Source organism: Somniosus microcephalus, chromosome 7 (genome assembly GCF_052327205.1).
Source record: "Somniosus microcephalus isolate GS21.2 chromosome 7, FLI_Smic_1.0, whole genome shotgun sequence".
NCBI classification, from domain to species: Eukaryota; Metazoa; Chordata; class Chondrichthyes; order Squaliformes; family Somniosidae; genus Somniosus; species Somniosus microcephalus.
The window spans coordinates 31,541,684-31,613,772 of record NC_140993.1 but is presented as its reverse complement, the minus strand read 5'-3'; the positions used below and the strand labels follow the sequence as shown (position 1 = coordinate 31,613,772).

Here is a 72,089-nt window from a genome sequence, read left to right as displayed (position 1 = left end):
AGGAAAGATGTGATTGCACTAGAGAGGGTACAGAGGAGATTCATGAAGATGTTGCCAGGACTTTAGAATTGTAGCTATGAGGGAAGATTGGATAGGCTGGAACGGAAGAGGTTGAGGGGAGATTTAATTGAGGTATAAAATGATGAGGGATCTAGATAGAGTGGATAGGAAGGACCTATTTCCCTTAGCAGAGAGGTCAATAACCAAGGGGCATAGATTTAAAGTAATTGGTAGAAGGATTAGAGGGGAATGAGGAGAACTTTCTTCACCCAGAGGGCGGTGGAAGTCTAGAACTCACTGCCTGAAAGGGTGGTAGAGGCAGAAACCCTCATCACATTTAAAAAGAACTTGGATATGCACTTGAAGTGCCGTAACCTACAAGGCTACGGACCAAGAGCTGGAAAGTGGGATTAGGCTGGAGAGCTCTTTCTTGGCCAGCACAGACATGATGGGCCGAATGGCCTCCTTCTGTGCCATAGATTTCTATGATTCTATGGGGGAAATATTCGGTACCTTAGCGCCTCCTGTTAGTGCCAGCTGATTGGCAGCAACGAGGCGCTGATGCAGTAGCGCTGGCCACCCCCCCTGTTGCATTGCCGGTATGAGGTACCGCCGGGGACTTCAACGCCAGGCAGATTGTGATGTCAGTGAGCATGCATCGCTCACTGGCTGCCCGATCTGGAAAATTCATTGTCGCCACTTACCTTAGGGCCTCGACCAAACAGCGAGCTGGCGTGCAGCTCCAGGAAGCTGGCTCCAGCGACGTTATTTAAAGGCATTAGCATTAATCACTCCCAGCTGTCAGGGCAGGTTATGGTTTGTTGTCAGTTTCACCCAGTAGAACAGTTCCTATGAGTAATTTCAAGCTTCCTTTGTATCAGCAGTCTTCTGGCAACTACAAAGTAGTTACATTTATTGTTCAAAGATTCAACTGCTACATTTGGCAACATTAATGGGGGCTGTATGTAAAGCCACCTCGCTTTCCAAGATCTATGGTGGAGGGAGCGTAGACAGTGAGAAATATGGGAACATGTGCGCAGAGGGATGAGGAGGGACATCAGGACTCTCACCAGGAGGCCTTACCCTCTGAGGGTATTCTGACAGCACCTCCCCTACCTTCAAATAAGCAACGAGCAGTGTATTACACAGCGCGGACCTGAGTGGGAGTGGCGGCATCGGAGGCAGTGGCATAAAGGGAGCAGCGGAGAAGGCCCAGGACACAGCGCGGACCTGAGCGAGAGCGGCAACAGCAGAGGCGGCGGCTTAAAAGCAAAAGAACAAGGAGTGATGTCACAGGAGACTGGAGGTCGGGAGAGTGGGAGACTGGGGGGTCGGGAGAGTGGGAGACTGAGGAATAGGGGTCGGGAGAGTGGGAGACTGGGAGTCAGGGTGAGTGGGAGACTGGGGGTCGGGGGAGAGTGGGAGATGGGGGCGGGGGAGAGTGGGAGACTGGGGGTCGGGGAGAGTGGGAGACTGGGGGTCGGGGGAGACTGGGGGTCGGGGGATAGTGGGAGACTGGGGGTCGGGGGATAGTGGGAGACTGGGGGTCGGGGGAGAGGGAGACTGGGGGTCGGGGGAGTGGGAGACTGGGGGTCGGGGGAGTGGGAGACTGGGGGTCGGGGGAGTGGGAGACTGGGGGTCGGGGGAGTGGAAGACTGGGGGTTGGGGGAGAGTGGAAGACTGGGGGTCGGGGAGGGTGGGAGACTGGGGGTCAGGAGTGGGAGACTGGGGGTCGGGGGAGATTTGGAGATGGGGTCGGGGGAGAGTGGGAGACTGGGGGTCGGGGGAGAGTGGGAGACTGCGGGTCGGGGAGACTGGGGGGTCGGGGGAGTGGGAGACTGGGGGTCGGGGGAGAGTGGGAGACTGGGGGTCGGGGGAGTGGGAGACTGGGGGTCGAGGGAGTGGGAGACTGGGGGTCGGGGGAGATTTGGAGACGGGTTCGGGGGAGAGTGGGAGACTGGGGGTTGGGGGAGAGTGGGAGACTGGGGGTCGGGGGAGAGTGGGAGACTGGGGGTCGGGGAGAGTGGGAGACTGGGGTCGGGGGAGTGGGAGACGGGGTAGGGGAGAGTGGGAGACTGGGGGTCGAGGGAGACTAGGGGTTGGGGGAGACTGGGGGTCGGCAGAGACTGGGGGTCGGGGTAGACTGGGGGTCGGGGGAGACTGGGGGTCAGTGGAGACTGGGGGTCGGGGAGAGTGGGAGACTGGGGGTCGGGGAGAGTGGGGGTCGAGGGAGAGTGGGAGACTGGGGGTCAGGGGAGAGTGGGAGACGGGGTCAGGGGAGAGTGGGAGATGGGGTCGGGGGAGAGTGGGAGACTGGGGGTCAGGAGAGAGTGGGAGACTGGGGGTCGGGAGAGTGGGAGACTGGGGGTCGGGAGAGTGGGAGATGGGGTCGGGGAGAGTGGGAGACTGGGGGCCAGGGGAGAGTGGGAGACTGGGGGTCGGGGAGAGTGGGAGACTGGGGGTCGGGGAGACTGGGGGTCGGGGGAGTGGGAGACTGGGTTTCGGAGGAGTGGACTAATCTACTGGAATTTTTTGAGGTTGTAACTGATAGATTAGATAAGGGAGAACCAGTGGATGTGGTGTATCTGGACTTTCAGAAGGCCTTCGATAATGACCCGCATAAGAGATTAGCGTGTAAAGTTAAGGCACATGGGATTGGGGGCAAGGTATTGACTTGGATAGAGAACTGGTTGGCAGACAGAAAGCAAAGAGTTGGAATAAACGGGTCTTTTTCTGAGTGGAAGGCAGTGACTAGTGTGGTACCGCAGGGATCGGTGCTAGGACCCCAGTTATTCACAATATATATTAATGATCTAGACGAGGGAACTAGATGTAATATCTCCAAGTTTGCAGACTACACAAAGCTGTGTGGGCGTGTGTGCTGGGAGGAGGATGCCGAGAAACTCCAGTACGATTTGGACAGGTTGGGCGATTGGGCAGATGCATGGCAGATGCAGTATAATGTGGATAAATGCGAGGTTGTCCACTTTGGTGGCAAAAACAGGAAGGCAGATTATTATCTGAACGGCAATAGATTGGGAAAAGGGGAAGTGCAACGAGACCTGGGTGTCCTTGTGCACCAGTCGCTGAAGGTAAGCATGCAGGTGCAGCAGGCGGTTAGGAAGGCAAATGGTATGTTGGCCTTCATAGCGAGAGGATTCGAGTACAGGAACAAGGATATCTTGCTGCAGTTGTACAGGGCCTTGGTGAGACCACACCTTGAGTATTGTGTGCAGTTTTGGTCGCCTTATCTGAGGAAGGATGTTCTTGCCATGGAGGGAGTGCAGCGAAGATTCACCAGGCTGATACCTGGGATGGCAGGAATGACGTATGAAGAGAGATTGGGTCGATTAGGCTTATATTCGCTAGAGTTTAGAAGAATGAGAGGGGATCTCATTGAAACTTATAAAATTCTAACAGGACTAGACAGACTAGATGCAGGAAGGATGTTCCCGATGGGTGGGGAGTCCAGAACCAGGGGTCACAGTCTAAGGATAAGGGGTAAGCCATTTAGGACTGAGATGAGGAGCAATTTCTTCACCCAGAGAGTGGTGAACCTATGGAATTCTCTACCACAGAAGACATTTGAGGCCAATTCATTAAATATATTCAAGAAGGAGTTAGATATATTTCTTAAGGCTAAGGGGATCAAGGGATATGGGGAGAAAGCAGGGACCGGGTACTGAAATTGGATGATCAGCCATGATCGCATTGAATGGCGGAGCAGGTTCGAGGGGCCGAATGGCCTACTCCTGCTCCTATCTTCTATGTTTCTATGAGTGGGAGAGTGGGAGACTGGGGGTCGGGGGAGAGTGAGAGACTGGGGGTTGGGGGAGACTGGGGGTTGGGAGACAGTGGGAGACTGGGGGTCGGGGGAGAGTGGGAGACTGGGGGTCGGGGGAGAGTGAGAGACTGGGGGTCGGGGAGAGTGGGAGACTGGGGGTCGGGGAGAGAGGGAGACTGGGGGTCGGGGAGAGTGAGAGACTTGGGGTCGGGTGAGAGTCGGGGTCGGGGAGAGTGGGAGACTGGGGGTCGGGGGAGACTGGGGTTCGGGGGAGACTGGGGGTCGGGGAGACTGGGGGTCGGGGAGAGTGGGGGTTGGGGAGAGTGGGGGTCGGTGGGAGTGGGGGTCGGGGAGAGCGGGAGACTGGGGGTCGGGGGGGAGTGGGAGACTGGGGGTCGGGGGGGAGTGGGGGTCGGGGGGAGTGGGGGTCAGGGGGGAGTGGGAGACTGGGGGTCGAGGGGGAGTTGGGGTCGGGGGGAGTGGGGGTCGGGGGAGAGTGGGAGACTGGGGGTCGGGGGAGAGTGGGAGACTGGGGGTCGGGGGAGAGTGGGAGACTGGGGGTCGGGGAGAGTGGGAGACTGGGGGTCGGGGAGAGTGGGAGACTGGGGGTCGGGGAGAGTGGGAGACTGGGGGTCGGGGGAGAGTGGGAGACTGTGGGTCAGGAGAGAGTGGGAGACTGGGGGTCAGGAGAGAGTGGGAGACTGGGGGTCAGGAGAGAGTGGGGGTTGGGGAGAGTGGGGGTCGGGGAGAGTGGGGGCCGGGGAGAGGGAGACTGGGGGTCGGGGAGAGGGAGACTGGGGGTTGGGAGAGTGGGAGACTGGGGGTTGGGGAGCGGAAGACTGGGGGTCGGGGGAGAGCGGGAGACTGGGGGTCGGGGGAGAGCGGGAGACTGGGGGTCAGGGAGAGCGGGAGACTGGGGGTCGGGGGAGAGTGGGGGTCAGGGAGATTGGGAGACTGGGGGTTGGGGGAGAGTGGGAGACTGGGGGTCGGGAGAGAGTGGGAGACTGGGGGTCGGGGGAGAGTGGGAGACTGGGGGTCGGGGGAAAGTGGGAGACTGGGGGTCGGGGGAGAGTGGGAGACTGGGGCTCGGGGAATGAGAGACTGGGGAATGGTCTATTGGATGATGGGATGCGTCACCACAAGTGGCTATTGACATAGAGACTAGATCTTCATTTAAAAGTGAATGGGATAAATATTTGGAATAGAAGAATATAAATGGATCTGGGGAAAATGGGGTTACAGGAGCGAGTGCCAGAAACGGGGCTGAATGGTTTCTGCCTGTGCTGTAATTTCTATCATTCTATGAAAACTCTCCTTCATTGAGTCCCAAGCCCAGGAAGTGGTTTAGAAATGTTGGTGCTGAGTTTAGGACGATGTGCCCTGTGAGACGTGCCCCAAACACCGTGCCCGCTGCCCTTTGTGCGAGCTCTCAGTTTGGTTCAGGTCGGTCTATGCCAGGTGGTTTCGATGTGTGGAGTCCAAGCACAGATCATCTCTGACTGAGACTCCCAGTTCAGGGATGGCACCTTCCCACGGAACCTGAGTCCAAACCAGAGTGCAAGGAGATAGAGAGAGAGATCAGTCCTGTTAAAAGTGGCATCGCCTGGGGACCCTGACCGCACCTTGTGCAATGCAGAGGGAACTGGCTGTACTTTCAGGGTGAATACCAGTGGGTTATCAGATTACTACTAGTTACAGGTAGGATATTGGGTCTATTACTACCAGTTACATAATGACTTATCAGAGTTATTGTATTCTGACGAAGGGTCATCAATCTGAAACGTTAATACATAGATACATAGAAGATAGGAGCAGGAGTAGGCCATTCGGCCCTTCGAGCCTGCTCCGCCATTCAATGAGATCATGGCGGATCATCCAAATTCAGTACCCGGTCCCTGCCTTCTCCCCATATCCCTTGATCCCTTTAGCCTTAAGAAATATATCCAACTCTTTCTTGAATATACTTAATGAACTGGCCTCCACCGCCCTCTTTGGCAGAGAATTCCACAGGTTCACCACTCTCTAGGTGAAGAAATTCCTCCTCATTTCAGTCCTAAATGGCTTACCCCTTATCCTTAGACTATGACCCCTGGTTCTGGACTCCCCGGCCATCAGAAACATCCTTCCTGCATCTAGTCTGTCCAGGCCTGACAGAATTTTATAGGTTTCGATGAGATCCCCTCTCAATCTTCTAAACTCCAGTGAGTATAAGCCCAATCGACACAATCTCTCCTCATACGTCATTCCTGCCATCCCAGGTATCAGCCTGGTGAATCTTCGCTGCACTCCTTCCATGGCAAGAATGTCCTTCCTCAGGTAAGGCAACCAAAACTGCACACAATACTCAATGTGTGGTCTCACCAAGGCCCTGTACAACTGTAGCAAGACATCCTTGTTCTTGTACTCGAACCCTCTTGCTACGAAGGCCAACATACCATTTGCCTTCTTAACCGCCTGCTGCACCTGCATGCTTACCTTCAGCGACTGGTGTACAAGAACACCCAGGTCTCTTTGCACTTCCCCTTCTCCCAAACTATTACCATTCAAATAATAATCTGCCTTCCTGTTTTTGCCACCAAAGTGGATAACCTCACATTTATCCACATTATAGTGCATTTGCCATGTTTCTGCCCAATCACCCAACCTGTCCAAATTGTGCTGGAGTTTCACGACATCCTCCTCACAGCATACCCTCCCCCGCAGCTTTGTGTCGTCTGCAAATTTGGAGATATTACATCCAATTCCCTCGTCCAGATCATTAATATATATTGTGAACAGCTGGGGTCCTAGGACCGATCCTTGCGGTACCCCACTAGTCACTGCCTGCCAGTCGGAAAACGACCCGTTTATTCCAACTCTTTGCTTTCTGTCTGCCAACCAGTTCTCTATCCAAGTCAATACCTTGCCCCCAATCCCATGTGCCTTAATTTTGCACGCTAATTTCTTATGCGGGACCTTATCGAAAGCCTTCTGAAAGTCTAAATACACCACATCCACTGGTTCTCCCTTATCTATTTTACCAGTTACATCCTCAAAAAATTCCAGTAGATTAGTCAAGCATGATTTACCTTTTGTAAATCCATGTTGACTTTGTCCGATCCAGTCACTGCTTTCCAAGTGCTCTGCTATTACATCTTTTATAATGGACTCTAGCATTTTCCCCACTACCGATGTCAAGCTTACCGGTCTATAATTCCCCGCCTTTTCTCTACCACCTTTTTTGAATAGTGGGGTAACATTAGCTACCCGCCAATCCATGGGTACCGTTCCAGAGTCTATCGAGTTCTGGAAGATGACCAGCAATGCATCTACTATTTCTAGGGCCACTTCCTTAAGTACCCTGGGATGTAGATTATCAGGCCCTGGGGATTTATCGGCCTTCAGTCCCATCAATTTTCCTAACACCATTTCCCTACAAATACTGATTTCTTTCAGTTCCACCCTTTCATCAGACCCTATGTTCCCCGGCATCTCTGGGAGGTTATTTGTGTCCTCCTTTGTGAAGACAGAACCAAAATATGTATTTAGTTGGTCTGCCATTTCTTTGTTCCCCATTATAAATTCCCCCGATTCTGACTGCAAGGGACCTACGCTTGACTTCACCAATCTTTTTCTCTTCACATATCTATAAATGCTTTTACAGTCAGTTTTTATGTTCTCTGCAAGCTTACTCTCATATTCTATTTTCCCTTTCTTAATTAATCCCTTTGTCCTCCTTTGTTGAATCCTAAACTGCTCCCAATCCTCAGGGTTATTGCTTTTTCTGGCCAATTTATATGCCCTCTCCTTCGACCTTATGCTATCCCTAATTTCCCTTGTTAGCCACGGTTGGGTCACCTTTTTTGTTTTATTTTTATGCCAAACTGGGATGAACAAATTCTGTAGTTCATCCATTCGGTCTTTGAATGTTTGCCATTGCCTATCCACCGTCAACCCTTTGAGTGCCATTCCCCAATCAATCCTACCCAACTCACTCCTCAGACCATCATAGTTTCCTTTATTTAAATTGAGGACCCTAGTCTCCGAGTCAACTACTTCATTCTCCATCTTAATGAAGAATTCGATCATATTATGATCGCTCCGACCCAAGGGGCCTCTTACAACAAGATTGCTAATTAATCCTTTCTCGTTACATAATACCCAGTCTAAGATGGCCTGATCTCTGGTTGGTTCCTCGACATATTGGTCCAGGAAACCATCCCGTAAACACTCCAGGAATTCCTCCTCCACTGTATTGTTACTCATTTGGTTGGCCCAATCTATATGTAGATTAAAGTCACCCATGATGACTGCTGTGCCCTTATTGCACGCTTCTTTAGTTTCTCTTTGAATGCCATCCCCAACCTCCGCCTTACTGTTTGGAGGTCTATAAACCACTCCCACTAACGTTTTTTTCCCCTTAGTATTTCTCAATTCTACCCATACAGATCCCACCTCATCAGAGCTAATATCCTTCATTACAATTGTGTTAATCCCTTCTTTAACCAGCAATGCTACCCCACCTCCCTTTCCTTTTTGCCTATCTTTCCTGAATATCGAATACCCCTGGATGTTGAGTTCCCAGTTGTTAAGCCTGTGTGTTCTAGTTGTATTTAAGATTAATTACTGACACAGACTACAAGAATAACGTTTCAACAGGTCTTTACTAGTTGGAGGTCAGGGCTATACTAACAGCAATATCACTACACAGTACTTATATACCGGTGGTCACCACCGGTATTACGTATACAGCAGCCAGAGAAAGTAGTACATCTCTTAAGGTGGAACAGGCTTAAGTTCTCTTAAGGTGGAACAGGCTACATACACCACAATCCTCCCTTTTTAGCTTAACAGTCATATCCCCATTTAACATAACATAATAACATATATACATATATAACTTCAGGTATAAACAGTTCAAAGGTTCAGTCTCTCAGGAGGCCTTCTGATTCGGGTTGGATAACGCCTTTCAGTGGTCTCTGATTCTTGTTGCTGAGGTGACTCCTCTAGTTGGTTTCCTATGTATTGGACGTCATCATCAGGTACATTCCCTGCCGAGGTAGATGCTTCAGGTTCATTAACGTCTTCCACAGTTGTCTCTGTCGCAACCATGGGTTCGACCCTTGCTCTCGATTCTACCAGTTGATCCGCATGACGCCTTATCACATTGTTACCAATATCTACTGTGTACATCAGAGGTCCTTGTCTGGCCCGAATTGTTCCGGACTGCCATTTTTCGTTTCCATAGTCCCTTGCCAACACTGGTTGTCCTATGTCGAAACTTCGAGTGGTCTTGTTATTAATATGCCGGAACTGTTTGTTTTCCACTTCCCTCCGCACATTTGGTTTTAACAAGTCCAACCTGGACCGCAACCTCCTGTTATAAAACATCATGGCAGGACTTTGGTTAGTTACTGCATGAGCGGCGTTTCGATATGCCATTAGGAAATTGTCCACCTTGTGTTGTAGCGGAATCTGATCATCGTTCATGGCCTTTATTGCCTTTTTGAATGTTTGGACAAATCTCTCGGCTAACCCGTTTGTCGCCGGATGATATGGGGCAGAGGTATAATGTTTCACCCCATTCTTCTTTAAGAATTTTTGGAATTCTTCCGACACGAACTGTGGTCCGTTGTCCGAACATATCTGTTCTGGCAATCCGTCCCTTGCGAATATTGTTCTTAACACCGCAATTGTCTTTTCTGAAGTAGTGGTATTCATCTTGATCACTTCTGGCCATTTGGAATGTGCGTCCACCGCAATTAGGAACATGGAGTCCATGAATGGACCAGCAAAGTCAATATGTACGCGTTGCCATGGGGCTGAAGGCCATTCCCATGGGTGTAGCGGTGCGATTGGAGGTGCATTTTGCACTTTTTTTTTAGTGATTTCCCTTTTTCCAAGATGGCGGCTTCCCGCTCTTGTCTTCGTCCTCCGCCTACAAAATGGCGGTTTCCCGCGCTTGGCGGTCTTTCCCGCGCTCGCCTTCTTCACCCGCTGGCTGCAATGGCGTTTGGCATGCCGCTGCTTCTCCCCTTTCCCAGCGGTTAGTAACTCCCCCGACGCTGTCTCCGCTTCACCGCGGCTCCCTTGGGCATTCGCGCTTCCCCGATGTCGCGCCTCACAGCCCTTCTTGCAGCCCGGTTATTAGCACCGGCTGCGTTCGCCTTCACCGCGGCTCTCGCGCCTTCAGTCGCCCCAGACGCTGCGCCTTTTTGGCCCGAATGCGGCCCGGCCCTTATCACCAGCCGCGATCGATGTCCCCGCACTGCGCCTTTCGGCCCGAATGCGGCCCGGCCCTTATCTCCGGTCGCGATCGATCTCACCGCCCTTATTCCTCCGTCTTCCCTCCCCGTCTGTACAGCCAACGCGGCCGACTTTCTGCTCGCGTCGCTGACCGGCTTACCCACCACCGAGGTAGAAGGAAGATAGCTGACTGCCGCTGATGGAGGCTTCGAGTTCAGGATACCTTCTGCACTCCGGGTTCTCGATGCCTGCCGCGCGACGTGTCTTCCAGCAGGGTGATGAGGGTGGATGCCTCTCTTCGACGCCCGTTCTGTGGACGAAGCCGCTGTGGATGTAAACTGCCGCAGGGTAAGAATCGGACTCGTCGCCACTGTTAAGTCTGTGTGTTCTAGTTGTATTTAAGATTAATTACTGACACAGACTACAAGAATAACATTTCAACAGGTCTTTACTAGTTGGAGGTCAGGGCTATACTAGCAGCAATATCACTACACAGTACTTATATACCGGTGGTCACCACCGGTATTACGTATACAGCAGCCAGAGAAAGTAGTACATCTCTTAAGGTGGAACAGGCTTAAGTTCTCTTAAGGTGGAACAGGTTACATACACCACACCAGTCCTGGCCTTCCTTGAGCCACGTTTCCGTAATCCCAACCAAATCGTATTTGTTTACTTCTATTTGCGCAGCCAATTCATCCACCTTATTACAAATGCTCCTTGCATTAAGACACAAAGCCTTCAGGCTTGTTTTTTTAACGCTCTTAGACCTATTAGAATTATTATTTACTGTGGCCATGTTTGATTTTGACCGTTGATTTCTCTGACTGCCACTTTTGTTTTTCTCCTTCCTATCTTTTGCTTTTATCCTTGTTTCCCTTTCCTCTGTCTCCCTGCTCAGGTTCCCAACCCCCTGCCATTTTAGTTTAAACCCTCCCCCACAGCACTAGCAAACACTCCCCCTAGGACATTGGTTCCAGCCCTGCCCAGGTGCAGACCATCTGGCTTGAACTGGTCCCACCTCCCCCAGAACCGGTTCCAATGTCCCAGGAACTTGAATCCCTCCCCCTGGCACCATTCCTCTAGCCACGTATTCATCTGAAGTATCCTTCTATTTCTACTCTGACTAGCACGTGGCACTGGTAGCAATCCTGAGATTACTACCTTTGAGGTCCTGTTTTTTAATTTATCTCCTAACTCCCTATACTCTGCTTTTAGGACCTCATCCTGCTTTTTACCTATATCGTTGGTGCCTATATGCACCATGACAACTGGCTCTTCACCCTCCCCTTCCAAGATGTTCTGGAGTCGCTCGGAGACGTCCTTGACCCTTGCACCAGGGAGGCAACACACCATCCTGGAGTCTCGTTTGCGGCCGCAGAAACGCCTATCTATTCCCCTTACAATTGAATCCCCTATTACAATAGTTCTACCCCTCTTTTTCCTCCCATTCTGTGCAGCAGAGCCACCCCTGGTGCCAGGAAGTTGGCTGTTGCTGCCTTCCTCTGATAAGCCATCCCCCCCAACAGTACTCAAAGTGGTGTATCTGTTGGAGAGGGGGATGGCCACAGGGGACCCCTGCACTACCTGCCTGCACCTAGTACTCTGCCTGTTGGTCACCCGTTCCCTTTCTTCCTGTCCAACCTCTACCTGCGGTGTGTCCAACTCCGTAAATGTGCTATTCACGTTGTCCTGAGCATCGTGAACGCTCCAGTATGTGTCCAATCGCAGCTCCAGCGTCGCAATGCGGTCTGTCAGTAGCTGCAGCTGGATGCACTTCCTGCACATGTAGTTGTCAGGGACACCAGAAGTGTCCCTGAGTTCCCACATATCGCAGGAGGAGCAGGTCACGGGGCCCGGCTGTCCTGCCATGACTTACCCTTTAATTAATTGAATTTAAATTAAATCAATCAATCCCACTAATTACACTACAGTTAACTGGTTTACCAACAGTCCCTGCTACACCAGAGAGACCTTAGAAACTATAAACCAAAGTTAAAGTTTAAAAAAAAAAGAGATATACTCACCAACCAATCACTTACCTGCTTCCTGGTGACGTCACACTTTGATTACTTTTTACCTCTCTCCCCTGCTGTTGAATTGGTCAGGCTGCTCCTGACTCACTGCCACCGGTTTGAACTGCCGCCGATGCTGTGTTCCCACAAGGCCCGCACTAGTCGGGCTGCTCCTGACTCACTGCCACCGGTTTGAACTGCCGCCGATGCTGTGTTCCCACAAGGCCCGCACTAGTCGGGCTGCTCCTGACTCACTGCCACCGGTGTAACTGCCGCCGATGCTGTGTTCCCACAAGGCCCGCTCTAGTCGGGCTGCTCCTGACTCACTGCCGCCGATGCTGTGTTCCCACAAGGCCCGCTCTAGTCGGGCTGCTCCTGACTCACTGCCGCCGGTTTGAACTGCCGCCGATGCTGTGTTCCCACACAGGCCCGCTCTAGTCGGGCTGCTCCTGACTCACTGCCACCAGTTTGAACTGCCGCCGATGCTGTTTCTCTCTCCACAGATGCTGCCTGACCTGCTGAGTATTTCCAGCATTTTCTGTTTTTATTTCAGATTTCCAGCATCTACAGTATTTTGCTTTTGTATTATTTATTATTGTTGGTTATGAAGGAAATATGAGTGTTATCAGTATTACTTTGTTATCGGTGCAATTTTACTGAGTTACTATTAGTTGCTGGTAGAATCAAAGTTCCTTCCACCTTTGATTTCCCCCTTCTGCGAATCGCCCCCCCACCTTTGGATTCCCCTCTACCCCACCCTCGGCCTCCCTTCTTCGCCTGCTCACGGGTGGCCTCCTGGTTCTCGGAACTTCTCGTACAACAGCAGCTGGTATGAAACTACGAGCAAAGATACTCCATTACAAGAGATCCAACCTTTATAAGGTAAATGCCGTAACATTTGCAGACGTCACGTGATCAGAACGTCAAGTGGTCAGAACGTTATGTGATCAAACCCCCAGGAATGCCGCCAACCAGAGTTGGCAACGCTAGTTGCACCATGTCGAGATGGGACAGATTTGATGGACCAGTTGACCTTTTACTGTCCTTTTTAAAATATATTCATATGATTAGTAGAGATTGTTCTTCCATTTTGCACACGGCAAAATATAATGAGATGAGTAACCACTTAATTTGTTTTTGGTGGTGTTGTTTAAGTGCTGTCCAGGGCTGGGGACAAACTCCCTGCTCCTCTTCAAATAGCACCATGGACTCTTTAGTGTCCACCAGAACAGGCACTAAGGGCTAGAAATTCAGTATAGCCACTTTTGGGGCGGTAAAGTCGGGCGGCCGCTAAAGTTTGCGCTCGGCGCAAAGTCGAGGCCACTTCGCCGATATTCAGTAGCATCGCTCTAAGAGGTTGCTGGAGCGCAAAAACTGGCGATGCACGACTATCTTTAGGCACTAAGCCGGCGGTGCTGAACGATACCGCCGAGGCCGGGCGCAGCGCAGTTGCGGTCATTTCTTGATTGACGGCAGACACGCTGGCGCCGGCCACCTCTTAAAGGGGGAAGGTTTGATTTGTTTTGCTGCCACGTCCTGGACACTGCAGCCCTCCAGCTAGGCCTGAGAACTGCTGCTGCACGCAATTAGCGCCCAAAACAATGCAGAAGACCCGGGAAAGAGCGCAGCGATTCTCAGAACATGATCTGAGGGTGCTGGTTGGCGCTGTGGAACGAAGACGCCACATTCTGTTCCCTGAGAATGGAAAGAAGCCGCCGACCACCGTCTACTGCAAAGCCTGGAGGGATGTCTCCAACAGGGTGACATCCAACAGTCTGGTGCCCAGGAACCCTGTTCAATGCCGCAAGAAGTTCAATGACCTCACCAGGATTGTTAGGATGAGTACCCTTTCCAGTGTCCTCCTCATCCTTGCATGTGCACCTCACATTATGGGCAAAGGGACCTGAAAGCCCTAATGGCCAGCCCTCATCCAGCAGCTATGGGACTGGCATGAACATCAATTGCACATTCTGCACTTTACACACTGGCCAAGCTATTCGACCATGGGAGGCAGTGCACACAAGATCAGGGCGACACACTGGCCAAGCTATTCCACCATGGGAGGCAGTGCACACAAGATCAGGGCGACACACTGGCCAAGCTATTCCACCATGGGAGGCAGTGCACACAAGATCAGGGCTACACACCGTACTTGGAGGCCGTCCTTTCTCTTGCAGGCAAAGGTGGTGACCAACAAGTGCAGCCGGACTGAGACCGGGGGAGGCGGCCCTCAGATCCAGGAGCTCACCGACCTGGACCAGCGCGTGGAGCGCATCATGGGTGGCCGGCTGATTGGCCCCGTCGCCAGTGGAGATGCCGACCCTGTTCTGGGCACCAATGGTAAGGACATCACCTTTTGGACCTCTCTCGTTCCACTTGCGCATCAGATCTACATCCTTTGCCACTGTCCGACCAATGCGCTGAATGCCACCACTCATGCCTCCCTCGCTGATGCCCTATCCTCACTCTAAAGCTACTCTTGTGCCTTCCTGCTTTCAGATGGTGAGGAGGAGGTCCCTGAAGCGGCCAGTGACAGCCCCTCGGAAGAGGAGGAGGAGGAGGAAGAGGAAGGCGGCCCATCAGTGGAACCCTCAGCCGCGGCAGCCCATGCCGATGTAGGGGACATGTCTTCCCTGGAGGGGAGCCTGGTGGAAGGGTCGGAGGGGAGTGTAGCTCCTGGGACCAGCGGCCTGCAGCAACGCGGGAGGGGTCGGGAAGCTCAGCGGCCTTCTCGCCAGAGGGGGGAAGGGTCAGAGGGGAGTGTAGCTCCTGGGCCCAGCGGAATGCAGCAACGCGGGAGGGGTCGGGAAGCTCAGCGGCCTTCTCGCCAGAGGGGGGAAGGGTCGGAGGGGAGTCCAGTTGCTGGGCCCAGCGGAGTGCAGCAACGCGGGAGGGGTCGGGAAGCTCGGCGGCCTTCTCCCCAGAGGGAGAGTGCGGCCTCCAGTCCGGTGACGGTCAGCGCCGAGGAGGTGCGCTTCCTCGAGGAAATGGCCGTGGACTCGGAGCGCCGTCACACGGAGCTCATGGGGGTAGTGGCACGGATGCCTGAGGCCATCGAGTCCCTGGCCAGGAGTGTCACTGAATTCGGGGCATCACCGGCCAGGAGTCTGGGTGAATTCGGGGCATTACAGGCCAGGAGTCTTGCGGAATTCAGGGCAGCTCAGGCAGCTACTGGCCAGATGATCACTGGTGCCGTCCAGTCACTGGTTGGTCTGATGCGGTCGCAGACCAGGGCAGCACGGGCACTAACTGCTGCCACACTCGCTGCGTCAGCCAGGGCACCCGCCGCGCTGCAGCAGCACAGCGGTCTGTCCCTCGGCAGATTGCTGCGCATGCTGCAGTGCTGGCCTGGCCGAGTGCCAGTGTGTCAGGCGACCAGCGAGCGCCTGCCATCAGCCAGCTTGGCCCCATTCCTCCAGCCGCCAATGCCACTCCCCCAGTGGAGCTGCCACGAGCTGCTGGTCAGACTGATGCTGGCCAGCCACAGCTGCAGCAGTCAGCAGCCGACCCCTCGAGGGCCAGACCTCATCTAGGCCGACCCCCAAGGGCATCTGCCGTCACGCCATGTGCCCCTCAGGAGCCTTCCCCCAGCCTTGCAGCAGCCACTGGGCTCACCTTGAGGAGCAGCAGCAGGCCGGGCAGGGGCCGCACAAGTGTGCACAAGGCATCGCCCTCGCGGGACAAGAAGTAGAAGGCGTGGCCAAATGTTTTGTTTTTTTGAAGGCCGAGGATGAAGGCCATTATTGTTTAACTGTTTTGTTAATCCTCTCCAGGTTGTGGGAGCGAGCAATGTGTTTGACTGTTTTTTGGGGGTTTCTTCTGTTTTTGTTTTCCATGTGGGAAGGGCCCTGAGTTTGTTCAATAAACAATTTTCTTTATTCAGATTGTCTATGTTTGATCTTTGAAGTGTTTGTTGCCTTAACCGGCTGAGGGCTTGCGGAGCGGCTGCATTCATGTTCTTTCATTGGCACAAGCCATTCCCTGACAGGGGGCCTAGAACCTACGTTCAATAAGCCGCCGACGGGCGGCCCTTGCACCTTCTGCCTCCCTCCTGGGCTGGTACTCCTCGTCCTCCTCCTCCTGCTCCTCCTGCTCCTCCTCCTGAGGTGGTGCTCCAACCTGAGGTGGCAGTGCCTGAGTCCTGCGGATAGCCAGGTTGTGCAGCATGCAGCAGACGACAACGAAATGGGAGACTCGCTCCGGCGAATACTGCAGGGCTCCACCGGAGCGATCCAGGCAGCGGAACCGCTGCTTCAGGACGCTGATTGTTTGTTCTATGATGTTCCTAGTCACTTGATGGCTCTCGTTGTATGCCTCTTCAGCAGGGGTCCTGGGCGCGCGGAGCCTTTGTCCCCGATAAGCCATCCTCTTGGATGAGGCTGTGCCTGGAACATGTCAGCCACAGTTGTCTGTCACAGGATAAAGGCATCGTGGCTGCTGCCTGGAAAGCGGGCATTGACAGCTAGGATGCGCTGCCTGTGGTCACACACCAGCTGTACGTTGAGGGAATGGTAGCCCTTCCGGTTGCGGTAATCCTCGGCATGCTCCAGAGGTGCCCGCAAAGCCACATGCGTGCAGTCAATGGCGCCCTGCACCATGGGGAAGCCCGCTATTCTTGCAAATCCCACTGCACGCTGCTGCTGCTTCTCCAGGGTCATGGGGAAGGAGATGAATTGACGTCTCCTTCTGAAAAGGGCATTGGTCACCTGGCGGATGCAGCAATGCACGGCGAACTGGGAGATGTTAGCAATGTCCCCAGCAGCGGATTAGAAGGAGCCGGTGACATAGAAATTCAGAGCCACCGTCACCTTCACTGCCACCGACAGAGACGTCCTGCACCTCAGCTGTGGACGCAGATCTCTGTGAAGCAGCTGGCAGATCTCTGTGACCACCTCCCTTCTGAATCGCAGCCTCCTAACACACTGCACGGCAGACAGGTTGAGATAGGAGAACTGCTGCCGGTATACCCTGAGTGGGTAAGGCCTCCCTTGCCGACGCCTGTTGCTCCCTCTGCGTCTAGCCAGGGCTGCCACTCTCTCACGGCGTCTGTGAGCCCTTCCTACGTAAGGCTGAAAGCCAGCGTTGACAGCCCCCATAATATGCTGGCAAACAATGAGATATCAATGAAGGCAAAGAGAATTGCAAAGCTGTGGCCTGAAGCCAGAAATACCTGTGCTAGTGTTGGGCCAAAGCAGTAAGCTCTCTACCTTGCTCTCTCTCCAAAAATCCGTTTCACAAGAGTGAGTGCTGCAAAATGGCTGCCCTTTATAGTGCAGGGTAAGTGCCCTTTAATTTGCGCTCCCCGCGGCCCGCATCGGCTGTGAACCGTTCTACTTCACAGTCCTTAGGGCCGCCACGCCCACATTGGGCGGGTGCGACTGAAGTTCCGGATTGGGGCGCACAAAGGGCGTTGCACGAGGAAATGACATCATGATCTGCGCGCGCAGCTGAGCGCGCGCAAATACTTTGCGCCGGCGCTAAATGTCTACTGAAGTTGGGGGCAGGCGCAGATCGCGCTGCGCCCGGGCGCTAAGCGCCTAGCGCGCGAAATCTACTCCTCTTAAGGCGCTAACGGCTGGCGCACGCAACTGAATTTCTAGGCCTAAGAGCCTTGTTACAAAATCTTTTATTCATTCATTCACGGGATGTGGGCATCGCTGGCAAGGCCAATATTTATTGCCCATCCCAAATTGCCCTCGAGGAGGTGGTGGTGAGCCGCCTTCTTGACAACTGAGTGGCTCGCTAGGCCATTTCCTCAGAGGGCAGTTAAGAGTCAACCACATTACTGTGGGTCTGGAGTCACATATAGGCCAGACCGGATAAGGACGGCAGATTTCCTTCCCTGAAGGGTATTAGTGAACCAGATGGGTTTTTACAACAATCCGTTAGTTACATGGTCACCATTACTGACACTAGCTTTTTATTCCAGATTTTTATTTAACTGAATTTAAAGTCCCCAGCTGCCGTGGTGGGATTTGAACTCAAGTCTCTGATCACTAGTCCAGGCCTCTGGATTAATAGCCCAGCGACATTACCACTATACTACCATTCCCGCCAATCTGATTTAAAGGGTGTCAAAGCAGCAGTCCCTCAGAACTGCACTGGAGTGTCTGCCTAGATTATGTGCTCAAGCCCTGGTAAAGGTTTGAACCCACAACCTTCTGACTCAACTGGGCAAAGCTGCCACTAATAATACTGGTGTAGAGTTTATTACCTGAGGCAAATTGCAGGAGGGTTGTGTTGCGCTTGTGTGGGCTTGCAATCTGTTCTCAGTCCCCAAATATTTTACTGTACCAGATTTATATTGAGATTAGGATCCTTCACCTGAAGCTAAATGCTATACAAGAATTCTCACTGTCAAAGTTAGTTTGGTTATAATTTGCCTCTGTGATGTACATATTAGTATATAACTATGTTACATTTTATCATGTTGACTGTTGCAGATTTGTAATGCAACTATTACTGTGCTTCTACTGAACATATATATAAAAATATTTGTATTCATATAGCGCCTTTCATGACCACCAGACGTCCCAAGGTGCTTTACAGCCAATGAAGTACTTTTTGAAGTGGAGTCACTGTTGTAATGTAGGAAACGCAGCAACCAATTTGCGCAGCGCAAGCTCCCACAAACAGCAATGTGATAATGACCAGATAATCCGTTTTAGTGATGTTGATTGAGGGATAAATATTGGCCAGGACACCGAGGATAACCCCCCTGCTCTTCTTCGAAATAGTGCCATGGGATCTTTTACGTCCATGAGAGCAGACGGGGCCTCGGTTTAATGTCTCATCCAAAAGACGGCACCTCCGACAGTGCAGCGCTCCCTCAGCACTGCACTGGAGTGTTAGTCTAGGTTTTTGTGCTTAAGTCCCTGGAGTGGGACTTGAACCCACGACCTTCTGACACCAAGGTGAGGGCGTGACTAACTGAGCCATGGCTTTATATACATAGCACTTGTTTTAATACAAGTGATTGTTTCTGTCCTTACTATGTGGGGCTGTAGTGACTAATTTTACCACTATAGGTCTTGCTATGAAATTAGTAAAAAAGAAAATCTTCCTTGTCTGATTCTGTCAGGGAAATAAAACTTTTATTGGAAGCAGTAGGTTGGGCTCATGACTATTTAATACATATGAATGTTTGAACTTTCTGTTCTGATTTTGTACCTCAATGCACTTTGTCTCGGGCTTTCCCTAGCTTACCTCCTTGATCTATCCCTGATCTATTGGAAAACTAGTAAGTGTACAACACCAGCCTGGATTGACTTCCTGTTTCATATTTTTTCCATTCCTTACATTGGAAAACTGCTTTGGCTCAATACTTTTCTTTAGTCCCCTCAAACCACAAATGAATAACTTTAAAATGTAGTTAAACTATCCAATTAAACTGCCAGGAGGGTGTAATTATAGTGTGATAAGTTTACATAGGCATCTTCCATTCTAAATGTGCGCATAAGGAATTTACAATGGAAATATAAAAATAAGTACAAAATGTATGACTTTAAAATAGGGACTGAATTACGTCTGGTCCAAATAGCCTCTGGCCTCTTCACCCAACTGCAGCCAAAGACTACACTGGGTCTTGACTCCCAGAGTGCCATGCTACGGCCGATTGATTAGAAAAATAATAACAATCTTGTGTCTATGCATATTTACTGTTAAACTTTTCCATTATAAATTCCTGTGTCCACATTTATAATGGACACCGCTAAAGTGAAACCTCTCAGGCTGTATAGGGTGTCAGTCTTGGCTCAGTGGGTAGCACTCACACCTCTGAGTCAGGAGAACATAAGAAATAGGAGCAGGAGTAGGCCATACGGCCCCTCGAGTCTGCTCCGCCATTCAATAAGATCATGGCTGATCTTGGGTCTCAAATCCACTTTCCCGCCTGATCCTCATATCCCTTGATTCCCTTACAGTCCAAAAATCTATCGATCTCGGTGTTGAATACACTCAACGACTGAGCCTCCACAGCCCTCTGGGGTAGAGAATTCCAAAGGTTCACAACCCTCTGAGCGAAGAAATTTCTCATCATCTCAGTCCGAAATGGCCGACCCCTTATTCTGAGACTGTGACCCCTGGTTCTAGACTCTAACAGCCAGGGGAACCAGCCTCTCAGCTTCTACCCTGTCGAGCCCTCTCAGAATCTTATGGCCTAGAAATTCAGTGGGCTGCGCCACCCCTTAGCGCCTTAAGAGGGAGCTAAGTGGGTCGGAAGCCACTGGCCACGCCTCCCGCTAAATTTAGCGGAACGCTAATGGCAGCACTAGCCGTTAGCGCTGCGCTGCTACTGATGACGTCGTCAGTGTGCGTAGTGCCCCGCTACCGCCCCGATCGCGATATTTAGTTGCGCCCCCTGCTTTAACGCCGGACGTTATTTGCGACCGGTTCAGGGGGGCCTACCTGCGACGGTAGAGGCGCTAATTAACGGAGAGGTGCGGGGCGGCCATTTTTTTTGCTGGCCGCCCGCCAGCACCTCTCTGCGCTGCCATCCCCGGCCTCCTGAGCCCCCCCACCCCCACGGAGTGCCGACTGCGTTCCAAGAGCCCGGCACTTCTCCTCGGTGCCGGGCTCTTTTGCCGGCACTCGCGATCCTCGATCGCGCTGCAGAAGGCCCCTCCCCTTTAAGAAGGGGAGGAAGGCCTGCAGTACCACAGTGCGCTGTGCCGCAGCGTGTGGCGCTGCGGCACGTTGCGCCGCGATTTTCAGCTGCAGCACCCCAAGAGGGATGTGGGGCGCCTCGAGTAGCGCTGCGCTTCCCTCTGGGGCGCGCAAAGTGAATTTCCGGCGGGCGGCCGCGACTACTTCCGGGGCGCTACTTTTAGCGCCCTGGCGAGGCTGGCGCCCCAAACGGGGCGCTACTGAATTTCTAGGCCTATATGTTTCAATGAGCTCATCCTTCTAAACTCCAGCTAGTAAAGGCCCATTCTACTCAATCTCTCTGTCAAGACCCACTCCCCAGATTGAGCACTTTACTGCAGTATTGAGGGAGTGCTGCACTGTCGCAGGGGCTGTATTTCGGATGAGACATTAAACTGAAGCCCCGTTTTCCCTCTCAGGCGGATGTAGAAGATAACATGGCACTATTTCGAAGCAGAGTTCTCCCTGGTGTCCTGGCCAATGTTTATCCCTCCACCAACATCACTAAAACTGATTATCTGGTTATTTATCTCACTGCTGTTTGTGGGATCTTGCTGTGCGCAAGTTGGTTGCTGCTTCGTCCTTTATTACAACAGTGACTACACTTCAAAAGTAATTAATTGGCTGTGAAGCGCTTTGGGATGTTCTGAGGTCGTGAAAGGCGCTATATAAATGCAAGTTGTTTCTTTCTAATTGCACTGCCCGAACTCCGCTGCAGGAGGGTGTAATTACAACTTGGCAAGTTTACATAAGCGGTTTATATTACATATACATCGCTGCAGTCATTTATAATGGAAATACGATAATGAGGACAGAATGTACAGATTTAAAATGGGGACTGAATTAGGTCTGCACATCCTGCACCAATTACCCCCTGCCCTCTAACCCTGCTTCACCTGAAGGCTGCACTTGGTCTTGACTCTCTGCTGGTAAAACGGGTGATACTGTAAAATGGGTGATAATGAATCGGCAAACCCGTTTTACATCACTCCCGATTTTTATTTGCATTGAAGTCAATAGAAATAAAAATGGGGAGTGATGTAAATGGGGCTGCCGCTTCACTATCACCCATTTTACACTATCGCACAAGGTCAAAATGACCTCCCCCCTCATGCAATGCCACAGGAAATTGACTAGTATGTATTCTTCGGCAGCACCTCCCAAACCTATGACTTCTACCACCTAGAAGGACAAGGGCAGCAGGCGCATGGGAACACCACCACCTCCAAGTTCCCCTCCAAGTCACACACCATCCTGACTTGGAAGTATATCGGCCGTTCCTTCATCATCGCTGGGTCAAAATCCTGGAACTCCCTACCTGCACTGTGGGAGTACCTTCATCATACGGACTGCAGCGGTTCAAGAAGGCGACTCACCACCACCTTCTCAATGGCAATTAGGGATGGGCAATAAATGCTGGCCTTGCCAGTGACGCCCACATCCCATGAATGAATTTAAAAAAAGTCATTAGTCAATCTACTCTGTGTGTGAGTGGGTGTATATATATCTCTATATATGTATTTATATATTTGCACTGTCCCTAATTTACTTCAATCCACCAGTGGAGGTGATAGAGTGCAAATACTACTTCCAAGAGGAGAATCAGTGACATTTCTCTCTGACTCCCAAAAGTAATTGAGCATAACATTGCAAAATATGAAGCTTACATTGTTTAGCTCTCACATCTGTTTCCCAGGTAACATTCCTGGGTCCCAACAGGTTCAGTGCCTTAATAGTCAAGATCTGTTCTTTTGGTTATTCTAACAATGCATTTCTTATTGTAATCAGAATCTGTTCAGCTCCTTTTTAAAAAAAAGTTAAATGGCATAGTATTAACAGAGTTTTTGTTATTGTGTTTCTTGGGTCACAGCACCTCAACAACACAATTGTTTTCCCTTAGCCCCTAGTTTAGGTATGAAAGTGGACTGTGATTTAATCTTGCAAGTGCAACTTTATTCAGTGTAACTTAAAGATAGTAATCCCTACAAAGAGTCCATCAGCTAGTGCTTCTTCTAAAGTCTGAGATAGCACATTATTTGGTATTCTGTTGGAATAATGCTGAAATCATTAATGCACCATTTAAAGTTAGCAATTACAGTCTACCATTATAAATTATATGAAAACATCACAAGGTTCTCAAATGATTTGTAATAGCCTTGCACTAAATTAAATATTAGGACATGTTTTGAATAATGCCTTTGCTGGCACATAGGCACAATTATGGAATTATCGTTTGCAGTTTAAGAAAACTATGAAACACTATTGTTTTGATCTGAAGCCTTTGTGCTTTTTTGTAGAAATGATTAAGGAAGAGGGAGTAACAAACAGACAACACATTTAAATCAGAAAATATTTAAACCACATTATAATGATTCAGTTATTATATAATTGCCCAAATGCACTTTTCAAAAATATGATTTTAGAAATCACATTAAGCTCATACAAAAATTAATTATGCCAAAAGTTAAGAACAAACCAGTAAAAACATATCTGGTGGCTTGGTATATAAATAATGTCGAACCTACACCTAGATTTTTAACAAAGTAACTGGAGAACAAGTGCCACACAAAATCCACAGCAGAAATGTTGTTAACTTTTATAGAAATGATACAAATAATTACTTGTATCCACGTAAAGAAAAATAAAATGTAGAACAGTATTTTCAAAAATACCTTAATTATTTTTTACTAGAGTTCCTGTTTATGGAAGACAGTAGCTCCTTTTTACCTGTTAGCCATAGTTTGTTTTTGCAACTCCAGATTTTGCACATTGAAATTCTTGATTCAAATATACAAACACTAGTTCAATTTACCAATTAAAAGTACCCTCTGGAGTTACCTGAAGCACACAGTCATTGGGAGGAGAATGCCACAGACGACACTCGCTTGAATATACTTGGCAAACTATGTACATTTTTTACATGCGCGTGCTGGATAAAATCTTCCATCGTAATAAAGTGCTGTTACTGTTGTGCAGTAGATGCTACTCGTTCCATGTCTGAAATTGACTGGAGGGAGTTCAAAGTGGAAAAATCATACTGACGCCTTCAAATGGAGGAACAGTATTTAGGCATTGAAGTGCATCAAGTAAATAAACTGGATGGAGAAAGAAACTCTGGTTACAGAGTTTTCCATCAGAGAAGCCATAGGAAGACGAGGTTGTGCTTAGCTGAAGACGTGCTTGACCATACAAGGAAGCACACAAATAAACAGTGATATAAAAGAACCGCCAGCGTGGTAATTTCTCTCCGATCCATTCTTGATGGATTTGTCCTGTTTACTATCGTCCATTGACTCGTCCAATCCTACTGCAGATGCAGCACACTGGACTAAAGGAGCCTGGTAAGATGTGGCCCTCTTCTCTGGCCTGTCTGGACTGGATCCGTCACTCGGCCTTTGTCCGTTGAACAGCAGGTAGCGACCTTTAGCATCCTGTTCCATCTTAAAGAGCTCGTACTCGGTGTGAGGGAGGCGTATCCCTAGAGCCACACAGCCATTGGTATGAGTGACATCCTGCTCCACTCCCACATGCCAGGATCCCTCGGCCCCACACGCATTGCCATTGAAGACGTTCAAGAGCGATGCAGTAGCAGTATCCATTGGCGTCACCTTCATGTGGTTCACTGAAACAAGATTGGAAAAGGTTATGCCAAATATTTAATATTAAACTTATACCCTCTGTACTATTGCCCACACTGAATTGGGTGGGCAACTGCTCCTAGTGAAGATATTTCAGATAGTTTTATAAATGTTGGGGATGTTTGTGGGTTTTAATTTTGATGTTTTCTTGGGTGCATTTTTGTGCTCATCAAGGCGAGGAATTTTAACAGTGGGAAATGGAAAACTTTCACATTTTGGGCACCCAGTATCAGCCTCAAGTAGTCCCAGGCCACATATAGTATGATTTAGGTGCAGAGTAACGTTCTCTCTACTCTACCCCAACAATGGAAGTAAAGTTATTCAGTGCAGCGAGAATGCTTTAAATGGGAGTTCATTTTTCTTCTCCCATTGGTGAGACCACACCTGGAGTACTGTGTGCAGTTTTGGTCTCCTTACCTAAGAAAGGATATACTTGCCATAGAGGGAGTGCAGCGAAGGTTCACCAGACTAATTCCTGGGATGGCCGGACTGTCGTACGAGGAGAGATTGGGTTGACTAGGCCTATATTCACTAGAGTTTAGAAGAATGAGAGGGGATCTCATTGAAACGTATAAAATTCTGACAGGGCTAGACAGCCTGGATGCAGGGAGGATGTTTCCCCTGGCTGGGGGCGGGGGTCTAGAACGAGGGGGTCACAGTCTCAGGATACGGGGGGTAGGACATTTAGGACTGAGATGAGGAGAAATTTCTTCACTCAGAGGGTGGTGAACCTGTGGAATTCTCTACCACAGAAGGCTGTGGAGGCCAAGTCACTGAATATATTTAAGAAGGAGATAGATAGATTTCTATCTATATGGGGAGAGAGTGGGAATATGGTATTGAGATAGAGGATCAGCCATGATCATATTGAATGGCGGAGCAGGCTCGAAGGGCCGAATGGCCTACTCCTGCTCCTATTTCTCTATGTTTCTAACGCACTCTCAGGAATACACATCTTTACTCTGTGCACATTCGGTGAGATGGATGTGTTATAGCTGATGTACAACTGAAGGGACGAGAGAGCCCGCCTCCAACAGTGCTGCTCAGCCACTCGTCAAGCTGCATACATTTAAAAACCAAAAACTTGGCTAAGGTAGTGGGCACACCCCCAATGATGTTTGTTCTGATTGGCTCAGGTAAAAATGTGGGAAATGGGAGGCACCCAGGAGGCCCCTGTGTCATCTCTTGCACGCAGTGACAACCACACCGCTTCAGAAATAAACTCTACCTGTAGTAAAATCATTGGCCCGGGTTTTGGGCGGGTATGACGACGTTCTCTCAGCGTACTCTCGGAGTACGCCATCATACCGCCTTTGAAATGGACAGCAAGTTCGGGATTTTCCGTGTGTGCTTGCGATGTGTCAAGTTCCGACTTGACCGATGATCCGCACCGACATGGAAATCCTAATTGCTGGTGCAGAGTTGGGCTAATTGCCCACCAAGGGCCCAGCAGTTGGGTATGAAAGTTTTACGGCTGGTGCAAAGAGGCACAGGGCCCCCTGGTAAATCCAAGTAATTTAAAAATGTATACGAGGCCAGAAATGGAAGCATTTACACATGACCCACAGGATTTTGTCCATGGTTTCCACTACTTGACATGACTTAGTTGGGGATTAACTCAACAAATATCAAGAGACATTTTGTGCAGTTCTGCATGTTTTTGCATTTACAAATCTGAGATGTCAGCATGAGTCATTCTTTTTTTTAAATTTGTTTATGGGATGTGGGCGTCGCTGACAAGGCCAGCATTTACTGACCATCCCTAATTGCCCTTGAGAAGGTGGTGGTGAGCCGCCTCCTTGAACCGCTGCAGTCCGTGTGGTGAAGGTCCTCCCACAGTGCTGTTAGGGAGGGAGTTCCAGCTCTTAACAAATAGTTTGCAGAAGAAAGCGCAGCACTCGCGATGTTAACGTGCAAGTTTTGCTAGACCATCTGTTTGTTGGTCAAAGCACCGGCCCACGTGATTCCCAGATATGCTTACGCGCACGGTGCGCCCCGGGACCCACTACGCTGCGCTCAACACTACAGCAGCTCACAGCAACTTTTCCTTTGGGGCCTCACAGCAGGCAAGTGCGCATTCGACTCGGGATGCTGGCGGTGTGATCCTAAAACAAAAAATCCAGGCCATTATTGATTTGGTGGAGCTCTCCTTCGTGCAGAGCCTCTCGCCAGCTACAAGACACAAGTTTGCTGCCTCAAAGAACAGATTCATAAATTTTCAAAAATGGGGAGGGAAATGAAATAAGTTAACGGGCCTAAACGGCAGGTGTGCACGTAGAACATAAAATTTAATACCGACATACAGAGAGAAAAAAAAGTCGTGTCCAGTCCACCATATTATGGATGTCTTTACACTCGGGCATATAATTATGTAATTCGTATATTGCCCTGTAAGTAACAAAAAAAGGTCAAAGGTCAAGTGGTTTGAATTTGCAACAGTAGGAGCCTGTCTGGAAAGAGTCATTTGGACACATCACAACCTATGAATACATCTAATGCTTTTGCTTCCAGTATTTGAATGCCTGCATTGTGTGATAAAGTAACACTCAGTCATTCCATTGCTACAGGAGCTGGAATGCCAGCAAGTGTTTTTTTTTAATTTTTTTTTATTTTTTCACTTTTTGGCAGTCCTATGCATGCTGAGCACATGCGCATAATCATTCATAATGCAATAAATTAGCATTGTTGTGGAGTTGTGCAGTATTCAGCTCTGCACTCTCGGGCACGGAAACAGTGACGTGGGCGGCCTTAATGGTAACGTGAGCACAAGCGCTGGGTGCTCGCGCTGGGTGTTTGTGACAGGTGCACCAGGTTTCCCATGAGAGCAGACGATGGTTTTCTGCCGTCTCCTTGCCTGAGGTGAAAGAATAACTCACAGGGGATAATTTATGAGCTCGCACTGCCGACAGGGAGCCTCACTTGCCAGCAGCTGGGATTGCCAACGCTTCAGGAGTCTCCAGAAATTTAAGATTAATCTCCAGGACTCTGCCACGAGCAGCCCAGGAGAAAAATCATTGGGTTATTATTTTTTTTAAAAACGTGGGGTTTTTATTTTGCATTTTCTTTAAACACTTTTGTTCATTAGTTCTAACAATATTGAGACAGCATAAAAAAGGTTGGCCTGGAATTTGCGGTCAGCGGCAAAATGACGGCGATCGCCGCTGACCTCGAAGAAAGCGTCCCGCAAAGATCTCGCCATCTCTGTGGCGAGAACGTAAAGCTTTCTCGACGTTCAATTGATTGTCGCGCTGTCACTAGGGGATCCCCAGCGCACTGCAGCAGTGATGTCATCAAGCTGTCCAAGCAGCCAATCACATTGAAGAATTCTCTACCCCAGACAGCAAACCATGAAATAAAAAAGACAACAGCAAAATACTGCACCTGCTGGAAATTTGAAATAAAAACAGAAAATGCTGGAATTGCTCAGCAGGCCAGGCAGCATCTGTGGAGAGAGAAACCGAGTTAACGTTTCGGGTTGATGACCCTTCGTCAGAACTGGAAAAAGGTAGAGATGTAACAGATTTTAAGCAGGGAAAGGGGGGAGGGAGGAAAGAACAAAAGGGAAGGTCTGTGATAGGATAGAAGGCAGGAGAGAAAGAAGGTTCCGGAGGGGCGTTGGTTTCCAAGATTTGTTGAAGCTCACGATTCCTTGCCACCTGAAAGGAAGAAACAAAGTTTTTTGTTAAAGGGCCGGATGAGGCGAAGGATGAAATGGAACTGCGGAGCAGGACAGCTTTGAGTTGGAGTGAGTCGGTGCTGCTGAAGAGCGAGGTCGAGAGCGTAAAAAGCACCGATTCAATTCACTTAAAAAATTTTTTACAGAGAGCAAAATAAAGATTGGGACATACACATGGTTTAGGTAGAAGCTAAAAATCAAAAACAAACTTAAAAAAAAAATTTAAAAATTATTTTTTAAAACCTAGTAATTTTCTATCATAATGGAGAAATTTGACATTCTACAAATATAAAATTAGTTTTTCAGATCCAGAATGGTTGTTCAGCAGCCAATACTTCTTCGGCAGCACCTCCTAAACCCACAACCTCTTCCACCTAGAAGGACAAGGCCAGCAGGCGCATGGGAACACCACCACCTCCAAGTTCCCCTCCAAGTTGCACACCATCCTGATTTGGAAATATATCGCCGATCCTTCATCATCACTGGGTCAAAATCCTGGAACTCCCTCCCTAACCGCACTGCGGGAGTACCTTCACCACTCGGACTGCAGCGGTTCAACAAGGCGGCTCACCGCCACTTTCTCAAGGGCAATTGGGGATGGGCAATAAATGTTAGCCTTGCTAGTGACGCCCACATCCCAGGAACGAATTTTTTTTTAAAACGCCGTTAAAACCCCAGTTGCACTTATTCCAACAAGGCTTAATTTTTAATGGGGTATTTAACAGCGCAATTAGGTTGGAAAAGCTGAAGTTTTCATCAGTTCAAGTGATTTCACTGATTGCCGGCTACGGGGAGTTCCACAGTGCACCCTGTGGCGGAACAGGGAATGACTGACTGTAACTTCAGGATCTCCGTGTTTATCTGCGCATGCGTTAAATCCTGAAGTTCCGGTCAGTTTCAGAGGGGTAGTGACGAAGAATGCTGACAGTTCGCCGTCATTACCATCGCAAAATCCGGGCCGTTATTTTTGATGGTTAAGAATCATCCAATTGGCTTTCAAATTGGCTGGGGAAGGCGGTGCGCTGTGAGGACGGATCTGTTGGGTGACCAATGGCAGGAGAGTGGGGTGGGGGGTGCAGTTGAAGGCAGGAGGTCATGTGATGAAACCTGCAGGATTGCAGGCAACCAAAGTTGGCAACCCTGCCAGCAGCACATATCAGAAATTCATGCACACGCAGCAAAGATTTTCTTAAGAAGCTACGAATAGGAAGAATCAGCCCGGACTCCCACTCCTGGTTGCTATCCAGTAACTTCTCCGGGACAGCACACAAATTCTTCTTAAGAATGCGGTTTGACTGGAACCAAGCCTTTGACTTCGGCCCAAGTGCAGAAGTTTCCATCCAAGGCTGTTAATCCTTGCTCAGCTGGCCATCAGTAGCCAGAGATGGTTCTATCGATATAGTGGGGGTAATTTTTCCTCTTCGCCGCGGTAATCTGACAGAGTGGATCGTCCACCTGTTATAGCACCCACCCAATTTCTATTCAATTGATTAATGGCGGATGGGCAATCCGCTCCGCCAAAGTGGTGAAGACGAAAGTTTACCGCAATATCTCAGAGGGTGTTTCTTTTTCCTCAATTTCATTGAGGTCACACTGAGAAGCTAGAGACCAATGGAACTTTGAAGAAGGTAATCCTGGCACCAGTGATGCCGAGCTCATCTATATAGGACTTATATTTCATTGGATTTGTGTTGCACGTTTAAGAGCACTGTAATTGACTGGATTTTACTTTCCTTGCCTAAAACCAAAAATTACACTGGCGGTTAGTATCAGTTTCACCTCGACTCTTTTTTTACACAATTGCATTGTTTAACCTCTTCATAACTGCATTTGCGAAGAGCTGAGCAGTCAATGGCTAAATCGAATACTATGGGCAGGATTTTCATTGGGCCGTGGAGGCGGGATTGGAGGCGTGTGGGGGGTTAAAATCCCGAAATCGGGGGGGGGGGGCATGAACCCATCCCGCCCCCAACCTGCCTCCATGCCAGTTTCAAAGGAGGCGGGTACCCACCCCGCACTGGGACCCGCCTCCCTGAGGCGGGAAGGGGATTAGTGCCAATTAACTGCCTGTTAACAGGTAGTTAAAAGGCAGTTTTTAGCCTAATCCCTATTTTTTTCCTGAAGTGTGGGAATCCCGACAGCTCCAAACCACGCCAAGTTAGCGAGGCGGGCCGTCGGGCTGAAGGGCTTGGAGGGTTCGAGATGTCCGGTGTTCAGGTGAGAGTGATGGGTGCATGAGTGCAGAGGTAAGTGTGTTTGGTGTGTGTAAAGTGTTTAAAGAAGTTTTACTTACCCTTACTTACCTTTACAGCCTTCCTTCCTTCAGGTCTCGGGAGTCCCTCATCTCACCGGCACAGAAAGCAGAATGGCCGCGATCTGTCAAAAATTGCAGCATTCAGCTTTCTGTTCCAGAGAGCTCTCTAAATCATCCTGAGAGGAAGGAATTAACTTAGTGTACAGATTGTCAGTGTTTGACAGCTTCAAACAGCTGTCAAACGCTGATATTTCATCTGTCAAAAGGTCTTGACAGATGAAATGTCAATCTGTGACGTCACCTGTTGCCGGGTGGCCCTTAATTGGCCTGCTGAGCCCGCTGGACGGGCTCAACAAGGTCAATCAAGTGAAAATCGCGTGGGTTGGCCACAACTCGATGGAGGCGGGACTACAACCCCGAAAGTTGTAGTCCCGCCTCCTCAATGAAAATCCAGCCCTGTGAGTATCAGTACTAGGAGTGGGCAGTTGGCTTGTGCAAATAATGATGATATTGCTCCTGATGGGACAAGAAACAATTCCCCTAACCTCTACGGGGTTCACAGACAAAAATATTAATTGATCAACTTCATATTACCTTTAAACACAAACTCTGTTCCTCCCATTACTTTGGTTGAAGGGATTCCTCGGCTGTAGCGGCCCTTGGCGTAGATGGTGAAAGTTGGATGCTTGCACACAGGGTCCGAGAAATGGAAGTAATGTCCTTCCCAAGTGTTGTTGTTGTCATGGAATATGAAGTGCCGGGTGAGGAAGAGCACCTCAGGCCGCACCTCACACCGCTGGCTCGCCCACTGGCCGTGCAGCCCCACGGTCAGGTCTGCCTTTGGGGGTAGAATGGGAGGGTGATGCTCATCTGATCGGTAGATTATCCGACAGGCTATGCAGGAATGATCGTGATTCTGAAATGATACGAGAAAAGCAGAAATTCTAAGTGATGAATTACGGAATTGGTTAGTGTTAAGATTTAACTTTATGCATCGGTCAATGCGTATTTTGTTACTGTTTTGTGAACTTAAGCAGACTTTTAAAAATCTACAGAGCAAAATATGTATCAACTTTAGTACTCGGGCTGGTGATTTCTGAAGTAATTTAATACATTTGCACGATAAACCAAGGGGGCATACAATAAAATGCGTGGCACAATTCATTCTTGTTTTCTGTTAAGTAAATCCAGTTCTTTGTATCACCCTAAAATTTACGCTGTGGTACCCAGCCTTATAAATTTCCTTTTGTTCTTACAAAATAGGGTCTGACTGTATTTATTTGACTAAGTCAGACGGTTGTGGGTTCACAGTCCCACTCCAGAGACTTGAGCACAAAAATCCAGGCTGACACGCCGGTGCAGTGCTGAGGGAGTGCTGCACTGTCGGAGGTGCCGTTTTTCGGATGAGACGTTAAACCGAGGGCCCGTCTGCTCTCTCAGGTGGACGTAAAAGATCCGACAGCATTATTTCGAAGAAGAGCAGGAGAGTTATCCCTGGTGTCCTGGCCAATATTTATCCCTCAATCAACATCAAAAAAACAGACTATCTGGTCATTATCTCATTGCTGTTTGTGGGAGCTTGCTGTGCGCAAATTGGCTGCCGCGATTCCTACATTACAACAGTGACTACACTCCAAAAGTACTTCATTTTGGCTGTCATGAAAGGTGCTATATAAATGCAAGTCTTTCTTTTTCTTTTTACTACGTGTGAATCATTAGTTAAAAAGCAGTCAGACCACAAAATCTTTATTGATTGTACAGTTTATGTAGATATGAAGTATTTACCCCATAACTCATCGTGGAGAAACGGTATAAATTCCATCTTACACAAATAGACCCAACAAGAATGACCTAATACATGCCAGTGTCACAGGGAGGACTTAAAAAACAAAGGGGGCGAAATTCCCCTCGTTTGGGCCTCCGATGGGAGGCGCTAACAGGGAGCAAATGGCTTTGCGTCCCTCCGAGGCGATAACCACGCCTCCCACGAAATTCGTCTGGAGGTTAGCGGCGGTGCTACCGGTTTTCGCCCCGATCATCTGCGCCCAAAGATCATGATGTCATCTCCGGGCGCATCGCGCCGTTAGCGCTTCCAATGCAAAATTCCCCTTTTTCGCCTGCCTGTGCGCCTCTGTATTTTAGCGTCAGGTTCGGCAGGCGTTTTGGTCGGGAGGCCCATGGAGGAGCGTTATTTAAAGGCATCCACTTCCGGTTGTTGTTTGTGTCGGCCAGGACATCGAATTTCTTGCTGATCAAAAAGAGCCCTTTTGATTATTGGAAGCGTTTTTGAGGTTTCAGAGTTTACTGCTGAATTAGGAATCTTCATTTGCATTAGGATGTGATTTGAGATTTATATATTTCAATCATTTGATGGTCTGTTCTCCTCGAAGCAAGCAAAGCTGCAAATGAGCATCTGGTGAATGACCGAACCTCCCCTTTAAGAGCAGGAAAGAAGCAGCGCGAGTGATCAAATCTGTTTGGAACTCACCTGAAATTCAGCAGTTCTCTGGTGTTAGCGTCCCTGTATCGCCCCACTGAGGACATTAGCGCTTGATTTAGCGCCCCTCTCCTTTCCTGGGGCGATGTCAGGGAAGTTAGGTGAGACTCAGAATCCTTGGCGCCCGGCGCTAACTTTTCAAACTTTTTGCAATTAGCGCCCCAAATGGCCCTCTAGGGGAATTTTGCCCCCCATCAGTCCAGTTTACTCCTGATAATTCAAAGTTGATTTTTGCCCTCCCAAAATTTGAATTATCCAGTAATCTGAATTAAGCAACTGTATTAAAATGGTACAGTAGCCCGTTTAAGTGCAATTCAACTTGAAATTTGCCAGTCATTCGAATTAACATAAGAACATAAGAATTAAGAGCAGGAGTAGGCCATTTTGCCCCTCCGCCCGATCCCCATATCCCTTGATTCCAAAAATCTATCGATCTCAGCCTTGAATGTACTCAGCGATTCAGCATCCACAGCCCTCTGGGGTAGAAAATTCCAAAGATTCACAGCCCTCTGAGTGAAGATATTTCTCCTCATCTCAGTCTTAAATGGCTGACCACTTATCCTAAGACTATGGCCCTTAGTTCAGGGGAAACAACCTCTCAGCATCTACCCTGTCAATCCCCCTCAGAATCTTCATTGTTTCAATGAGATCACCTCTCATTCTTCTAAACTCCAGAGAGTATAGGCTCAATCTATTCAATCTCTCCTCATCCCAGGAATCAATCTAGTTTTTATTTATTTATTTGTTCATGGGATGTGGGCGTCGCTGGCAAGGCCCATCCCTAATTGCCCTTGAGAAGGTGGTGGTGAGCTGCCATCTTGAACCGCAGCAGACCATCAAAGCAGTTTTTTTGATATGACAGAGTGGCTTGCTAGTGGCTTCTTCAGAGTCGACCACATTGCTGTGGGTCTGGAGTCACATATAGGCCAGACCGGGTAAGGACGGCAGATTTCCTTCCCTAAAGGAAATTAGTGAACCAGATGGCAAAAATCCAGTAGTTTCATGGTCACCATTACTGGTACTAGCTGTTAATTCCAGATTTATTTAAATGAGTTTAAATGCCATGTGTGGGATTTGAACTCATGTCTACCAGAAGATTAGTCCAGGCCTCTGGATTACTAGTCCAGTAACATAACCACAATGCTACCATTCCCAATAGTGAACCTTTGTTGCACTGCCTCTAAGGCAAGCATATCCTTCCTCAGATAAGGAGACCAAAATTGTGCACAGTACTCCAGGTGTGGTCTCGCCAAAGCCCTGTACAATTGTACCAAAACTTCCTTACTCTTATACTCCAACCCCCTTGCAGTAAAGGCCAACATGTCATTTGCCTTCCTAATTGCTTGCTGTACTTGCATGCTAGCTTTCTGTGTTTCCTGTACGAGGACACCTAAATCTCTCCGAACTCGGCGGGTCCGTGGCAGTCAATGTGGGTGGCAGGTTGCGACCCCGCTGCTGGCTCCATCCCACTCTGGAAAATGAATTTCCCTTGATAGGGCTTGTTAAGCCCGCTCAGCGCGTTTCCCGGCCAATTAGTGGAAGCGGGGCTGATGACATCATTTCATGATGCGGCACCAGCCGGTTTCCTTAAAGGGACCATGGACAACTTTATTTTGACATTTGTGCCATCAGTGTTCTACTGCATTGAGGTGCTGCAAACACTGACAATGACTGCACAGAAGCAGAGGGCTGCACCCAGGCTCTCCTATGACTCCCTCCATATGTTCTTCTTCGGCAGTCCCTCGGAACCGAGGATGACTTGCTTCCACATTAAAAATGAGTTCTCAGGTGACTAATGAGTCCAATGCAGGACCTACAGTCTCTGTCACAGGTGGGGCAGACGGTGGTTGAGGGAGCGGGTGGGTGGAGTGCTTGGGTTGATGTGCACTCCTTGCGCTTGGCTTCCACTTGCTTCCGGCGAAGAGACTCGAGGTGTTCGGCGCCTTCCCGGATGCTTCTCCTCCACTATATGCTTATGGAGGGAGTCACAGTACACAGGAAGACCTAAACAGCCTGGTTGCACATTGCACAGGAGGACACAAGCAGGGATGTGGTCAATAGGACCAGGGTGCAGTGGCGCAAACCTTTCAATGATCTCAGTAGATCAGAAAACGTTAGTACTAAACCACACTCAACCTCATCCTGCTGTGCCTCTCATCACATCCCCATCACTCTGCCTTCCCTATCCTACTCCTGCACATCCTTACCCACACCAACTTACCCTGCACCTCCACCCATCCCTCTCTATCTACATTATCACTTCCCCATCTCACTAGCCACCCCTCATCCTCAGCCTAGTGCAATCATACCAATTAACAACACACAAGGGTAGGTACTTGGGTGTTTTATCCAATGTTCATGTAAAGTTTCTGTTAATGTGGTGTCAAACATTGAAACCTTTATTTTCAACACTTTGTGTTCTTGGATAGATTTGTGTGCACCTTTGGAAGTCACTTAGTGAGTTGTAGTGAATGGTGAGACATATCAGTAACCCCCGCAATGGTGGTGAGTGTGAAAGGAATGGCTTGGACATTGTAGGGATGCTTTATGGTGTTGGTGTGGGGTGGGTGCCAACCTGGCGCATTCCTGGCCTCCCGGCCAGCAATGTGGTTGGGTGCTGATGCCCTCTGTCCTGTGCAACTTCAGGTGATTGTGGAGAAGGTTAGTGTTGTTGTTGGTGCTGCTGGTGTTGGGGCTGATCGTGGTCAGATTCTCAGGACCAATGTGAGCCAGTATAAACGGTACCCATGCTGATGTAATAGATGGCAGGTGAGGTTGAGATGACAGAAGCAAGCTGTCAATGGTGAGAGAGGTTGTTCCAATGAGGTGACACTGGATAGAGAGTTTGTTCCAAACACTTGCAGCCTACCTAAAGCTCAAGCTGTCTTCCAAATGGAGTAAGCAACAGCTTCTGAGCTTGGAAAGTGAACAGCTGTGAGGTGGGAGCTCTTATAGCACATTTCAAGTTGTCAAGTAATCAGCTGATTCAATGGCTATTCAACTCCCGCCTCAGCTTAACAGATGTGATCCCCGAGCAGCGAGGACCCCGTGGACGAGCAGTTAAAGAAAAAAGGTAAGGTAAAATGCATTTTTAATTATCTGTCAACAAGGCAATAATAAGTTTAATTGGGTCCCCCGCCGCTGCGTGTCGGGTCTGTTCAGCGCTGATAGACCCGATATTGGGAAAGGCGCGTGGCGGTGGGTTGACAGTGGGGTCCCAACCTGTTGTCAAAAAAAAAAATTCCCACCTGACCTGCCACCTATCCCCCAGAAAATTCCAGCCCAACATTCCATAGAATATTTTTTAAATGATGAAAAACTTTTTTTAAATTCTTTCTACCAAAGTGAATTAAGCTTTTGAATTAACAGGATTAGATAGTATACTAAAACCAGCTGGTGTTGAGTCATCCTGCTGTTGATAAGACTGTGGGAAACAGCAAGAATCGCAGACTTTAAAGAGTCCTTTTTCTTATCTTTAATTCAGAGTAAAGACTTTTTTTTTGAGCACTCATGTTTATATGAAGCACTTGATCACAGGGCCTGTCTGAAAACTAGATCTGGGAGTGAATTGGCATTCCATGCACATAAGTCACTGTACTAAAGACCAGGCTCATTAATAATGGCAGGACTTCAAACTTGTGTGCCAGAGAATGTCAATAGATTCATACGAGAATTTATGAAGCCAGCTGTATGCAATGGTTCAGGTCGAAACCCTTCTTCAGAACTGAGAAAAAAGCAGGAAATGAAAGGGATTAAGAGGCCGGTTTGGGGGGCTGGGAAATGGGGGAGGGGATGAAAGAACAAAAGGGAAGGCCTGAGAGGTGAAGAGACATTAAGAGATATTCAAGATGAGACGAGATGGTAATAGGACAGGTAAAGAGACAAAAGATGGCTCTAGATGAAGTGTGAAATGCGCTGGCAGAGTGAGAGAGAGCTGCCATGTGGGAGAGAAAAAAAAGGAAAAGGCACAAACCAAAGGTATGGATAAAAAAAATATATAAATATATAATAGGGGCCGAGGTTTTGATCTGAAATTGTTGAACTCGATATTGATTCCAGAGGGCTGTAGAGTGCCTAATTGAAAGATGAGGTGCTGTCCCTCAAGCTTACGCTGAGCTTCCGTGGAACAATGCAAGAGGCCGAGGACAGTGAGGTCTGAGTGGGAATGGAGCGGTGAATTAAAGTGACAGGCCACCGGGAGCTCGGGGTCACCCTTACGGACTGAATGGAGGTGTTCCGCAAAGCAGTCACCCAATCTGCGTTTGGTCTCCCCAGTGTAGAGGAGACCACATCGTGAGCAGCGAATACAGTATACAGGAAACTTTGTGTTATCCGGAGGCTAAATGCCTGGCAAGCTCGAGCCACCGGCAAAAATCAGGAGCCGTTTTTTTTCTTTTCGTTGCTTTTTTCTCAACAGTCAAGCTCTGCAAGGTCTGTAGCTAAGCAACAGCTTCAGCTAGAGACGCTACAGAGACGCTTGCCGACTGTTTAGAAGCTGTTGCTAAGCAACAGGGTTTGTTGATTCACATGGAGCTGAAAATCTCCGTATGTTTCAACATTAACGCTGGAGTGTCCGGCAGTTTTGAGGGAACAGCAACAGCTCGGTCCCGTCGGTGCCGGATAGCACAAAGTTTCCTGTACTAGATTACAAGAAGTACAAGTAAATCGCAGTTTCACCTGGAAGGGGTGTTTGGGGCCCTGGACAGTGGGAAGGGGGGAGGTATAAGGACAGGTGTTGCATCTCCTGCGCTTGCACGGGAAGGTGCCGGGCGAAGGGGAAGGGGTGCTGGATGTGATAGAGGAGTGGACTAGGGTGTCTCGGAGGGAGCGGTCCCTACGGAATGCTGAAAGGGGAGGGGAGGGGAAGATGCGTTTGGTGGTGGGATCACGTTGGAGGTGGCGGAAATGGCGGAGGATGATCCGTTGAATGTCGAGGCTGGTGGGGTGAAAGTGAGGAAAGGACAAGGGCTGCTCACGATGCGGCCTCCTCTACATTGGGGAGACCAAACGCAGATTGGGTGACCGCTTTGCGGAACACCTTCGTTCAGTCCGTAAGGGTGACCCCGGGCTTCCGGTCGCCTCTCATTTCAATTCATCGCTCCATTTCCACTCAGAGATCACCATCCGCGGCCTCTTGCATTGTTCCACGGACGCTCAGCGTAAGCGCGAGGAACAGCACCTCATCTTCCGATTGAGCACTTTACAGCCCTCCGGACTCAATATCGAGTTCAACAATTTCAGATCATAACCTTGGCCCCTATTATATTTTTATATATTTTTTATCCACACTTTTGGTTTGTGCCTTTTCCTTTTTTCTCTCTCACGTGGCAGCTGTCTCTCACTCTGCCAGCGCATTTCACACTTCATCTAGAGCCATCTTTTGTCTATTTACCTGTCCTATTACCATCTCGTCTCACCTTGAATATCTCTTAATGTCTCTTCACCTCCCAGACCTTCCCTTTTGTTCTTTCATCCCATCCCCCATTTCCCAGCCCCCAAACTGGCCTCTTAATCTGTTTCATTTCCTGCTTTTTTCTCAGTTCTGAAGAAGGGTTTCGACCTGAAACGTTAACTCTTGTTTCTCTCTCCACGGATGCTGCCTGGCCTGTTGAGTTTTTCCAGCATTTTCTGTGGTTATTTTGGATTTCTAGCATCCGCAATATTTTGCTATCGTGTATGTGATGGTTGGTCCTCTCGCTTTCCTTTGATTAACTCAGGGTTTCCCAACAGCTTTGCTGTCTCTTTTGCTCTATTTCCATCTATCAGTGATCTCTGCTCATAATCCAACTTTGTCCACAAAACATTCCTCAACTTCCTTGCACAATGTCCAATCCTCTCACAGTTCATCACATTTTGATCTCCTTATTTGCCCTTGAATGGGGCAGCAAAAATTTGAATTAAGCAATTACATTAAAATGGCATGGTAGCCCTAAAAGTTAGTTTCTTTCAATAGCTAGACCCTAAAGTTATGCTGTGGGATGCTAGCGAATGAATCATCTGAAATTCCTCTCCTCTATATTAGCAAAGGTGTTATATGGGTTAATTCTTCCGCTAAGATAGCAGAGAGGAATTTCAGAGGAATGTATTAGTTTTTGTCTACTAGTATTTCGTGGCACAATTTTTTCATGTCTCTCACAAGTATAACTAACAGCTGCCACTTTTTACCTTGACGCCTCCACCTTCATCACCTATTGATATTCTTGATCTCGTGGTTGACTCTTAACTGCCCTCTGAAATGGCCTAGCAAGCCACTCAGTTGTAACAAACCACGACGAAAAACAATAATAAGAATGAAACCGGACGGACCACCCGGCATCACTGCGGGAGTACCTTCACCACACGGACTGCAGTGGTTCAAGAAGGCGGCTCACCACCACCTTCTCAAGGGCAATTAGGGATGGGCAATAAATGCTGGCCTTGCCAGCGAGGCCCACATCCCATGAACGAATAAAAAAAAATCTTATTATCTCCTTAGACCTGAAGTGGAACTCCCAAAACTGCCTCCAAAGAGCCACAGTTTCCTCTTCCATGTCAATGACTTCTTTTCCCCAAAACAATGCTTAATACTCTATGGAGCCCAAGTGGCTAAAATACATGAAGACTATTGCCGTATTGGGGAGGCTCTTAAAAATATGTTAGAAAACAGTTGCACTAAAAGTGATCCCGTTTGCTCCCTGCCCCTGCTGGATTCTTCGACTGGATACAGACAATGCTTGCCATCTGACAGGCGATCTTCTTTCCACCTCAAGTCTCCAATCCCTCTCTTCATTGCAATCTTCCCATTTTTTTCTCCCCATCGCTGCTGAAGCTCCAGTGCAGAAGCTCGTGTGTGAACCTAGGCAGGGTGCTTCGAAAGGCTATTCAAACATGCAGGTTATCAGAGCCGAGCCGACCCTATCTTTACCTGGCATCCATAAACACTCACTTTTTAGCAGGGGCAGGGAGCAAACAGGATCGCTGTTAGTGCGACTGCTTTCTAACGTATTATTTTAAAACAAACAAGTTAATGGGCAGGCTTGATTCATATTCGGGCACAGTTCCACAGGCATTACCCTCTGGTACTTTACCTTTCTCTACGTGTGAGCTTTGACAGTGACTGTCGGCATACTATTTGACTATGGCTGGGTGGGGGGGGGCGGGGGGGGGGGGATGGGGATGGGGAGGGAAGGACCCATGTCTAATTCTGTCCTCAGCTGATGTCCACGTGTGTACACTTTTCTGTGCAGTCATTGGACAGCGATCAGGAATGGGACGTCCAGGTATTTTCTAAAATAGGATTCACTGCTCTTGAAGTGCATCGAACTTAGAAGATAATGGGCCAGAAATTCGGGTACTCACGCGTAGGGCCAACGAAAGTGCCGGTTTCGTGCATGCACTGCGCATGCGCTGGAAACCGGAACTTCCGTTCCCTTGAAGGAAGGGGTTCACAGGTCGAACGCGTGCGCCAGTGAGGCAGCGCGTAGACCTGGGACTTCCGATTTTTTTTACAGGTTTCTCCATGCGGGTAAGTCCCTAGCAGCTGCGCGTGAAAAAAAGCAGTCGCAAGGCCTGATTTTAACAAGGTAAGAGATTAATTAAGTAAAATTAAAACATTTTTTCCACAGGTTTATCATTTTAAAATACTTTAAAGAAACATAAGTTTATTTTTAGACCCGGTAAAAACTTTAACTAATTTTTCAAAAATTTAAATTTTTGTTTAAAATAGTTAAGTTAATGTAATTAATAGTTATTTTAAAAATGTGATGTTTTAAAAAAAATTATTTGAAGTTTTACTTAGGTTTTGGGGCCGATCTCTATTCATAGATTTGACAGGTCTTCCTGTCAAATCTATGAATGGAGATTCCCTGCCCCGATTGGCTCCCTATGGCCCACGTGATCCCAGGGGACGCTGCGAACTAACTTCGCCGCTGGGATACGCAAGCACTGCGCGCCGGCAGCTGGAGGAGGCCCAGGATCGGAATCCCACGCGGGCCCACAGCACAACGGCAGGCGCGCTATGTAAGTGCAGGTCGGGGGCTTGCGCCCACGGGAAGCCTCCGACCCAAATTTCTGGCCCAATGGCAATGCAAACTGCCTGTATATTTTTCATTGACTGGGACTTCTCAGACAGATGATACATGTAACAAGCAGATTCAAGAATCCTCTCTGACATGAGAGGAACTAGCTAGCTCAATGAAGCAGCCACTGAACCCATCATTGTGCATTGAAAGGATCTGAGGTTTTAATTCATTGCTTTGGTCAGTATGACTCATAGAATGAAAGGCTGCACGCAGAAGTATCGAGCCCCATGCTTTCCAGTCACCACAGCGCATCTGTGCCACATATATTTGTTCTGCTGTAGATGAAAATACTAGGTTGCTATGGGGATATTCTTTGTTTGAATTTCATACAGACTGACTGCAGGCAGTGCATATGCGGTACACCTGTTTTGCAGAGTGGAAACTACCTCCTTTCCTAAAACCACTCACAATGTTTCATTTCGAACCTCTGACCAGTGCCAGGGAACTATGACACATTTGGTGCCATGTCACGGTTGGTGCTATTTTAGGATTGAATCTCCACTATCTGGGGGGCTTCAGTAAAAGTGATTAGCGTTGGGATCTTTAGTGGCTGGTGCCACTCTTTGTGACCACTTTACAGCGTGGATTAGTACGCTTTGTTCGATTTGATTAAATTCCGTTCCACTTGCGTTTTTAAAATTTATGGCCTACCCTTAGTCAGGTACTCAAACTGCAAACTACTCGCCAACCAAATAAGTGGAGAGGCATACTGTCCTGGGTCTCTGCCACTCTTCAATTAGCTGCTAGGACGTACGCGGTTTCCTCTGATGGTCTTGTTGAGGTTGAGAATTCAGCACGTGGGAAATTGCAGAAGTGCATGTGTAATGGCTCCATTTATGGCATTTGCATGTCAATACAGTAAGGTACTATGACAAAGGATCGGTGATCAATCAGATTTTAAATTGGGTGTGTTTTTTCAGACTAATATTCTGTGGTAACAATAATTTTCATAAAACGAGTGCTTTAAAATAAAATTGTGGGAAAAATATGTGTTTAATGCCTTTAAATTAAAAATATAGTAGGGAATAAAATATATATTTGTCCTTTTAAGCCATTCAGGTTCTTCAAATCATTTAAGTGCCTCACTGAACAGAGCTTCCTATATCCATGTGCATTGACACTGTTTATTCTATATAACAGAAAGGCTACAGCATAGAAGTTAATGGAAAGACTGTCACTTTGGACAAAGCAGTGAAGTAAGAAGCTGTAACTAGCTGTTAGTTTCTTCACTCTCTGGGGTCGATTTTCCCGCAGGTGCGGGGAATTGTCGGGTTCCCCGAATGTTGGGGTTCCCACACGAATCTAAATGGGTCTGCCACATCGATGCAATTTTCCCTCAATTAGCCAATTCATTTCCAACGTGTGGGAACCCTTGCTAATTGACTATTTCCAGTCAGAAAGCCCCACATTATGATATCATCATTCGTGGTGCTTTCAAGGTCCACAGCAAGCATTGCTTCCTCTGTCTCCAAATTCGATGAGGCTTCACTGCAGGCATTATTGGGCGGGGTTAGGGCCCACAGGGAGGTCTTCTTCCCTAGGTCAGGGAGGAAGAGGCCTCCCACTGAGACCAAGGCTGCATGGATGCAGGTGTCAGCAGATGTCAACTCGCTGGGAGTCACCAGAAGAACCTTGGCATTACATCTCTAACTCCTTCCTTTACTCCCCCACAGTACCATCCAGAGCCCCCGTCCCCACTGTGGAGGAGGAAGAGGCTGTGCAGCCAGACTCCTCAGAGGAAGCTCCAACCTCTGAGGGCGCATCATCAGCAGAAGTAAGCACACCCAGCACCAGTGCAGACACTCACCTTCGGGACAGAGTAGTGTTGTCACCTGGTGTTTCACAGCTCACAAGTGAGCATCAGCAGATTGTGGAGACAGGGACAGCAGTGGAGAGTCCTCGTCGGAGGGCGCAGGACTCTGCCAGCTCAGCTCAGCTGCATGTCGACCCTCTGCCTCTGGGTCCATCTGCAAGAGAAGAGGTGATGGATCTCCATGCACAGATGCAGGAGTCTCTGGCAGGTTTTGTCTCCAGGGTCGCTGCGAGTGTGGAGCGAATGGAGGAGTCCATAGCAAAGATGAGCTGAGCCTTTGCGTAGTCATTGGCGCATGAACGCATCACCATGGAAAGGTTGGCACCCTCCATGGAGGAGATAAGTCATCAGGGTATGGAAAACATGGTGAGTGTTCATAATAGAATGACATCTCTTGAAGAGCGATGGGCATCCATTGAACAGAGAAACCAGACCTTCATGGAAGTCCTTCTGAGTAGGACTGCCAGTGCAGATACGGGTCCCCATGGCCCCCTGATGCGCAGTAAGGTGCTTTCAAGCTACATCCAAGTGCTGGCCCCTTCTGGCCTGTGCAGTTTCAGGTGAGTGAGCAGCAGCCTGGTGCTCCTGCTGCTGATGCTGCTGTTCCTGGTTCTGCTGCTGACGCCTCTGCTGCTGGAGATCCTCTAATGGCAAGAAGGGAAGGAAGAAAAGGCGTCCCATGCTTCTCGTAGATGCCTCCGTTGAGGAAGCGCTGAGTGAGGGTGCCGAGAGGTGCTTCCCAGGAGCGCACACTGGAGAAGTGTGTGAGGCTCCAACCTTCCACAGCTGTGCCTAAGCCTGGAACAAGTTGCCCCAAGCCTGAAACAACAAGGTCCTGCAACCTACAAATGTTGTCTGATTAAATCTCTTCTTTCCTGATTGACCTGCAGCTGATAGTAAGCAAGCCGATATTGTTCACGCCAGGTTTCATCAGCGGGGTTCCCACCAGGCGTGTTTAGTGTGGGAAAAGGCTGAAAATAGCAAGGGCCCCTTAAAATGGCATGATAGATGCCAATTATTGGTGATTAGGCTGCCTAAAGACCAGTCCCCGCCTGCTGCGGGCGGAACTGAGTCGGGTCGGATTGAAACGCCGGGGTGAAAGTAGGACGGGGCGGGGAATCAGGCGGGGGGGGGGTCGCGACCCCCTATTTTTGCGATTTATTTCCCCCCACACACGCCTGAAAGCCCGCCTGACGGCTCCAGGAAAATCAACCCCATTGACTCTCTTCTGCACCATTGCAATATCACATGTGAAAATGTCATCTAATTAGTGCACATTGCTACATTTCAAGCTTAGGAAGTTACAGGGCTACGGGGAGAGAGCAGGGCAGTGGGATTACTCTCGCAAGGTGCTAGCACAGATCCGATAAGCCAATTGGCCTCCTTCTGTGCTGTAAGCATCTATGGTTCTATCCCACTACATTAGCTAATTGCTTCAAATTTTATAGATAATTGAGAAGATTTTTTTAAGCTGGAGATTAACTGACATGCAAAGATGCACACTCATTGAAAGAAGTCCCAACCAAAATAATGTACCTTGGGGGAAAAACTGGGTTGTTTTGCGCCTCTCGTTAGCGCCCCCGGGATGCAAATCCCCTAGTGTCCAGGCGCAGTGCCACTAACGCCTCCCGCGAAATTCAGCCCTGGCCGCAAACTTCCCTTGCGCCCCCTGACCTATCGCCGGATGATATGTCCGACAGAATCAGGGGGGCGTTTTTGCAGCAGCGGCGGTGCTACTTAAAGGGCAGGTTTCGGGCGGCCATTTTTATTTTGGCCGACTGTCAGCACCTGCCCCCTTTCCAGTTTTTTATGCGCCTGGGCGACGTTAGTGCCTCAAGAGGGGCGCCACTCAATTTTTCCCCCATTGAACTTCCACAAAATAATGAGAAAGTTCCACGGCGCTTTCTGGAGATCTACTACATCCACCCGAAAAATGGAGACAAAGTTTTTTGGTCGTAGCTAGTGTTTTATCAGTCCTCAGATGAAATGTACTTTTTAAAAATCATGATAACGCCATTTTTGAAGGGCGGCTTCAATGTGTGGAAGGGCCTTTCGTCTACTCTGAAAGAGCATGAACATTCACCGGCACATGTGTGCAACATGAAGGCATGGCACAAAGCAGGGAGAGAAAGAGGGAAAGAAAGACAGACTTGCATTTATATAGCGCCTTTAATGGCCTCAGGATGTCCCAAAGTGCTTTATAGCCAATGAAGTACTTTTTGAAGTGTGGTCACTATTACAGTCTAGGAAACGCAGCAGTCAATTGGCGCACAGCAAGATCCCACAAACAGCAATGTGATAATGACCAGATCATTTGTTTTTGTGATGTCGATTGAGGGATGAATATTGGCCAGGACACTGGGGATAACTCCCCTGCTCTTCTTCGAAATAGTGCCATGGGATCTTTTACATCCACTGGAGAGAATAGGCGAGGCTGTACTGAAAGCGTTAAAGTACTTGGATATCAACTCAATGAAGTGCACGGTGGCCTCAAAGCACTGGTAGCTCATGCAGTTTAAGAAAAGGACAGGGCGACTGCATCAGAGGCACGGAGCCTTGCACAAAAGATCTCTTCAGGGCTCTTCCTCGTGTGTCGTGTTGTGTGGTAAATTCATACAGTGTGCTTAAACTTCAGCAATTTATAGAGAGAAAATTGGTTTTGCATCAGGTCATGTTTCTGCACCAGAAATCGTAGGCCAGATGGACATTGAGATAACATTTCCTGAAGAGAGAAACCGTAGGAAGGAAATGATGTTTGAGTGTGAATGTCCAGATGATATTGTCAAATGTCCTGAGGAGACATTGAATCAAGGTCTCTTCCTTCCATTAGTTGATACAGTCATGACCAGCCTGAATGAAAGGTTTTCTCAGCTGGAACTCCTTTGTAGTTTGTTTGCCTTTCTGTTTAGCATCAGAGAGCTGCGGAAGGCTATTGATGCGAATTTGCAGCCAAGGCTGACCTTGTCCTCATGCTGAGTCTATAATGTACACTTAACAAGCAGTGGTCAGTGAGTAACAATCAGAAGCAAGGCGCTGGGAGGCTAAGGCTCGTTTTCATATTCCCACTGCAACCCAGGTTGAGTTCAGCTAACTCAGCATGTGCCATGCATTGAACCTGGGGCTTTCCTGTTCCATATGGTGCGGAAGAGCATTACATGGTGCATTCATTCCTTGAGCCATTGATGGAGCCCATTGTTCTATTGATGTGATGGGAAAATAGTTAAGGACTGGGAATGGCTCCTCTTAAGAATGTTCAGGTCGGTCAAAGGCTCCTTTAGAAATTTGCCTCTAAACTTCTCCAACATTTTTTTTTGTGGGGTAAAATGAGAAATAATGGAAATAAAATGCTAATTTTTCCTTATGATTTCAATATTCTGTATCTGGTCAATGATGTTATTGTATATCTGGGAGCCCTGACTGATCATTTATGAATAATTAGTCAACCTTCCTGCTGTCTCTTTACAATCCCTCTGCCGCTCCGATGAATTAATGACAAGTCTGCTTCTTGCACCGACCCATGTGGACGTTGATCATTTTTAATTACACAGCTGCAGTTACAAGTTGCTGCCATTCTTTGGCACCGTATATATTGATGGATAATAAGTTTCGAGACTGTAATAGACCAATATGGAAAGGGTTAATCAGTACAACAGCAGCAATCCTGTGGCTGATTTGATTGATGACGGAATCTGCTAGTTTAACATTGGTGTGCTTTGTTTTATACAAGTGTAAATTTTAATTGCCTAACATGATCCTTGAGCCACAGGGTCTTAAAATAACAAATCAGTGCCTCATTACTGTTTTGCAGTTTGTGTGGAAGGAAATGTTTACGCAGATAATTGTTGAGTGGGTAAATGGATAAGGAAATGAAATGTGTGGTTCGAAGATGATACGAGTGTTGAGGTTGGAAAAACAAGTAGGCTATGTCTTTGCAATAAAATATTGCACTGCGGGATGACACAGGCAAACTTGGAAGTTGACTGGTTCCCAAGATGTATAGCATGCTGATGTTCAGCAGATTCACCTGGTTGAACTGCAGGAAGAATATGCTGTGCGATTTGGTAACTGGCACTTACTGACACAAACTGTAGGGGCTCCAGAGTGTTAATTCAGCAGAACAAACCACTTGGCCAAACATAACAGCCTTTCATCATGTAATAAAGTTTATGTAAATTCTGGGAGACAAAGGGAAATTGCAGCTGGAGCAGGATGCTGTCACGTAACAGCGATAAGAAAGGGTATAAGGGGAGAGGGTCTGCTAGACTGGGAGCTGCGGTGAATCCTTCACTGCTGAAAGAGACTTCAGTTGACGTGGCTCCGACAGAAAAATTCACTGCGTCCCGATTGATAAGGTCGCCTCATAATGGCATGCTCTCATATTGCTACAGTCAATGTTGTTGATTTACTGGAATACGTGAAGCTTGTCACAAATGAAGATTACGTTGATTTTATATACATACACACACACACACATATAGATGTAGTCATGACTGATATGACATGTCCGAACCCAAATTATATTTAGAGATGTGCGCGACCCTGATTTTAATTCCAGGTGGATTCCCCGCTCAGGCCTGAGTTAAAGTTACAGTCGGGTCTCAATTATGTCATCGGGCCACAACATGCACATGTAAAGAAGGACCCTGCTGGCTCCAGGCGTGTGTCCTTGCAGCCTGCTCAGGAGAGCAGGTTAAAATTGCAGATGTTGCGATCGTGGCGGCTTTTGGACAGATGAGAGCCCAGGGCGATTTTAACCGCCCACTTGCCAGGCTTCTGCTGAGCGATTAGGGTTAAAATCACCCTGTGCATGAATGACTAACAATATATTATTTATTTCTCCTCCCAAACAAAAAGTAAAATGGCCACTGGCTGCCTCTGAAACAACACCGTTGTTGGATGCAGGTCTGACTTTAAACAGATCTGTCCAGTTTTTGGATGAACTGTCTCTGAATTTCTAAAATGTAAGTTAGACAGACAGCAAAAGTCCAGTTATTTCAAATAGAAATCCAATTTTTAATTCACTCTGTATCTTAAGATAGGGAACTATTGATAAGGGCTTCAATCAATTTATCAACATTCAAGCCATGATCCCAATCACTTGGCTGCCCAACTCCTGCCATCTCCTGCCCTGTCCCACTCTTGCCATCTCCTGCCCTGCCCCACTCCTGCCCCATTCCTGCCCTGCCACTATCCTGCCATCTCCTGTGTTGCCCCTATTCTGCCATCTCCTACCCTACCCCTCTCCTGCCATCTCCTGCCCTGCCCCACTCCAGCCATCTCCTGTGCTGTCCCTATCCTGCCATCTCCAATGCTGCCCCATCTTGCCATCTCCTGCCCCACTCCTGCCCTGCCCCTATCCTGCCATCTCCTGTCCTGCCCCCTCCTACCCTGCCCCCTCCTGTCATCTCCTGCCCTGCCCCTATCCTGCCATCTCCTGTCCTGCCCCCTCCTACCATGCCCCCTCCTGCCATCTCCTGCCCTGCCCCTATCCTGCCATCTCCTGTCCTGCCCCCTCCTACCCTGCCCCCTCCTACCCTGCCCCCTCCTGTCATCTCCTGCCCTGCCCCATCCTGCCATCTCCTGTCCTGCCCCCTCCTACCCTGCCCCCTCCTACCCTGCCCCCTCCTGTCATCTCCTGCCCTGCCCCTATCCTGCCATCTCCTGTCCTACCCCTCCTGCCATCTCCTGCCCTGCCCCTATCCTGCCATCTCCTGCCCTGCCCCCTCCTACCCTGCCCCCTCCTGTCATCTCCTACCCTACCCCTCTCCTGCCATCTCCTGCCCTGCCTCTATCTTGATTCCTGTTCAGCTTCGGCTTTTGGCAAAAGGTTGCAACCTAAATCGCCCAACCGAGTTTCTAATTAGTGGTGGGGTGGGTGGAAAATTAAAGAGACTACTTTAAGCTACAGCATTACCCAACATGGAGCAGAATTGTGCTGCTGCTGTATTTGCAAAAGTGGACTAAAAAAAAAGTACGGTTATAGAATCATAGAATGATATGGCACAGAAGAAGGAGGCCATTCGGCCCATCGTGCCTTTGTCGGCTCTTTGGTAGAACTATCCAATTAATCCCACTCCCCTGCTCTTTCCCCACAGCCCTGTAATTTTTTTTCCCCTTCAAGTATTTATTCAATGTTATAAATGACATTAGATCAGGAAACAGGAGTTTTTAACAAAACAAAAATTTGGATCCAAATTATTACTTACTGAGGATCTGAGTTCAGGGTAATTTCAGATTTAGAGTATCAGTGTCAGATACGCACAACACACTACCACATGGTAATACAAAAGCAAAATACTGCAGATGCTGGAAATCTGAAATAAAAACAGAAAATGCTGGAAATACTCAGCAGGTCAGGCAGCATCTGTGGAGAGAAAAACAGAGTCAATGTTTCAGGTCGATGACCGAAGGTTCTGATGAAGGGTCATCGACCTGAAACGTTAACTCTGTTTCTCTCTCCACAGATGCTGCCTGACCATATGGTAATATTCTGCCGTTGGCCTCCATGTCCTCTTTTGTACTAATGCTCAATATTTAAAACACATTTAAGAACAATAGTCAAAAAATAAATTAAATTATAAAGATGACGAAATTTAAAGGAATCTCTTTGTTTGCCAGCGGTTATAAAGCAACTATATTCACGGGTAACAGAGAAGGATACCAGGATCAACCGGTTTCAATATTATAGTGATAGCAAAATACTGCGGATGCTGGAAATCCAAAATAACAACAGAAAACGCTGGAAAAACTCAGCAGGCCAGGCAGCATCCGTGGAGAGAGAAATAGAGTCAACGTTTCAGGTCGAAACCCTTCATCAGAACTGAGAAAGAAAGGCAGGAAATGAAACAGATTAAAAGGCCAGTTGGGGGCTGGGAAATGGGGGAGAGGATGAAAGAACAAAAGGGGAGTGAAGAGACGTTAAGAGGTATTCAAGATGAGAATAGATGGTAATAGGACAAGTAAAGAGACAAAAGACGGCTCAATATTGTTAGTCAGGAAATCGGAGTTACCTTAGCATTCTGCAGTGCAGGTTGGTAGCTGGAGGGTCGATAATACATCCTCTGGGACCAATCAGTGTGGATGTCCCCCAGGAAGAGCTCTTGCCCCACATGCTCAGGGTTGTGGTGCAGGTACTGCTTCTCTACCCTGAGGAGCTGCAGTTCGTGCATGGCAAAATTCAGAGCCCGAAAGCAGTCGCAGCCTGTCTCATCACTCCACAGATCGTAGCTCACGTTAGGCTCCCACACCTTCTGTCCCGGCACGAACCCTGGGCACGACCTGTTCAGCCTCAGGCTCATCTCCTCAGCCGTCACCTTATTGTGGCAGATGATCTGGACCCTGTGCAGATGGTAATCTGCCTCGGTTGCTCCTCGAATGATCCAGGAAGCCTGGCGCAAGCGAAGTTTCCCTTTGATCACCAAGGTGTAGGTGGGATGTGTGCAATGGTTGTCTCCATAATTAAACTGGTAAGCTTTGAACGTGTTATTGGAGTAAAATCTGTAGGATCTGGTAATGAACTCAGGGCCTGGCCTCACCTCACAACTGTGGAGAGAGATGATAATTAGCTTCACAACCAGCAAAGCAATAATATTTGTTTTTTGCATAATTTATAAAACTAGATAGTTGTTTGAAACAAATAGTTAGACCGTGTTTTCAGCATGGACCTTTTTAAGAAACAAAGTTACAAATTCTCTCTTTTAAGGCCTCCACCTGCATTGTCCATCTATACTAGTCAAGAGGTTGGGAGTAAACTCTGTTCCAGTGTCTTAACTTTTCGATAACTAGTCACTTGGAGACATCTGTGACAGAAGTCCAAGTGTGGTTTGCCCTCCTTTTTGAGATGAGCCAAGCCTCTACTCACTTGTCCCACCGACATGGCAGTCAAATTCAGGAGCTGACTCGGTATAAAACTGCATTCTATCACTCCATAGCATAGAACGGAAGGAGGGGGGTAATTCAAGAATGTTGAACTGTGTTGAGAAAGAAGCTTTGTGCTTCAGTTACACTGCCCATCTGGGGAGCACTGTTCATGTCTCCTATATTGCAGGTGTATGTCCTCCTAATTGAAAAGAGCTGATGATGCAATGAACTCTCTTCAATTAATACCAAATAGAATGGCAAAAACAGTTTATTTTCACAAACAGTAAATCGTCATTGAAAAAAGTGGATTGTCTTCATCCCTCTCCCTGGCAACTGTCTGAGGCTGAACCAGACCGTTTGCAACCTTGGTGTCGTATCTGACCCCGAGATGAGCTTTCTGACTACATATCCGCTCCATCACCAGGACTGCCTACTTCCACCTCTGTAACATTGCCCGACTCTCAGCTCATCTGCTGCTGAAACCCTCATCCATGCCGTTATTACCTCTAGACTTGACTATTCCAACGTGCTCCTGGCTGGCCTCCCACATTCTACCTGACGTAAACTTGAGCTCATCCAAAACTCTGCTGCCCGTGTCCTAACTCGCACCAAGTCCCGTTCATCCATTACCCCTGTGCTCGCTGACCTACGCTGCCTTGTTTTCTAATCCCTCCATGGCCTTGTATCTCTGTAACCTCCTCCAGCCCTACAACCCTCGGAGATCACTGTGTTCCTCTAATTCTGGCCTGTTGAGCATCCCCAATTTTAATCGCTCCACAATTCGCAGCCGTGCCTTCAGCTGCCAAGGCCCTAAACTCTGAAATTCCTTCCCTAAACCTTTCCGTCTCTCCACCTCTCTTTCCTCCTTTAAGATGCTCCTGAAAATCTACCTCTCTGACCAAGCTTTTGGCCATCTGCCCTAATATCTCCTTATGTGGCTCGGTGTCAAATTTTCTTTGATAACGCTTCTGTGAAGCGCCTTGGGACATTTTATTACATTAAAGGTGCTATATAAATGCAAGTTGTACTTGTGGCTCTTGTGTCAGATTGTTGTATTGCAGCCGACAGAAATAGCAATGAATCCAACAACACTCTCCTTGGAGGCAGTCTTGTTAAGATTGTTAAAGTCAAGCTTTACACTGCACCACTGCAGTCACCAAGGGGAAGAATCAAACACAACAGCAAGCTCGAGTGTAAATTGTGGCATTAATCTGAATCACGTCTGTGCTATACCTGACCTCACAGGAACCAATACTGTTACTACACAAAATGTAGGAAAACGTTCCATTCCACAGCCTGAAATTCCACATGAAATTCACTATCCCCCCACCCAACAAAAAGTCATCTAGCGAGTACTGATGAACGCAGCAACTGAACGAAGAAATGTCTTGAAGTGAGCCATCTGTAGGAGGTTCACAAGATCACAGTGAATAGGAATGACAAAGACCATTCGGCCCAACTTAATTCATCCATTCTGAAGCACCCTGCCATTCCCCCACTGTAGAGCCAATTGTTTCTTAAGTGATTCCAGTGTTTTCCCCTTCACTATTCTATCTGGAAATCCATTCCACACATCAGTCTTTGTTTAAAAAAATCCTGATGACAGTCCTAAAATTACTTTTACTAGTTTGAACCTGTGACCCCTTATTTTACTCCAACAATTTAATTTAAAGTAGCATTCTGTATTTACATTTTCAATTCCCTTAACTATTTCATATACCTCTATAAGATCACCTCTCAGACTCGTGGAAAAGTCCAAGTCATTTCAGACTTTCCCCATAACTCAGACCCTTGAAACCAGAGATCTGCCACTTCTCTACACTGCCTCCAGGAATTGTGTCTTGGTGGCCAGAACTGGACACAGTATGCCAGGTGTGGTCTGACCAGAGCACTATACAGTTTGATTATATCCGTTTCCACATGTATGCTGACGACACCCAGCTCTACCTCACCACCACGTCTCTCGACCCCTCCACGGTCTCTAAATTGTCAGACTGCTTGTCCGACATCCAGTTCTGGATGAGCAAAAATGTTCTCCAATTAAATATTGGGAAGACTGAAGCCATTGTTTTTGGTCCCCACCACAAACTCCGTTCCCTAGTGTGGTAAACCACTGTTATTGTTGTTGTTGTTGTTGCACACTGTTGTACCTATGCATGCCTCAGCATGTCTCTGCTGGCTCCGCCCCTGGCTCCACCCACAGGCCCAGGTATAAAGGTGATTGCTCTGCAGCCCCCTGCCTTCTTGGAACCCAGTCAACCACGAGAGGCATGCTCTGTTCTTTGCTAATAAAAGCCTTTTAGTTACTCTCCTAACTCTCCGTCTTTTATGAGTAATTGATAGCGCATCACCTAGCCAGTGACTCCATCCCTCTCCCTAACATCTGTCTGAGGCTTGGTGTCATATTTGGCCGTGAAATGAACTTCTGACCACATATCCGTGGCATAACAAAGACCGCCTATTTCCACCTCCGTAACATTGCCCGTCTCCGCCCTTGCCTCAGCTCATCCGTTGTTGAAACCCTCATCCATGCCTTTGTTACCTCTAGACTTGACTATTCCAACACACTCCTGGCTGGCCTCCCACATTCTACCCTATGTAAACCTGAGGTCATCCAAATCTTGACTGCCCGTGTCCTAACTTGCACCAAGTCCCGTTCACCCATCACCCCTGTGCTCGCTGACCTACATTGGCTCCCGGTTAAGCAACGCCTTGATTTCAAAATTCTCATCCTTGTTTTCAAATCCCTCCATGGCCTCTCCCCTCCCTATCTCTGTAATCTCCTCCAGCCGCACAACCCCCTGAGATATCTGCGCTCCTCTAATTCTGCCCTCTTGAACATACCTGATTATAATCGCTCAACCATTGATGGTCATGCCTTCTGTTGCCTAGGCCCTAAGCTCTGGAATTCTCTCCCTAAACCTCTCCGCCCCTCTTTCCTCCTTTAAGACGCTCCTTAAAACCTACCTCTTTGATCAAGCTTTTGGTCATCTGCCCTAATTTCTCCTTATGTGGCTCGGTGTCAAATGTTTTGTGTTATAACACTCCTGTGAAGCACCTTGGGATGTTTTACTACGTTAAAGGAGCTATATAAATACAAGTTGTTGTTGTTGATTATGACCTTCTCTAACACAGTCTACTGTTTTTGCTATGTAGTTCAATATTTTATTGCTTTTGTTGTTTGCTGCTCTGTACTGGTTGGACATGTTTAGCGTTGAGTTTACTAAGAATCCTAGTTCTCTTTCAACTTCATCCTCAACACCATTCATGGAGTACATATGACATCTATTCTTCCTTCCTATGCGCAGTAGTTTACACTTATAAATAGGGCAGAGAGGAATTTGGTACAGGAGTGTTAAGTGCTTGTGCAATAGGTAACTGACAGTTGCTTCTACCGAATGTGTTTGGACTGACATTGTTTGTACCTGGAGTTTAGTAAATAGTTGATTTAACATAAGTCATGCCACAGATAACTGTGCATAATGTGAGCTGCATGATCAATAATGAGTGATGCCACCAACTAAGCATTCATTTAACACTGGGTGGAGCTAAAATTATTCCAAATTATCTTTGATGTTGAGAAAGTCAGATGAAAGGCTAGATGATAGCAAGTTTTAAAAGCTTGTAGAGTGTAAGAGGAAGGGAAAACCAAGAAGAATAGCTTAGAGGTCCTGTGAATGAAAGAATGAAGTGTATGAAATGGCGCAGCGTCTTCATCTCAATACAGTGAGGAGGCAAGGTGTAGGGAGACAGTCTAGAACAGTGTATTTAGAGCATAAGAGGAACAAGGGAGGAAAGTTCAAAGAAGCAATGACCATAGAAATATTGATAAAATAGGGAGACAAAGATTGCCATGGAGAGAGGTTGAATGCTGGAAGAGAAGGATTACGTTTTGTTTATCTTGTCTGGAAGTAGAATGGATATAACTAGAAAATGGTCTTGAATTTTCAATTTATATTCATTTAACAGAAATATCTGCTTAGCAGTTATTCATATAAGTGGAGCTGACTTGTGATATAACCGGTGTTTACTCACCTTGTAGACACCCAGTGGCTCTCCACCTGAGGTGGCATTTGCACAGTGATCCTGGCTCCATTGTACAGGTGCTTTAACATGTGATGACATTGAAAATCTTTGCTAAACTTGCCCAGGATCTTCTCGATGGACCTGCTTGATGCTCCCTCGGAGTAGTGTAGAGATGAAGCACTACCCAGTCCTGGAATTAAGAAAACACACATGTAACTCAATTTATAACATGAGCAAAGCTAGGCTAAACACAGCACGCACAGTCCTAGTGATTGAACACTTCAATACAGGCTGTAACAAGGATTCATAGGAAGGGATTCAGATTTATGAATTAAAAAAGAAACTTAACCATGAACTTTGAGAAATAGAATGGTTAAGTTGTGTCTTAACGTCCTTATTTGACCCAATTTTCAGGATCTATAATTACAAATTAAATTTGGTTTGTGTGTTTATTTGTACTGTTAAACATTGGACCTTTAAAACTTGTCTTTTGAGCATATTTTGGTCATTTTCTTCACGTTAAAAGGCATGGTTTTCACAGATGGGGATATACAGTAGGGATATTCCTAGTCGCCTCTGCACACACCAGGTCTACATTTGCTTTCCTACCCTGCGTACGTGTATAATTTTGAGATGAATAAGTTGATATGATTGATATTTCGTAATCTAAGAATACTCCATAGAAAAAAATGTTTTGTTTTTTTGGTTGGCTCAGTTACCTCAATCAAAACAAACTGGTCAGCTTACATCACCCGGGAAGCCCCAACCTTCCCCGACCACACTGTCGTACGGCATCCAATTCGTTTTAGAGACACTGATTAGCACACTGACCTTCATTTTGAGCTCCATAAGGAAATGCTGTGCATACAAACACCTTCCCAGAAGAACTTGCCATTTACTTCTTCTGAAAGCCTGCACTGAGAACAGGTTGATATCCTCACTGCAAAGCCCATCTCCAGGGCACGATGCAAAAAGAAGGTGCAGAGACCCGTTATGCCAAGTCACCAACTTCTTTACATCACACACACGAATTTTCGGGAGTAGATTGCATATTAATGATATAGGGGTGATGACAAAACACCTCCTGCGTCATTTTCCCGGGTCTCCGCCTCAGTTGGAGTGACACTGGGCCTCTACAAAGTGAGTAAACACCAGTTATATCACAGTAATAGTGAGCCTTATGGGTTGCACCCAGTCCCTCCAGTCCCTTCTGGACAGGAGGTTCCCAAGGGTCAGCAATGGGCAGCAGGGCCGGAGACCATTTGACAGCTGTTTTTGATAGTGGCTGGCAGCATCTGAATCTGGCACCCATTAGAACGGAGAGGCTGACAGCTGTGGGCAGAGGGCAGAGGGAAATCTGCCTACTTCTGATATTTGCTTAGTTTGATTATTGTTTTATTAGTGTTTGTTTCAGCATATCAGTGTATTAGCCGAGAGGTTATAATTGGCCCCATTGATTGTAGTGAAGCCTTGCAGCACTTTCCTATTCACCTATTATTGCAGCAAGATTAGAATTGCTTTGGACCTGGTGACAGTCTCTCAGAGTAATCGGCATTACAGAAAAGTTGGTTGTAAATTATAATTTTTCTATTAAACTGCTATGGGTTAACACATGGTAGGAATACAGTATTGCATAATTACATAACATTTATCTCTGCTATAATATTCTTTTACAGTGTGCAGTGGAATAATCCTGATAGCGCTGCACTTCAAATCATGTGGTACAATGCCTCTTCTGTTCAAGTCAAGTTATTTGATTGTGTGAGCCAGCAGTGCATCACTGGTGCTGTGGCACTTATTCCGAGCCCGCCAAGAAAAACCAGAAAGTCATAAAGAAAGGTAATTAATGTTAACCCTTTATATACCAACACAGCGGAGTGTGTTTCAAGGCAGCAGCGTATCTTAGGACTGAAGCAACACCGATAACATCATAAACTATTTTCAGTTTATCTCAGCTCCTTGATGTTGCTACTATATAACACAGTGCAAATTGCGTCTTACCCATGTTTAACATGATACAGGAAACTTTGTGCTATCCGGCACCGACGGGACCGAGCTGTTGCCATCCCATCAAAACTGCCGGACAAACCAGCGCTAATGTTGAAACATACGGAGATTTTGAGCTCCGTATCTGGCAACAAACCCTGTTGCTTAGCAACAGCTTCTAAACAGTCGGCCGTACCTTGCAAGCGTCTCTGTAGCTTAGCAACAGCTTCAGCGAGACCTTGCAGAGCCTGACTGGTGAAAAAAAAGCAACGAAAAGAAAAAAAAACCTAACGAAACGGCTCCTGATTTTTGCCGGTGGCTCGAGCATTCCGGACAGTTAACCTCCGGATAAACCAACGTTTCCTGTATTATCGGGAGGGCGGTAATCCACCTGAAAGTAGCCAGTTGCTGGTTGGAGAAGTGAGGAAATTGCAAGAGGAAGGCCTCCCTCCAAATCCTCACCCCTAAGCTTGTCAGCTGAGATTTGCCTCCACCCCCATTGCTACCAATGCATGTAAATGAAGGTGAGCGGACAGGACTTAGGACTGGTGCCGTGGCACTTATTCCGAGCCCGCCAAGAAAAAACCAGAAAGTCATAAAGAAAGGTCATTAACGTTAACCCTTTATATGCCAACACAACGGAGTGTGTTTCAAGGCAGCAGCGTATCTTAGGACTGAAGCAACACTGATAACATCATAAGCTATAGACTTAGGACTTCCCTGCCTCTGCATCACTAATGGAGAAGGAGGCCAGAAGGAAGGAGGTGGTGGCGGCTGGGTTGGGGGTGGGGGGGGGGGGCGGGGAGCAGTGGCGGTGAGAAGCAAGCTGAATGATTTTCTGATGCAAAAGATAGGAGATCTCCTTCCTGCCTTCTTCCACTCCTAACCCTTCAAACTGCCTGTTCTTTTTCAATTGGGCTCATTCAAAGCCAATTTAAATTAAATTAATTAAATAAATCTGGAATAAAAAGCTAGTATCAGTAACAGTGACCATGAAACTACCGGATTGTTGTAAAAACCCAGCTGGTTCACTAATGTCCTTTAGGGAAGGAAATCTACCGTCCTTACCCGGTCTGGCCTATATGTGACTCTAGACCCACAGAAATGTGGTTGACTCTTAACTGCCATCTGAAATGGCCTAGCGAGCCACTCAGTTGTATACAAGTAGGTGACTCACCACCACCTTCTCGAGGACAATGAGGGATGGGCAATAAATGCTGGCGTTGCCGGCAATTTCCACATCCCATGAATGAATAAAATTAAGAATTTCATGTCTCGCACTTTCAGGAGCTTCTGCTCCCTTTAAAGCGTCATGTGATACAGCACAGGACTTTTCCTCCCCCCACAGTGGTAGACTCCTACCGAAGATCGGCGATAATGATAGGAACGTTGATGTAGTTTCTGACGCAACCACTAACTCTGGCACTGCATTCCACAACTTCATAACTTTCTGGGTAAAGACGGTTTTTTCTGCTCTCTGTTCTAAATCCCTTACATTTAATCTTGTATCATGGCGCCTCAATCTAGATTATTCAACTACTGAAAACACTCTGCTTCTCTCTACCCTGCCCCACCCTTTCATAATTTTAAACACCTCTATTATAATCGGCTTTGTTCTAAGGAGAAAACACCCAAATTTCAAGTCTTTCCTCGTAAATATACTGTACTTGCTCATACCAGGCAGCATCTTATTGAATGTGTGTTGTAGCCTCTCTAAAGCCTCAATACCCTTCCTACATTGTGGAGCCCAATACAGCAAACAGTACTCTTAACTGAGGTTTTATACAGGCTCATCATTACCTTTTGGCTTTTATATTCTACATCTTGTGCTAAAACCTAGAATACCGTTAGCATTTTTTTTACAGCCTTAACAACCTGAAGCACTGCCTTTAATGCCTTGTGAACCTGTACCTCAAAATCCTTCTGTTCTTGCTCGACACTGAGCCTACTCCCATTCAGATATAATTACTGCTGGTATTTTGTTTAACTAAAATGGATCACCTCGCACTTACTGATACTGGATTCCATCTGTCCATTTAACCCATTCCCCCATCTTTTTAGTATCTCTTTGCAGTTTCCTTTTGTCTTCTAAAGAATTAACCATGGTTACATCTGCAAATGTTGACACCAGTTCCTCTTGGCCTATATCAAAATCATTGACATACACAGTGAACAGAAGTGGCCCCAGAACGAAACACTGTGGGACACCATAACCCACTTCCAACCACTCTAAAAATCTCATAACCAAATATAGCAACGTTTGTAGGTCTGCTTGAGGAAGGTGTCCTATACACATTTTAGGAATTTTATACCCTTTTCTCCATTTACTTCTTTTCTGTCCCAATCTTCTGTGACTGATTGAGGCAGGTTCTTTCCATTTCCCCTTACATGGCAATGGCCTTTTACCAGGCATAATGCACCTTAGGTAGCAGTCTTCTTGGATACCTAGACTGCCCTTCTTTGCTTGTCCCCTCTGATTCTACCCTTCCTCTTCCAGATAGAGAGGGATGGCCAGCATGATACCCATAGGCTCGATTTAGGCAGGCCTCAATTACAATTCTCTCACTGCTGCCCACAGATGGCACAGCTTTTAGGTGGTGTCAATAGCTGCAGTAGTGAAGCACAAGAACACCATGAAGCTGAGGAAACAATGGACACAAAGCTGGGTGGGAGGGTATGCTGTGAGGAGGATGTCGTGAAACTCCAGTACAATTTGGACAGGTTGGGTGATTGGGCAGAAACATGGCAAATGCACTATAATGTGGATAAATGTGAGGTTATCCACTTTGGTGGCAAAAACAGGAAGGCAGATTATTATTTGAATGGCAATAGATTGGGAGAAGGGGAAGTGCAAAGAGACCTGGGTGTTCTTGTGCACCAGTCGCTGAAGGTAAGCATGCAGGTGCAGCAGGCGGTTAAGAAGGCAAATGGTATGTTGGCCTTCGTAGCAAGAGGATTGGAGTACAGGAACAAGGATGTCTTGCTGCAGTTGTACAGGGCCTTGGTGAGACCACACCTTGAGTATTGTGTGCAGTTTTGGTCGCCTTACCTGAGGAAGGATGTTCTTGCCATGGAAGGAGTGCAGTGAAGGTTCACCAGGCTGATACCTGGGATGGCAGGAATGACGTATGAGGAGAGATTGTGTCGATTGGGCTTATACTCACTGGAGTTTAAAAGATTGAGAGGGGATCTCATCGAAACCTATAAAATTCTGTCAGGCCTGGACAGACTAGATGCAGGAAGGATGTTTCCGATGGTAGGGGAGTCCAGAACCAGGGGTCACAGTCTAAGGATAAGGGGTAAGCCATTTAGGACTGAGATGAGGAGGAATTTCTTCACCTAGAGAGTGGTGAACCTGTGGAATTCTCTGCCACAGAGGGCGGTGGAGGCCAATTCATTAAATACATTCAAGAAGGAGTTGGATATATTTCTTAAGGTTAAAGGGATCAAGGGATATGGGGAGAAGGCAGGGACAGGGTACTGAATTTGGATGATCAGCCATGATCGCATTGAATGGCGGAGCAGGCTCGAAAGGCCGAATGGCCTACTCCTGCTCCTATCTTCTATGTTTCTATGGAATTCCTGGGTCATCGTGCAAGTTACTTGATGCAATTACCAACTAGACTCAGCTTTAAGGAACAGGAGTCAGGAAGGCTGACCAAGTGAGTTCCAGCAGTGTGGTTCAGGTGCTGAGACTGTATTGAGATAAGGACCTTGGTAACTTTATTGAGCCTAGCACACACTTAGTGCACAGACCCTCAGTATCACAGGAATTTCCCAATCACACTATCGCATGCTGTGCACAGTGGGTGCAGGCCTCATCCTCAATACCCGATAATATGGGACCCCTGCACCTGATGTCCATCAACGTGATTGGATACCCAGCATTGCATTATCCGCTCCAATATTCCACAAAAAATCCTACTAACTCAAAACCGGCAAACCTCCGAAGTGAATCAAACCTCTCGTCGTTAAACATATAGGAAGCAACGTGGGGAGAAGGTTGGTTAGTTGGGTCTGTAGGTTACGGTGCGATATACCTGTACTGCCCGAGAGCTAGTAAGCTCAATATTATTTGGTTAGTAGTTTCCCAGTGAATTATATCTCACCATTATGTAGCTTATTATGTTTATGCTTAGTGAGACCTGAAGAAAACTTTCTATTAAATTGCCCTCAATCCCTATCCGCTATTCATTAGATGTTTGATAGTTTGCAATAATGCATGCATTAACTTAAAGAATGCACTTTAGGTGCACTTAAACTGCAAGTTTACCAGTGCTAAATTTGCAGTCTAAATCCAGAGTCTGGAGCGAAGTGGAGTGAGATTATCTGGAGATAGTCGCCTCACACCGCTTTAGTTTGACACTGCGGGCGGGCGGGGTATACATTGGGGCAGTAATTCCTCCCCAAACGCGTGAGTACGGAAGGGGTACTCACGTGTCTGGCCGGAGGAAATGCCGGTTTTCAGTGCATGCACAGCGCATGCACTGAAAACCGGCATTTCCTCTCCTCTAACCCAAGAGGTGAAGAGGCTAGCGCGTGCGCTGTAGGGGGCAGCGCGTGCGTCTTGGATTTCCTCTGTTTTGGGGGATTTGCGCATGTGTAAAGGCCTCTGGTCTTTACGCTTGTAAAAAGCACACGTAAGTATTTATTTTTACAGGTAAGCGGTGTTTCAGTGCAATTTAGAATTTTTTTCCCCACAGGTTTATTATTTTAAAGAATCTACAATAAGGTAAGTTTAGTTTTAGACCCTTTTTATTAAAAATGTATTTTTTTCAACAAAAAAAATTATTGTTTAAATTATTTTTTTAAACTTATTTATACTTAATTTAATGATTGGGATATTTTTTTAAATGTTATTTAAAGTTTAAGTAGTGTTTTGGGGTGCAGTACTTCTCATGAGTTTGACAGTTCTTACTCTCAAACTTATGAATGAAGTTTCCCCTCCCCTGATTGGCTGAACAGTGCTCACCTGATCCCAGCTGGCACATCGCACTAACTACGCCGCTGGGTCAGGTTAGCACAGCGCGCCGACATCAGAACCGGGCCACTGACAGGAAATCCACTGCGGGCCAGCTTTCAGATGTCGGCGCGCCGGGTAAGTGCACATCGGGGGCTTGCACGCGCAGCAAGCCCCCGACACCAAGTTCTGGGCCATTCATTCAGTGCAGCATCAAACCAATTTACAAAGCACTCAGGGGACCCACGGGGCCCCTGGGCAGGTTTGAAACTTAACTTACCTCAGCTGAAATGTTTAGGGAGAAGAGATTCTCCCCTTGCTGCTCTCTAAATATTCAACTTTCTCACCGAAGAGAGAGTGTGTTGTGCAAGTGTGTATTCTGGTTAGTGCACACTTATCTCCTAAAGAGTTCCAGTTAGGCAGAACCGAGCAATGTTAAACAGGCTGGACCCTAAACTGCAAGTATTGATCTCAGATTCTTTAAATGCATCATTCAAAAATGTTATTTATAACCATGGAAGTTTACAGCACAGAAGGAAGTTTTCCAGCCCTTTGCGTGTTTACTTACTCTTTGCTGGAACAATCCAAAACTAATTCTACTGCCCTGCTTGCTCCTCAAAGCTCTCTGCTTCAAATATTTATCATTTTTTCCATGAAAGATGCAACGGTTTCTGCCACAGCTACTCCCTGCGGCAAAGCATTATATGCTCCAACAACCTAATGTGTAAAGACATTTCTTCCACTGTCTGCTTACTCTCTTTAGCAACACTTTTAAATGGATGACCACTCATCACTGACTTCCCAGCCGGTGGATAAAGAAGGAAAGAAATACTACCTTTCAACATAAGAACATAAGAAATAGGAGCAGGAATAGGCCACTTGGCCCCTCGAGACTGTTCCGCCATTCAATAAGATCATGGCTGATCTTGGGCTCAAAGCCACTTCCCTGCCCGCTCCCCATAACCCTTCACTCCCTTATCTTGCAAAAATCTGTCTATCTCCACCTTAAATGTATTTAATGACCCAGCCTCCACGGCTCTCTGGGGCAGAGAATTCCACAGATTTACGACCCTCTGAGAGAAGAAATTCCTCCTCATCTCAGTTCTAAAAGCGCAACCCTTTATTCTGAGACTGTGCCCCCGTATTCTAGATTTCCCCATGAGGGGAAACATCCTCTCTGCATCTCTCTTAGGCAGTCCCTCAGAACCGAGGATGACTTGCTTCCACATTAAAAATGAGTTCTCAGGTGACTGATGAGTCCAATGCGGGACCTACAGTCTCTGTCACAGGTGGGGCAGACGGTGGGTGGGGTGCTTGGGTTGACGTGCACTCCTTGCGTTGCCTGCGCTTGGCTTCTGCTTGCTCCCGGCGAAGAGACTCAAGGTGTTCGGCGCCTTCCCGGATGCTTCTCCTCCACTTTGTGCGCTCTTGGGCCAGGGATTCCCAGGTGTTGATGGGGATGTTACACTTTTTCAAGGAGGCTTTGAGGGTGTCCTTGAAGCATTTCCTCTGCCCACCTGGGGCTCCCTTGCCGTGCCGGAGCTCCGAGTAGAGCGCTTGTTTTGGGAGTTTCGTTTCTGGCATGTGGACGACGTGACCCGTCCATTGGAGCTGATTGAGCGTGGTCAAAGCTTCAATGTTGGGGATGTTGGCCTGAGCAAGAGCACTGATGTTGGTGCGCCTATCCTGCCAATGGATTTGCAGGATCTTGCGGAGGCAGCGTTGGTGGCACCTCTCCAGTGCTTTGAGGTGCCTGCTGTACATGGTCCATGTCTCTGCATCTACTGTCGAGCCCCCTCAGTATCTTATATGTTTCGATAAGATCACCTCTCATTCTTCTAAATTTCAATGAGTATAAGTCCAGCCTGCTCAACCTTTCCTCATAAGTCAAACCCCTTATCTCTGGAATTAACCTAGTGAATCATCTCTGAACTGCCTCCAATGCAAGTATATCCTTCCTTAAATAAGGAGACCAAAACTGCAGTACTCAAGCTGTGGTCTCACCAATACCCTGTACAGTTGTAGCAGGACTTCCCTGCTTTTATACTCCAACCCCCTTGAAATAAAGGCCAACATTCCATTTGCCTTTTTGATTACTTGCTGTACCTGCATGCTAACTTTTTGTGTTTCATGCACAAGGACCCCCAGGTCCCTCTGAACTGTAGCATTTTGTAATCTCTCTCCATTTAAATAATAGTTTGCTTTTTTATTTTTCCTGCCAAAGTGGATAACCTCGCACTTTCCCACATTATACTCCATCTGCCAAATGTTTGCCCAGTACGTAGGTAATGCTCTCTTGCTGAACCTGATGTGGCCCTGTCATTCTAATTCACTGGAAATAAGCCTCATTGCCTTCATTACCTCGACTATTACAATGACATCCAGAGGCGCTACTTAAAACCTACTTCTTTGGCCAAGCTTTTGGTCACCTTTCATAATCTCTATTTCTTTAGCTTCACCTCCATTTCTGTGAAGTGCCTTGGGACTGATTGTTACTTTTAATGTGTTGGATAAATGCAAGCTATTGTGGAAGCATTGAAAGCAAAAGCCTGAGTTTGTGCTGAGGAGATATCCTCTCAGTTTCCTTTATTCATTCATGAGATGTGGGCGTCGCTGGCAAGGCCAGCATTTATTGCCCATCCTTAGTTGCCCTTGAGAAGGTGGTGATGAGCTGCCGCCTTGACCCGCTGCAGTCCGTGGGTGAAGGTACTCCCACAGTGCTGCCAGGGAGGGAGTTCCAGGATTTTGACCCAGCGATGATGAAGGAGCGGAGATATATTTCCAAGTCAGGATGGTGCGTGACTTGGAGAGGAACTTGGAGTTATAGGGTGTGAGGCCATAGTCTGGAAATGGAGAATAGAACTAGGAGGTTCTGGGGATAGAATGAAAGATGCAGATAGAATGATACTGGAGATGATAGCATAAAGCACAGAAAATACAGAACATAATTGATAATAGAGTTAGAGAAGATAGGAAGGCATGGAATGAGCGGCGACCATACAGCCCATTCCTTCCACAGACCATGTACGATCTAGCAGAGTCTCTCCCACATGGGAAAATGTCCTGCCAAATCTCTCCTTTACACCCAAAACGTAGTCTGACAAAACTGCACTGTAGCTATGGACACTCACACCTCCATTAATCAGCCCTGGAGAGAAACAAATTAGAGAGAGGGGGGCGGGGGGCGGCAAGAAGAGTTAGATTTAAAAAAAAGATGTAGTTATTTTATTAAAGAGAAGTGCGATACCAGGAGATAAGCCTCCATTCTGGCACCAGTCCAGCTTGTTGACATCGAGTCAGGGACATTGTGCCCAAGTAAGCGGTTTCAAGAACGGTAACAGGAGGCTGCAGACTGAATTGAAACCCTCATTAACATTCAGTTGGTGAAGCCCATGAGAAAGCGTTTAGTCCTTTCCCTGCATTACTAACATATTCACCACACTGCAGCCCCTTACACATGTATTTGTAAAAACAGAAAACCGATCATTTTGCATAATAGTGAAAGTACAATTAACTAGTTTGTGCATTACAGTGAGGTGCAATAACATTCCGTTAAGTTTTGGAGTTACTTAGGGGTGGGAAATAGTGGTGATCGGTTTTGCTTTAACTTGCAGTACTCTGAGCAAACATCTCCACGTCAGGCGCAATTTATTCTCTTCATCAGCATTGATTTACTTCGTTGGTTTGAGCGAGATTAAAAAAAAGTCGCTTTATAATTTCCAACAGATGGGATTTTGTTCTCCCTATCCTCAGCCCTTCAATGATTCACAGCTTATATTCAGGGTGAACTTTCCCTCTCCCCGCATTGAGGTGTACAGTTCCAGCTCTGATACTGAGTGGAGGGTTATTTTGTTGCTCTGTTTCTTTTGATAAGTTTCACTTTTATGGCGGAGATCCGGGCTGAGACCGCCGCCGGGCAAAGGTGACGGGTCAGCGGCCCTTGAATGAATGAAACTGACACGATATTGACAAAACGGGGGGTCCTTGGGAAAAGTCCCGCCTGCGGTTTAAAGCCAACAGATCTCCAACTTTTTAAACACAACAGCACACAACACCGACATAACCGCTTTTAAGTGTAAGTTTTAAGGCCAGCTTAATTTCCGCGAGAACCCGGGACTGTAAACACAATTCCTAAAAAAAAAATCATTTCTACAACAAGAAGAAAAAAACAATCGCACCATTTGGAGAAATGTTCCAGACACTTAAAAAAAAACTTTCACAGGCGGCCTCGAATTTATTGCCCTCCCTCCCGGTGCTGCTTTGATGTATTCCGGCGCTGACACCTCCGGTGCGGACCCGTGTGTCCTCTGTTGACAGATTCGGGCAACTCTGCGTCGCCGCCACCACCCAAAACTTGACGAAAGAAGGGCAGTCAATTGAAGGGTTAAAGCAGCGCCGACTGCGACACGCGGCTCGTCCCAGAAAGCAAAGTGTTCACTGAAATGGGTTATCCATTAAAGAATGAGGATACTCATATTGGGCAGTGCTGTGCTGGGCACACAAACATCTAAAAGGCAGTCACTACGGGCAAGAGTGGCACTGATTTGCTGCAAGTACCTTCAGTATCGCCTCAACCCAATTCTCAGCTGGGTGGGAGACCCATTCAAAAATGCATTACAGTTTTTAGAGTATGGATGGCATAATCTCTGTGTGTGTGTGTGTGTGTGTGTATATATATTTACACACACGTGCCTATACACACATAGACATAGACACACACATACATGGAATGTACTACAATAGCAAAATACTGCAGATGCTGGAAATCCAAAATAACAACAGAAAACGCTGGAAAAACTCAGCAGGCCAGGCAACATCCGCGGAGAGAAAACAGAGTCAACGTTTCAGGTCGATGACCTTTCCTCTGAGGAAGGGTCCCAGACCTGAAACGTTGACTCTGTTTCGCTCTCCACGGATGCTGCCTGGCCTGCTGAGTTTTTCCAGCGTTTTCTGTTGTTATACATAGAATGTACTGCCTGAAAGGGTGGGTGGAGGCAGATTCAATCGTGGTTTTCCAAAGGGAATTGGTTAAGTACCTGAAGGAAATTATTTTGCAGGGCTACTGGGAAAGGGCGGGGGAGTGGGACTAGCTGAAGTGTTCCTGCAGAGAGCCGGCACGGACTCGACGGGCCGAATGGCCTCCTGTGCTGTAACCCATTCTATGATTCTCTCTCTCTCTCTATATATATATATATATAATAATACACACACACACATATCTAAGAAACAAAACGTTATGCCAGAAAGCAAGAGATTGACCGATAACTCACCGGGGAGGATTAGTGTCAGCAGCAGGTATGGGAGGACTGGTGTCAGGCGGTGCGAAGACATCGTTTCCATGTATTATTAGTTGTCCGAATTCACCCCCAAACTAAATGAGATTCGGGTCGGCGCAACAAATCCGAGGGCGCTCAGCTCAAAAGTCAAAATCCCGCTGTGACTTGCACTGAAAGTTCCGCCGACCTGTGCTCAGCTGTAGCATCGGGAGGGAAGAGAAGTAGGAGAAGAGGGGGGGGGGGGGGGGGGGGTGAGCAAAGGAAAGAGAATGATATCTTTGCTGCTTTCTCTTCCTTCTGTCCCGCACACCGGCAGAGCGGCGGTAACCTCGAGTCTGTCTTGTCTATTTCGCTGTCTTGTCTATTTCGCTCTTCAGTTTCCAGTCCCCTTGCGGTGCAGTAACCGACCGGGTGAACTCGATCAGATAAACCGTGCAGAAGTTGCTCTTTTTAAGTTCCCAAGAAACCGGAATGAACGTTCGTTTGTGTGTGTGTGTTAAAAAAATGTGTCGCTGCTTTGTCTGGAAGTCCCCCTCGATCTGAGGCAGCGCATCCGGAGGATCTGGGAGCCGTGTGAGTGCTGCTCCGGCACTTGCTGCAGTTATTGCTCTGCTCAGCTGCTTTGAGTTTGTGTGTGTGTCTCTCCCTCTCTCTCTCTGTCTGTTGAGAGGCCTCTCCGTTCCCAAGCACAGCAGCACTGGCTGAGGGTCAGGAGGTGGAGACTCGGCCTCTTCAGCACTGCATCAAAGAGATGGGTTTATGACGATCATTCTTGTGGCACAGTGAGAGTGGGGGTAAAAAAAATCAGCACTCTCCCACAAGCTCACAATGAAATATCCTTAAAAAATTTTATTTTACTGGTCTAAATCTTAAACTTTACGAAATAAAATCACAATTTCCCCCCGGAATGTCCCTTTTCTCTCTCTTCTTAGGCAGTCCCTCGGAACCCCCCTTTTAATTGGGTATCTTCGCAAAGCAAATTCTCCCCTCCCTCCAACTTCTGTTGGGGAAAGGCATTTGGTTACCAGTCACCGCCTTAAACCTGCCACTTTCCTTTAATACACTCAGAATTAAACACCCAATGACCTTTTCATCCCGTATAAATAAGCATTGTTATTTAAAAAGATAATAAATGTTATTTCAATTCAACCCACATTACAATCCATATTACTACCAATATAAACATAAAATACTAGATGGCAGCAGTGGACAAGTTATCTCTGAGACTTGGGGCCAATTCCAAACCAGATTGCTGGGATTCAAGGCATGGCTCCACTGCCACTTTCATGCACCCGTAACTGCCTGTCAGTGAAGCTAAAGTGGGAACATCACTCCGGAATCAGGCCCTGATCTGACTCCCGCCACGCCGAAACTAGGAAATGAGAACCCCTTTACTAGGAGGCAGTCTCACACTGAGAGAAAGACTTGCATTTATATAGCGCCTTTCACGACCACCGCATCCCAAAGCGCTTTACAGCCAATGAAGTACTTTTTGAAGTGTAGTCACTGTTGTAATGTGGGAAACGCGGCAGCCAATTTGCGCACAGCAAGGTCCCACAACCAGCGATGTGATAATGACCAGATAATCTGTTTTTAGTGATGTTGATTGAGGGATAAATATTGGCCAAGACACCGGGGATAACTCCCCCGCTCTTCTTCGAAATAGTGCCATGGGATCTTTTACGCCCACCTGAGAGAGCAGACGGGGGCTCGGTTTAACATCTCATCTGAAAGACGGCACCTCCGACAGTGTCAGCCTAGCTTTATGTGCTCAAGTCCCTGGAGTGGAACTTGAACCCACAACCGTCTGACTGGTTTAATTTATAATCCACCTGGGTGACTGCAAAGCCCCAGTTACAAATTGCCCATGTGGTCCATTGGGAAGTTCATTTGCTGGTGGGCATAAGTAGCCTGGCAGATGTGTCTAATGAAGAACTGACAGCACTTCTCTTCTGGAGATGACCACTACCCCCCTGAGGAGGGTTTCACTGCCTCCAACCGCACTGCAATTTTAGTTGTACCACTGTATTGCCTCTAATACATGCTTGGTATTGGAGGCAAGTTTGTAGTGTAAAAGACTGTTGCATTCAATCACCTTGTCAGCTCCTCACTGACACCTTAACCTGACAGTATGGGTTTGACTAACAGTTGCCCTCCAAAACTGCCCTGAGTTTCCTCAGATGGTTTCTCAAGCACTGGAACATCTTTAAGTGTCTGCGTAAATATTGCACTTTCCTCAAAAAAGTTGGAGGTTAAGCATAGAATCAGTCTTCATGAAGAAGTCAACTGATAGGATCAATATAGGATCATAGAATCACAGAATGGCTACAACACAGAAGGAGGCCGTTCAGCCCGTCGAGGCCGTGCCGGCTCTCTGCAAGAGCACTTCAACTAGTCCCACTCCCCCGCCCTTTCCCTGTAGCCCTACAAATTTTTTTCCTTCAGGTACTCATCAAATTCCCTTTTGAAAGCCATGATTGAATCTGCCTCCACCACCCTTTCAGGCAGTGCATTCCACCACCCTTTCAGGCAGTACATTCCAGATCCTAATCACTCGCTGCGTAAAAATGTTTTTCCTCATGTCATCTTTGGTTCTTCTGCCAATCACATTAAATCTGTGTCCTCTGGTTCTCGACCCTTCCGCCAATGGGAACAGTTTCTCTCTCTATCTAGACCCCTCATGATTTTGAACGCCTCTATCAAATCTCCCCTCAACCTTCTCTGCTCCAAGGAGAACAACCCCAGCTTCTCTAGTCTATCCATGTAACTGAAGCACCTCATCCCTGGAACCATTCTTGTAAATCTTTTCTGCACCCTCTCTAAGGCCTTCACATCCTTCCTAAAGTGCGGTGCCCAGAATTGGACACAATACTCCAGTTGAGGACGAACCAGTGTTTTATAAAGGTTCATCATAACTTCCTTGTTTTTGTACTCTATGCCTCTATTTATGAAGCCCAGGATCTCGTATGCTTTTTTTAATCACTTTCTCAACCTGCCCTGCCACCTTCAACGATTTGTGCACATATACCCCCAGGTCTCTCTGTTCATGCACCTTTAGGATTGTACCCTTTAGTTTATATTGCCTCTCCTCGTTCTTCCTACCAAAATGTATCACTTTGCACTTTACTGCATTAAATTTCATCTGCCATGTGTCCACCCACTCCACCAGTCTGACTATATCCTCTTGAAGTCTATCCCTAGCCTCCTCGCTGCTCACTATACTTCCAAGTTTTGTGTCATCTGCAAATTTGGGAAATCAGCCGATTAGCTGAGTGAGCCTGCGTACCGACTTACCATTCCTGCTCTTGGTTTGCAGCAGTATGCCAACCCCAATGCCAAAAATGCTTCCTCCCTTCCATGAGCTTTTAAAAAATCCTGCTAAAATCATAATCCCGACAAGAGGTGATAAAAAACTATCATGGACACCATTTTATGAGCACAATAAATAAACTATTAAATTTTGATACTGTGAGATTATCTCTGTGGACAAGATGTTAAACCGAGGCTCCATCTGCCCTATCAGGTGGACGTAAAAGATCCCATGGCACTATTTCGAAGAAGAGCAGAGGAGTTCTCCCTGGCATCCTGGCCAATATTTATTCCTCAATCAACATAACAAAAAACAGATTATCTGGTCGCTACCTCGTTGCTGTCTGTGCACAAATTGGCTGCCGTGTTTCCTACATTACAACAGTGACTACACTGCAAAAGTACTTCATTGCCTGTAAAGTGCTTTGGGACGTCCTGAGGTCATGAAAGATACTGTACAAATGCAAGTTTCTCTTTCTTTCACTGGTGTATTATTTACAGCCAGCTGCCCACATCCACAAACATATTAGCCTACTTTCATGGGAGGGACTGGCAGACATGAGAGAGAGGATGGGAACACTACCACTTCTGTCACATCCACCTCAGTAGCAATGACTCAACCCAACCCTACTCACAGACAAGGCAGGGGAGCCCCTGAACGCCCCTGCCCAGCTATCTTTTCCCCGTACCATTGCTATCATTAAGAAAACACCTGCTTCAATTGTGTAACACCACTCTAGCCTATATTACAAAATGATATCCCCTGATTAACTCACTTTTCTTATAAGATGTTGTTTTCTTTTGAAAAGCTCAATCAATCATATTAAGGCTTATCTCACAGATGAGGATAATAATTATGGATACATAAGAATTGAAATTCCTCTTGCTGATAATTTTACTGAAAAACTAAAATATTAATAAAGGAATCTCACTCCATAGGAGATGCAGATTGAGGGGACAGGACCATACTTAAATGATTAAATAATGAGAAGGGTCTGGTAATTCATGAGTGACAACAGTTACGTATGAAAGCCTTTCTCATCAGCTTAATGAATTGGCCATTTCAATTTTCCCCATTGTCCATTTGTTAATACCCTGAGTGTTGGGATCATTTCATTGTAAATGAAAACTCCAGGCTGTACTTGCAAATTGAAATAAATAGGAGCAAACAATGCTGAAAAAGCACAGGCCGTAAATTAGCACTTGAAAGAGAATGAGAGGTTAATGTTTTGGGCATATTTCCACCATCTTTTGATTTTATTTCAACTTTCAAGAAGTCACAGTTTTCTTTTTACCTGTCATAAATTGGACTTTCTAACAGAGCTAAGGAATCTCCCGAGTTCCATAATCTTTTTAATTCCCATTATGTAACAAAAAAATGACTGTCTGTGGTACAGAATTTAAAAACTGCATTGATAATAAATATTACTATGAAGTTTGTCTGGCTTGAATGATCTCAGTGAAAATGGCCATCAGGTGACATTCTAGCACCTTCACTGTTAATGAGATACTTTTTGAGGACCTTGAGGAGATTATTCAGGTAAGGCAGACTTAATTGTAGTGCTCACTATATGTACATATTTTTTATTCGTTTATGGGGTGTGGGCGTCGCTGGCAAGGCCAGCATTTATTGCCCATCCCTAACTGCCCTTGAGAAGGTGGTGGTGAGCCGCCTTCTTGAACCGCTGCAGTCCGTGTGGTGAAGGTACTCCCACAGTGCTGTTAGGGAGGGAATTCCAGGATTTTGACCCAGCGACGGTGAAGGAACGGGCGATATACTTCCAAATCAGGATGGTGTGTGACCTGGAGGGGAACTTGGAGGTGTGGTTAAATGTTTACTTCCATTTAAAAGTAAATAATTTGCAATTTTATATTATGCTCTGTTGGGTGTCTTCTCACCTCTCTCTAAATGTAAAATCACTATATTGAAAATCCGCTTCGGCAGAAGAACAGACTGCCAGCCTAAAATACTGTTTCCTTCATTAAAATGCCAAGAAGCAGGTATGAATGGTTTGCCCCACGATTTGTATAGAAAAACAAAATGCAAGTTGTGAAACATGCCAATAA

General features: G+C 47.3%; 1 protein-coding gene across 1 annotated transcript; it reads right to left on the bottom strand.

Annotated features, from left to right (window-relative positions):
• Positions 1–23,003: 23,003 nt before the first annotated feature.
• Positions 23,004–67,380, bottom strand: LOC147114588 (protein APCDD1-like). The gene is made up of 5 exons (XM_085992356.1): positions 66,708–67,380; positions 54,501–54,681; positions 49,616–50,147; positions 30,830–31,151; positions 23,004–24,289 (listed from the first exon to the last, which is right to left on the bottom strand). The coding sequence occupies exons 1-5, from the start codon at positions 66,775–66,777 to the stop codon at positions 23,832–23,834; spliced, it is 1,563 nt and encodes a 520-aa protein (XP_085848482.1). The 5' UTR covers positions 66,778–67,380; the 3' UTR covers positions 23,004–23,831.
• Positions 67,381–72,089: the final 4,709 nt, after the last annotated feature.

Bases quoted from the DNA above. Each gene is read 5' to 3' on its own strand.
- LOC147114588 (XM_085992356.1), bottom strand. From the start codon at position 66,777: ATGGAAACGATGTCTTCGCACCGCCTGACACCAGTCCTCCCATACCTG. The intron at 31,152-49,615 runs GTAACTCCGATT...GTATCATTTCAG, and splicing joins CTGCACTGCAGAATGCTAAG to AATCACGATCATTCCTGCAT. The intron at 24,290-30,829 runs GTAATATGAAGT...ATCTTGTTTCAG, and splicing joins AACAGAGTTTGTGTTTAAAG to TGAACCACATGAAGGTGACG.